We start from the raw sequence: 60,337 nt of genomic DNA, 5'->3' as shown, positions 1-60,337 counted from the left end.
GGAGATGTTGGGCCCTTGGCCCTATATTGCCCCTTGAGCATCACCCATTGTGGGATATGTATGCACCCAGTCTTTTCTGGACTCCAGTTCTCCATCCTATATCCGTAAATGTCTGCTAAATCATGAGAATACTATTTTCATAATAAATTCAAGTTATATAAATAAGATATCACTATGTCTACTAGTTTGGTACAAAGTAGCTAACATACTTAGTAGAAAAATAAATAAAAAGGAGGAAAGAAAGAAAAGAAAGCAAGCTTGTATTATCACTCCTCCAGCATTAAGCAGGAAACCCTTCTCATGCTCTATGTGTGGAAGAAAAATACCAAAATAAAAATCTCTTTGACGTCTAAACTGAATGCAAATACCTTTTCAATTGAGGAGTCCATGTATATATGACTTCATCATCATAAAATTTAAAATATAAAAAATTATTGAGTGCACAGTGCAAGAAAGTGTTCCCTCAGTTTTTTACCTCATTCTATCTCTCAACTTCTGTGTTGTGACTAAAGATATACAGTAGACTATGCCTGGCTTTGAAAGTGCCCCACCTCCACACCCTGTTGTCAAACTCTAAGGAAGGACTCTGGTGAAGCCCAAGAGGGGACTCTGCCAAGCTATGAATCTTCACCCTTCTACCTTAGTGAGCTCTGTGACCTTAATCCAGGTCTTTGCTCCTATAGACTTCATTTTCTCATGTATAAAAAAGAGATGAAAATGGTTCCAAAAACTGGTGTTTTCTAAATGATATTATTTTATTTATTTATTTATTTTGGTTTCCTCTTTGTGGTAATCATTGCTGGGCTTGTCAGTATTTATTTCTAAGTAGTGGTACCACGTTCTTTTACTCTCACTGTCATTTGCTGCTGGGAGCTTTGTTGCTGGCCTGTCTCTACAGGAGAGAGTCAGCATGACAGGAGCAGCGCTGGTGCACTTCTGATGCTCACCTGGGCATGTTCATTGAAGGCAGCATGGCAGAGTCTGCCAGAAACCACCACCACTTTTGAGGGCTCACTGTGTATTGCAAATTGTTGCAGACCCTCTACCTCAGCCAAGTTATTTATGCCCCACCAACATACAAGAAAATAGGTTCTGATTTTATTCTCAGTAGATAATTGAGAACTAACAGTGGATGTATGCAAATGGCACAGGCTATGTAGCCAAATAGAACGAATCTCAAATTTGTAAGTGAGGAGCTATGATTTCTTGAGCCATTTTCCTAAATTTATGGATGCAGAGTGTTTGAGACATGCCCATTACTTGTAACTCTTTTGTAAAGGTTATACTTTAATTGATAATCTTTCACTGTCATCAGAATGAAGAGAAATACTTAAATGTCCACTATTCCATGCATTTTTTTTTCTATTCTACGAATAACTTGGAACAAAACAAAATAAAACATGGTCTCATTTCCCTGCTAATGGGTCCCAGAGGAGTCTAAAGAGATAGAACAATGATAAAACAGGCCAAATCTTGGGTAGGAAGGGATGTGAGGTGGGAGACACTATAGATGGAGCCATATTAACCCCAGAATTCCTGGGTGAGAAGCTTCCTGGAAGAGACAGTGCTAAACTGAGCACAAAGATGAGCAGAAGTTCAACCAGAAGAGTGGGATATTTCTAGACAGAAAAACTGCCAATCAATCCATAGATGTGAAGATGTGATTCTAGGGAGACAATGATGAAGAACTGAAGGGAAGAGAGGAAATGTCACCTCATAGAGACCTAATGTCCTAACAGCTCTGGACTTGATCCTCAGGAGCAGAGCAGAGCAGGGTGAAGAATCCTAAGAAGGAAATGGACTACGTGAGATCAGCACCCAGATGGTGGGGAAGTTAATGTGAGTGGCCAAAGTTGGCTTCATTATGAAGAGTGTGTTGGGGTCAGGAGTGGGCCAAAAATGTTTCTGTAGCAGAATCCATAAAACTCATCAAAGGGTGAAGAATTAGAGGAGAGAGTTGAGACTGACATTCATGGTCCAGCAAAGCAAGTAGCAGTGATGAGGTGTGTAGCTCTAGTATCTGGGAGAAAACATAAAGATGAAACTTAACCAGAGCAGGCCACCAGGAATGAAGAGGTAAAGTGGTCAGGTCACCCCATACTGTAGGATGTTGTGGTGGCTGAACAGGAGTAACTGACTGATGAACTAAAGTCTCCAAGTAGGTTAAATAAGCTCTCTAAATGACATAGAGCCTAGCCTTACCACCCACCTCCCTAGTTGACAGCTTACTGGGATTACTAAGTAATTAACTCTGTGAAAGGTAATAGATGAAGAAAAATAAAAAAGACCCAGACCAGTCTGTGACTCTGGCCATCTCTGTCTTAGATGGCTCCTTGTTGACCAGTGCCACATCACTATGTCTCTACCATAAAGAACTAAGCAGTGATGTTCCCTGAGCTAGGAGGAAGAGATGGGTGACCAAGAGGGTCTGAATCCACTCTGGCTGTGTACACATTCAGCCTCTGACATTCTGTGTGAGCCTAATTTGAACTCATCAGGTGGTCCGCTGGACAAGTGCACATAGAGTCCTGGAGGCAGGTGGGATGGAGATGGGTATTTCCCTTATCCTTTCCCCTCTTCCCTCCAGGCTAATTAAAGCCAAGAATGGGCAAGTGGCCACTGAGATAAAGTAGATGGAGAACAGAAATCTAGACTACAACAGATTTAAGGAATAGATTGGGGAAGAACAGTTGGAAAAAAAAACAATCTAGCACAGATTACAAGTCTTGGATTAGACAAAGAAAAAGACAAAATCAAGCTCATGAATTCTTAAAGAGGAAAAACAGTTTCCTAGAATATAGGCTGGATCCCTGTAGGTCAAGTATGTAACTACCACACTGTTTAGAAGGGTATAAAGGTTAGCAGAGGGTGGACTACAAGCTCCATTGATCCCTATAGTGCTCCCCCATGACTACATATGTTATGGAACGATTGCAACATTTATTCACCAACAGATGAGCCAAGGGTCAGGCTGCCAATCTACACCCTTCGAATACATACACTTTTATAGTTCAAAACCACATTAATCACAAGTGTCTGTTGCTATGATTCAAAACTATAAAGAAACATCATGAGATCTAAATCATAAGCAGAAGGAGGAGTGGGCCAAAATGACCAAAAGTTGAGTACAAATTAAAGAATGGTTACTAACATCTAGACAACCATTTTCTGACAGGGTACATTGTCCAAGAAAACATGGGAACCCAAAGGAGAACAATTTGACATTGTATAAGAGTTGTCATTTTGTGTTGCCAAACATGCTATGCTAAGTAACTGTTGATGGATACAGAGGTGAGGCTTTCCCATGGGAGAAGCATTTCTTACATGACATGGAGTCTCAGGGTAAAATGGAGTCTGTTTGGTCATTGCCCATGAAGCCTGACCCATAACTCTTACTGTTCTTAATTTTTAAATTCCTCCCCCCTCTGAAATCCCAAAACTGGGACAGTTTTCTTATTATATTCTCCAAACAAAAGGACACATATGTAGCAGTGATTGACTACTTCATAAACATACATGGAAATTATTTGTGAGTTCCCAGAGGACCTACTGACCTAAGGCCCAGATTTCCTACACTTTACTGTGAATCATGGGTCCAGTCCTAACTGGAAGACATACAATTCATTCAAATTTGGTATCTTTGGTCTGCTTTCTGCTTTGCAAGAGTGACCCAGGACTTTACCATGTCCAACATCTCAGCAGACACACCTTGGAAATAGGAACACCCAAAAGCAAAAACTAAATGAAATAAAATGTTGAAGAAATTCTTATTTGAAATGCAGCAAATTTGCATATGGCTTTAGATCATATTGGTCAGTTTATGATAGTAGATTTTTCTTCTTAAATATACATCTATCTCTGTGTATAGATTTTATCATAGGTCTTTAAATTTATACTGTGTTTTTTTAATCTAGTTTTGTATTTTCTTTAAATTAAGTAAGATATTTTGTAATTCTCTGCTTATTGTATTTTATTATTTCAATCCTTCACAACTCTGAATATACAGATAATTTTTAAGACTCCTGTTAAGTCTTTCCCTCATGATAGAATAAAGACAAACCAGTCACCGAAAGGGCTGGCATGGACATCAGTCACAGGTACTAAAGGTGCAAGGCATAATCTACAACTCCAAGACACAATAACTTGGAATTCTCCTTTTAAAAAATCTTTACAATTAACAAATGTAAGATTTAAAATCCTTTTTTAAGACAGTCCTCTTCTTCTTTCCAGCTGGGTTGGTGGCTATAAGCTACTATGAATAGAAAGTTGTCCACCATAGTTTTATTAATTCCTCATCCTTGGTGGCTCATGGAAGTTCCAGGACAGCATGGACCTGATGGGGGCATAAGATTATAGAAATGCCTTCATGAGCCTTCTTCATTCAATTTATCAGATAACGTTCTAGTTTAAATAAAAAATCTATAATTTCATGGGAGATAAAATTCTACAATTTTATTCTTATTCCAGGAAAAATAAATCATCAAAGAATTCATTTTTGTATTTGGCCTTGTCAAAAAAACACATGATATTAAATGATAAATGTGGCTTTTTTGAAAATAGAGATCTTGGATCACAGCTCTCAAATGTGTTGGTACATTTGCATTTTCCATTACTAAAGAGCTTCCTCCTTTCAGAAATGTATTCCCAAATTGCTAACTGAGAAGTGTTGATGTTTGTGAGAACAGAAGACCCAATCCTTTGATGCCTCTTTGAATAGTCGTTACATAACTGAATATCTGGAAATTAAACGAAAGAAAAAAGAAGGAAGGAAAGAAAGAAAGAAAGAAAGAAAGAAAGAAAGAAAGAAAGAAAGAAAGAAAGAAAGAAAGAAAGAAAGAAAGAAAGAAAGAAAGAAAGAAAGAAAAGAATTTAATTCAACTTAATTCTCAGAAAACTTTTTCTGGTACTTTAGAAAGGTAGTTTCTTATTTTTTATTTTTTTATTGAACCCAAGGGCACTTAACCACTGAGCAACATCCCAGCACTTTTCATTTTTTATTGTGAGACAAGTCTTATTAATTTTCTTATGGCCTAACTAAGTTGTTGAGGCTGGCTTTGAAATCATGAACCTCCTGCCACAGACTCTTGAGCCTCTGGTATTACAGAAAGGTGGTTTTTTGACCTGTCGGCCTAACTTTCTTCTTTTCCTTTTCCAACATTTTCCATTTTCCTTTATCACTTTCCAGTAGTTCAACCTCAATGGAAAATAATTTATAAAATCAAAAACTCATGAGAAAACTTACAAATAATGAGGTGACACAAAATCTACATTCAAGGACTTCCAAAGGAAGACAGACTATCAACTTGCTGAGGCAAGGTTGCTACACTGCTGGTCAGGTCATGAGGCTTGGGAGGAGGCTGAGATTTTTTGAAGACAGTTTAGCCAATGTTGTACTATAGGCTGCATTAGGATATTTGCAGGAGAAAAGAAATATATAGTAATTCCTCTTGGTAAGTAACCTTTTGTATGATATTCTAGTAATGTAAAATTTAGACACTTTGTAGGAAAAAAATTAAAACCAATCTATCTGTCTCTGCTGCATTCTTGTCCTCATAACATGAAGGACCAGTATGCAGGTATGGGCTACTGGATACAGAAACAAAATCACTTTGTAAATGGTTTCTTCTCTTCTTTCTCAGGAAGAGGATTGAATTTGTCACTTAGAATTTATATACACACAAAGGAGAACCTCAGGATAGAAACTAAAACATTTTAAATACCATTTTTTGTAGACTACTGGTGTAAATTATTGCTTTTTTATAGGTCTTTTATGTTAAAATCCTCAAAACATATTTTTATTAGTTGCCTTCTCTATATTTTGAGATCGGACAGAGTCTTTCATTCTCTGGATAACCTGAAAAATCTATATTCTTGATTTTGTACTCATTCTTAGCAATAAATAGTACAAAAAATGAATTCTTATAGTAAGTCCCTATAGAACATTAATAAATCCCACTTCACATTCCTCTAGCTCCTTAGATGGAAGACCCTTACTTAAACTTTATGCTACAGCAATTCTTTTTATATGGCCTGTAGGTGGTCCAGGTTATTGAAATTTGTTATTTTACAGACAATTTCAACCCTAAGTTTTCCATTCACATTTGCTCATGAATTTTCTCTCCAAACACACTGAAGATGGTAGACAAAAAGGTAGATGACACACAGGCTCAATCTCAAATGATTTCTGGCCCATGGGTAAGTGTTATCAGATTTTGCCTTAATTTGGCCTCACTGTGCTTTTTGCCCGTGACATCCAGAGAGGCCAGAGATCCTGGGTTGAGCTCTTTTCCTTTCTTAATTTGTGTGGAATTTATGGCTTATAAAGTCCATATACAGAATGAACATCCTAATCCAAATATTAGAAAAAGAAAAAATCCAGCTTCTGAAATAAAAAACTTCTGTTCCTGTTTTGTATAAGCAATATTTATGTTGGACAAGTGGTCCAACATTGTATTTGATGGAAGAATTTGATAAAATGGCCCAATACTATCCCATTAAAAAGAAAAAAATATTAAGTAATTTTTTTATGGGGCAGACAACATGCTAACATGTTTCAGTGCCTTCTATCATCACTCAACAGCCTTATATAAGAAAATTTCTCATTTTCTTTTCACAGTGAGGACTTGTGACTCCAAAGCACAAGGTTTGGACCATTATATGATTTTGCAAAATTAGTCCTGTTGTAATATTCTTGTGTACTTTGTCTTTAACTGGGTACTTTAATTGACTACTTAGTAACAGCTCACAATTTATATTATTACTCATGCATGAACACAATGTTTCTGCTTTTAATCATGTCACTGGATTACTCCTCTCTCCCCAAAAGATATCATGGAAGTCATACTGAATATGAATTTACTAAATACTCAAGAAATGAATCTCAGTGCTCTTCCACAGAATGACAAGTCATTTTGACACCATTGCCCTAAATTTTCTTTATGTGTTGCCTCAAATTTTCCAGAAATACTGAAGCTTGTAAAATATCTACAGAAACTATACTGAATAACATTCCTTACTTGTGTAGCTCAGAGCTGTCTTGGCATTCATGCTGCAAAAGTTGCAGAATACCCATCATATCTATTGGTTAGGATACTCTGCAACACAGTTTCAATGCTTTGGATGCTGTAGTAGGTATTTTCAAGTCAAAAGGAGCGATCCGGTCCTTTCAGCAAAGAAATGTTTAAAATATCATCATTATATTGGCAGCCATTATGAAGTCAAACAACAACAAGTGCTGGAGAGGATGTGGGGAAAAGGGTACTCTTGTACATTGCTGGTGGGACTGCAAACTGGTGCGGCCAATCTGGAAAGCAGTATGGAGATTCCTGGGAAAGCTGGGAATGGAACCACCATTTGACCCAGCTATTGCCCTTCTTGGACTATTCCCTGAAGACCTTAAAAGAGCGTACTACAGGGATACTGCTACATTGATGTTCATAGCAGCACAATTCACAATTGCTAGACTGTGGAACCAACCCAGATGCCCTTCAATAGATGAATGGATAAAAAAAAATGTGGCATTTATACACAATGGAGTATTACTCAGCACTAAAAAATGACAAAATCATGGAATTTGCAGGGAAATGGATGGCATTAGAGCAGATTATGCTAAGTGAATCTAGCCAATCCCTAAAAAACAAATACCAAATGTCTTCTTTTATATAATGAGAGCAACTAAGAACAGAGCAGGGAGGAAGAGCAGGAAGAAAAGATTAACATTAAACAGATTCATGAGGTGGGATGGAAAGGGAGAAAAAAGGGAAATTGCATGGTAATGGAGGGAGACCCTCATTGTTATACAAAATTACATATAAGAGGTTGTGAGGGGAATGGGAAAATAAACAAGGAGAGAAATGAATTACAGTGGATGGGGTAGAGAGAGAAGATGGGAGGGGAGGGAGGGGGGATGGTAGAGGATAGGAAAGGTAGCAGAATACAACAGTTACTAATAGGGCATTATGTAAAAATGTGGATGTGTAACTGATGTGATTCTGCAATCTGTATTTGGGGTAAAATTGGGAGTTCATAACCAACTTGAATCTAATGTATGAAATATGATATGTCAAGAGCTTTATAATGTTTTGAACAACCAATAAAAAAAATAATAAAAAAGAAAGAAAACATTCTCTTATTTATAATAAAATGTTAATTTTTTAAAAAAGTAAAATATATAACTCTGTCATTCTAACTGAATTACATTAAATGTGTATAATTATGAACAGACTATAAGGGAATAAATAATAATGAAATAATTATATTTGAACAATGAGATTCATGAGCTTTATAAAATCTTTCCAATGCGTGTAACTGTTACATTGCTTTTACAAAGATAAAAACATTTAAAAAAGTTAAAAAAAATCATCATTATGTATTTCTATACTGAAACAGCTCATTAAGTCTCCTATCAAAGGGAACTGGATTATAAAAAGAAGTTGCTTCACAATAAGTCCAGGTGTTTATCCTTCTACGCATATGAATCATAAAATACTGATGAATTAGAATATATGTTTATTAAGTATTTATCTGTATGAATAGTATAATTGGTTTGTCTTTGAAATTAACGAAATAGTAAATGTAATTCTACTTATAATATGTGCTTTATTTATTGATCTACAAAGTTAAAAATTATATTGACACAAATAGCAATTGATAGATATTGCCTATTTTAACTTTCCACTTCATTAGGAATTTTGTCCAGGCTTCATCTGGATTGAAAACATGCATCACTTCACAGTGTTCTAAGTAATCTCAGATCTGAGTGATTTTGGGAAATCCCATAAGGTGACTGGATATTATCCCTTCACAAAACAAAAAGAAGTCATTTTTCCATTTATTATTATTCTATAAAGGTGTGAAGTATTATAAACTAGAGACCTCAGTTCCAAGTAATAATTAGTAATCCATATAAAATTCCTTCATTTTTTTCTTTTACCAATACAAAATTTGATTTTGTACTCATTTTTTTTATTACAAATAAGATGGTGACAGACTCAGCGGAGTGGATACATTCACTGTTCTCATGGGTTCATCTGTTAGTAGCACTAAGAGCTTTGCAGTTAAGTCAACCAGGATCTCTGGTTCCCTCTGAGCTTAGTGAGCTTTGGCAATCATTTTGGCCTTAGTTTCCTAATTCATAATAAGGGATGACAGTATGAACCCAATAAGGTTATGTGAGAACTAAATGAGATAATGAGAAGAAAGTTCTTGGTACACTGCTAAACACATATTTGGTGCCTTGTAAATTTTGTTCCAATTTAAATGTGTGTCTTCTCCACTACAGAGAGATGTTTTGATAGCATTTGCTACAGAGCAGAAATTCTCCAGAAGATTCAATTATAGTTCTAACTGCTCAAATAGAAAGTTACTTTAACATTCACTCACAGAAAAAAAAAAATAAGTCTGGAGTTGGGCTTTTGTGTGTGTGTGTGTGTGTGTGTGTGTGGTTGGTTTTGTGTGTGTGTGTGTGTGGTTGGTTTTTGTAAAGCAGAATTTTATTACTTGTTAATAAAAATAACACTAAAATGCTCTTAAAGAATTTCTGTTTAAAACATGTTTTACATGCTTCGAATTTATCCTTTATCTCAATTGAATATATTTATTACATCAATAATAATTTGTCCTACAATTTATAGCCAATCAGATTATTCTTTTGCCCATATTTGTCAGAAAAGAAATTCAAATTCATCCAGAAAATGGTCAATACATATAATGAGTAAAACCACTGGAATCTTTTGTCACAAATATAAAATGCATATTGAATGTGAAATAGCTATTACAACTTAGTTAATTAAAGAAAAATAGACTATATTTAAGAAAAAAATCACATGTAGTTTTGAAATATAACTTCAGTAGTTTATTCAGTCAATATTTGGTAAGCTTGTATGGAATTCATATCATTGCATCTTAAAAAACATGTAGGTGGTATTATTAGGCAAATAAACATACAAAAATGAGTTGGATAGGCTTTCTGAATTTTTTAAGCAAAGAAGATATGTGATAGCCATTCTATTCATTATTCAAATAAAATAGTATGGCTGCTATTTTATATATTGTAAAAAAAAAAATGCTTGGCCCTGAAAATATAGATATTTAAAGGGAATGTTTTAAAAGAGTATGTAATGTAAGAATTCAGACCATAGGTACTAACTGTTTATAATCAAGTACACTATTTAATGCTTCATCAACTGTTATTGAGAAAGTTATGGAGTTCAAGATTCATTTTACCCTTAAAAGCATGAAATTTAAACTATAAGGGAAAGAAGCAAGAGGTAATAATGGTGGGGAACTGTCCAGAAATGTTTTCCAATCATAATTTGAGTGTCAATTTCTTCATTATACTGAAATAAGAAATTTTCCTTTAACAACCACAAGTCCCTTAGATGATAATTAGAGTTCTTAAGACATATATTTTGACTGAAATTATACAAATATAATCCGCAATTGAATATTTAGTCTTAGCTTTTATAACATACATTTTAAACTACAAATGATGTATACAGTTGGACAAATATATAGTCTTTTAATATTTGTGTTAATAGCAAACTGGGTAAAATTTTAAAAGCATACTGGGACTCAATTATATTATTAATATGTCCAGGAGTAGTAACATCGAATGCATCCTGATTTTGTATAAAAGTTAGGAGCTTTGTCACTCAGACAGAAATCATCAAGAATTTTTGACCCTTTCTTCTCAAAAGTGAAATCCAAGGGGCTGGGATTGTGTCTCAGTGGTAGAGTACTTGCCCAGCATGCATGAAGCACTGAGTTCTATCCCACCACCACATAAAAATAAACAAAATAAAGGTATTTTGTTCATCTATAACTAAAAAAGCAATTTTAAAAAAGGTGATAAACAATTCTTCTTTTCTTAAGAAATTGTCTTTTGAATTATTCTACTAACTTCATGCTAGAACAAAATGAGTTTTTGTAAAGTATTTGAATTTCAATTGGAAATCAATTTGAAATCATTTCATTATTTACATTGTTATTATGTTAAAAATAAACTGAAAACCAGCTAACATTAAATACACAATACATGCCATTGTAAACAAATGAAGTTTTGTTATATGATATTGTACCTGTGACAGATTCTTGAACCATTACTTTTAATTCTACACTAATTATATATGCACATATTCAGCAGATTGAGATAAAGAGAATAATGGAAGCCCAGAACTCAGATGTCAGACATAAGGTTGACACAAACTTTTGAAGAGAAACTGAGAGCCAAATACACAAAAATGTGATGGGACCCTCTCCCTAAACCAGTCGATTCCTGTAAAAGCAAGTATGAAAATACCCCTGTGGTATCAGTAGTGAAGCTTGAACTTCAAAAGAAATTATAAAATATAATATGTTTTTGGAAAAAATTTTCAAAACCAAAAGTTTTGAATACCTTGATAAGCAAATTCAAGCAAATAGGTTTGAATAAACTTGATAAGAAAAAGTTTTGAATCTTAATAAGATTAGCACAAGATAATCTTAGAAAAGAATCAATACAAATTTTACTAGAAGCTTTGAAAATGTTCCTATTTTGTGTCAAAATTCAAGATACTGTGAAATATGGAAGTACAGGATTAAATATTGCCCAAACCAAAAGCCTGGAGTAGTTCATATGTGAACCTTAGACATTAATTATGAAAACAAAAAGCTTCAGAACTGAGACAGGGATCCATATTTGAATCTGAGAGATGAACTGATCAAATGTAAATATTGACAGAAATACCTGCCCAATGAAACAAGTGACAGTGTATTATTACAAACATAAAGGAAAACCTACTTCCTGACACTTATTCATATGAGAAATAAGATGGTGCATTCTAGAATCAGCTAAATGAAGACTAGGTTGCACAGAAGCACAGAGCAGAAGACTGTGAGTTACATGTCCAGAGAGCAGAAGAGGGAAAGGATGAGTGAAGCACTTTAGAATAAAAGCACAGAGCCTCATCTAGACAGAGCACAAAGTGGCCTGGTTGTCTTCCCCTCCCCTGAATTAAACCTTGACAAAATGCTCCACTATCAGAAAACAAAAGAGAATGAAAAAAATAATAATTAGTGAGATTCTGAATGTAGAAAGCCTTGTTTATGAACAGTTATAAGTCACACCCTTCTTAGCATGTGGAGAAGGAACAAAGACCAAGTTTTCATCCAGGCTCTACAACTCCATGGCTCTCACTTTGACAAGTTACTTAAATTCTTTGTACATCTGTGAAGTAAGGACAACAATAAATACTTCTCAACCTATGGGGGATGAAAGTCCATAGTGTATACTTATTCAATGGCAGCTTGTCCCCCTATGATATGTACTAAGTTATTACAAAAGAAGTAATGTGTATGTTTCTCCAATTATTCTATTAAATTGATATTCCATTTTCTCCACAGACAAAAACTCTGATGCAGAGTTTTCCCCCAAGCCCAAGATTTTTCTTCCATCAGTTGATGAAATACATCTTCTTAAGTCTGGAACATATCTTTGTCTTCTTGAGAACATTTTTCCTGATGTTATTATGGTAGTTTGGAAAGAAAAAAAAATGGTGATAGGATTCTGGAATCCCAGCAGGGAAACACCATGAAGAACAAAGACACATACATGAAGATGAGCTGGCTAACTGTGACTGGAGTATCAATAGATAAAGAGCAGAGGTGTATCATCAAACATGAGAATAATAGAGGAGGTGATCAAGAGATTCTCTTCCCTGAAATAAAGAAAGATATGTGCATTTAAATATAAACATAGGGGTGGGGCTGTGACTCAGTGGCAGAATGCTTGCCTAGCATGTGTGAGGCAATGGGTTCCATCGTTAGCACCATATACAAAATTAAGAAAATAAAATAAAAGCATGCTGTCCATCTGCAAGTACAAAATTTTTTAAATGTATATATAAATTTCCAGAAAAATATTTGACAGGGAATCATCCACCTTTTCAATCAAGTAGTAATGAAAAACAAGTATAAGTCTTTCCTAAAAATCATATTTCATGTTAGCATAAATTCCCTGTTATTTTCCTTATGGAAGTAAAATGGTATAGACAGGAGAAAACATGGGAAAGTTTGCCTTAAGCTTTCTCAACTTCTGTTTTGATATTGAAAATATTAAAACCAGAGGATATGTTTTTAGAATTTTATGTGTATTATATGAAATAATATACAGGAAAGCATCTAGCAAAATGTTACATGCCAACAAGTAGTTTTCACTTTTGATGATTTTATTTGATTTAGAAATCTGAACAATTATGGGGCTTTAAAGAATGTTCTATCATGGAAGCAAGTCACAGACTTGAATCTTGACATCCACAGGGTTTAGTCTACAAACAAGGAGTGCTTAGTTAACAAAATGATACTCAGGTAGGAATTAGAGCATAGTTCAAAAAGCAATAAATAAAAAAGAAATAACCTTGGCTATGGAAGTTTTAGCAGCCTTGTGTTGTTCTGATTTTTATTTTACATATCACTGTTAGACAAAATTTTCTAACTTATGCTTAAATGAGGCTAACATGTATGAAGATACTACTTTTCTCTGTGATGGGTATACTTCTTGCCATTGGTAAATGTAGCTACATAAACCTTTCCTGTTCTGCTAGCACATGCCAGGACTGAGTTGGAATGTAGATGAGTAGTCTAAGACTAATATCCCCAAGAGGACTGCTGTAGCAAAGAGAGAATCCTCTTTCCCTTTCACTCAAGGTCACACAGAACTCAGGAACTATGTCCCAAAGAATCCTTTTGATGCAGTGAGGTACATATCCACACAGCTGTGCAGAGGTCTGACTGCGCAAAAGCCTTGCAGTGGTCCAGTGACTCACCAGGCATCACAGTCCTGAGTGTTAAACAGCAGTCGAAATGCCCCAGTGGGCATGGGAAGTAATCTTTTTATAATTTTCCCTGTGGCTACAAGTCCCATTTAACCAGTGAGGAACATACACATGGCAAAAGTGGTGAACACCTTTGCTATGCACTATCCAGCTTTCTCAAGTAAGGCTTCAGCCTCTGGGGACCCTTACTTTCTGCCATGACCAGTGAGGGCTGAACAGTTGCCTGATTTTCCCTGGAGGTATGATGAAGATCAAATGACACAATGATAGCAGAAAAAAAAAAGATAAATCCTGAATTCAGTTATTTATATATTTATTGTACTTATTTATAGCCTTTCCTAGAACAAACTAAAGTAAGAATACAAAGACAGACCCAATTTTCTATTTCCCTTGCTGAGAAACAGAGGGCAGACAATATGTAAATCACAAGGTTAACTTAACCCCTGTGCTTACATGCCCAATTAGGTTCATATTTTTGTAGTGATCAGGAACAAATAAAAAGAATATTAAGTTACATGGTGATGAATACCGTGCAGGAGAGAGGTTTTATTTTAAAATTATTTACTAGGCCCTAACTTCTATAACACATTTCTCTCATGGGCTTTTCATGACTCCCGAGCTAAGGAGGGAACATCTATCCATGTCATTCTACAGTGCTTTTCCAGTGGTGATACTTGAATTTCTTTTAATAATTATACCACATGGAAGCACAAATGAATGATGTGATCATTTTTAAGGTAGATAAAATTAATCAGTTCCAAATTTACAAACAGCATTTATTTAGACAATTTAGGAAACACAGATTTTATTATGAGTGACACTGCTTTATTCTTTTTTCCTCAATCAATTCAAATCAGTTTATGATGATAGTGACTTTCATTTATCTTTTAGTGAATAAAGTCACTTTAAGAAAAGTAATATACTTTTTAAATTTTTTATTTGTTTTAATTAGTTATACATGACAGTAGAATGCACTTATATACTTTGATATATCATACATAGATGGGATATAATTTCTCATTTTTTCTGAGCATACATTTAATCATATTGGTCACACAGTCACTTATATAAATAGAGTAATAATGTCTGTTTCATTCTACTATCTTTATTATCCCCACATACCCTGCCTTCCCCTCCTTTCACTTCCCTGTACCTAATCTAAGGTAACACTATTCTCTATTTTTTTTTTTTGCCTTTATACATGTTCTCTTTTGGGTTTTTTTTGCATTACAATTCTTAATACACATATATACCCCAACTTTTGTATCACTGTATATAAAGTATGTTGTCACCCAATTCAAGTCATCATACTTGTACTTTGTATAATGATGTCCATCACATTCCAACATCCTTGCTAATCCCCTACGCCCTCCCTTTGTCTCCCACCCCTCTCTGCCCTATCTAGAATTCATCTATTCCTCCCATGCTCTCCCTCCCTCCCCCACTGTGATTCAACCTCCTTATATCAGAGAAAATATCCCGCAATTGTTTTTTGGGAATTGACTGACTTCACTTAGCATTATCTTCTCCAACCACATCCATTTACCTGCAAATGCCACATTTTTAATAAACTTTCAAACTCCAAAAGTCTGTTCTTGAAAATATTTCAAATCCAAACATAACCATATGCATATTTATACCTTGGGAATTACCCCCCAAAAGCCTATACTCCAACTCCATCACTTAAAGTATTTAAGAAAATAGTTTAAATGGAAAATTGAGTGTCTAATGTAATTCTGTAGTGGAAGTGTATTCATATGAAAAAGAACATATCTAGAAGAAAAAGAATAAAACAAACATGTGACTCTGTTTTTTAATCAGTTTAAAAAATGTAATCGTTGTAAGTTTTTTGCTTTTTAAAAAATTCTGTATATATGTACACATATATATGCACAAAATTATAGAAACACATAAATATTTATATATATACACAATAAAACATACATGTGTGTGTACATGTGTGAGTATGTGTGTGCATCTCACCTCAAGTTTTATGCAGAGAGCTAGAAATGTGACTTGACCTACTTATTCCAGAAAGACCAGAAAGCAAGGAAATTGCTTAGCTCCTCAAACAGGAAAATGCCTTTGGATTAGAAGAATTAAGAGAAGATTTTTCCTTTTATCCAGACTTGTGGAATTATTTGTCTATGTTTTGTTTGTATTTCTATTGATTATTTTTAAGACAATTTTACTCCTGCATTTTGTAAATGTATATGAAGTATTTAACAGAGGACAGCATACCAATGATCACTTAACAGATATTAGATTGTGTCAGTATCGGTGGCCTCATTAAAACCACATCTCAGAAAGTCATGTGCATGAAGCAGGGGCACTGGGATAGCTGCTATCCTCTTTTCAAATGAGGAATTTCTTTAAATCAGACTCCTTTGAATGTGTATGATTCTGAGGTCCACTCAGATTGGATGGATTTCTTTGGGCTCAACATTTCATGTCAGCAGTGCGTGCTGGATCCTGCAAAGCAGTGAATTTTCTGCTTCTTTTTCTATTTAACATGTATTTATGGATCACTTGCTTTGGGTCTTTTGCTGTGCAAGGAGCTGTGAATATGTGGGAGAAACACATAGTCTCAGATGTGCATTCAGGGTGTGATTAAAGGAAAAAGAATATAACATTTTTGAAGTTCACTTTTTATATACAACACTCCAGTTTTGATTAAAAATACATATGTGCGTGTATACACACATAAACATATATAAACTTCAGGAATTTCACTATCCTTGTATGCAGAACCATGGTATATGAGTGGAATTAACTAAATGAAACACCAGTTGTTTTTGAAACTGTGAGACTCACATTTTTATATTGATTTTCTCCTTTCTCTTTGTGGACAAATTGAATACAGTAAATACAAGATAATACGGGAGAATAATTGGCTGCTATTTGCTCTCATTGTTTTAGTTCTCCCCACTGAAAATGCCAGAGAAGCTGATTTGATGGATGGAAAGGTGAGTTTTAGAGTGTGTTTGCCTTCATATCATGCCATATCATTTTTCTACTCTTGGTCATCTTAACTTCCTTCATGTAAGGTGGTATTTTACATTATCCATCATTTCCTTCACATCACATTAATAGAGTAATCTACTGACCTTGGTATGAAATTGGTAAATTAAGTAAATTAAAGAACACAGTGATGAAACATTTCAAAAAAGGGACTTTATTTATTGATATGTCTATTGTTTGTATAACTGGGGAAAGCATGATATCAAGCGACTCTAGTATTGTTTTTTAATCCCAGATAAATAAAATTGTCAACCTCAATCTCTGGTCAGATAATTACTTATTGTGAATGAACATCCAAATATCTGACTTGGCCTGTTTTTCTTTCCCCATGAAGAATTTCACTGAAATGCTCAGCTCCTCTCATTTAAAATAGGTGACATTTTCTAAGCATAAATAAGGTATTAGGAGATTATGGTATCTCTACTAATTAAGTTCTCACATTTATGTGCATTATTTTTCTTCATATTTTTATTAGTTGCACATGACAATACAATGATCTTGACATATCATACATTTGAATCAAATGGGTATAATTTCTCACTTTTCTGAGTGTACAGGTTGCAGAATCACATTGGTTATACAGACATGTATATACATACAGCAATACTAGTGTCTATTTTATTCTTTTTACAAACTCTTTTCCACATGCCCTCTTTTAATCTCTCTTAACCTCCTTTGAATTCTGGCCCTTACACTCACTGGAATGATTCTTGGCAAGTTAAACGCACTCTTTACATTTTATTTTCTCATTCAAGGTATGGGAACATTCATAATACAACTCACTTAAGTCTGATAAAGGAGTTAAAACAAGGTAATGCTTGTGTATATTTAACATAGGGCCAATCAAATAGTGATCAATCAGGAGGAATCAATTTCAAGAATATTGGTGTCTCATGTCTACAAACTGTACACCTCCAGAAAATCATGTGCATGAATCAAGAATATTGGAGATGTGCATGATGAGGAATGGTACTACTGCTTTCCAGTATTTACATGAAAAACTTCTCTAAATCAGACTCTTAAGATCCTTCCACTGTTGATTCTAGGAGTGGGTGTATTCTTTTTGTATTTGGCACTTTCTATCAGCAGTGTGTGCTGGATTGTATAAAGCAACCAATTTTCTGTTTGTTTTTCCAATGAACATAAATTTGTGCATCACCTACTTTGGAGCACACACGGTGAGGAACTGTGAATACAGCAGAAAACCAGATTCTATTGGATATGATACTCCACTTGTGATAGAAAAAGAAGAAGAAAAAGTTATCCATCATGAAGGTCGACATCTTTGTGTATAAAAAAAATTATATGAAAGAATCTACTGAATTACATAGAGTGGAACTAATTTCTTTTTGGAATTATGGGGTCCATATTTAATGATTATTCTTGTATTTATTTATATGCATAGTTAGTGTATGTATACACATGTTCATACACTTTTTTAGAATGATTTTTTTATGTGGTCTAATTAGTTATACATTATAGTAGAGTACACTTTGACATTTCATACATCAATGGGACATAAATTCTCATTCTTCTGGTTGTACATGATGTAGAATCCCAATGTTGTACAGTTATATATGTGTATAGGGTCATAATGTCTGATTCGTTCTACTGTCCTTCCTGCCCCTCTCCCCTCTTCCCTCTCTTCACTCCCTCTACCTAATTTCATGTAACTTTATTTCTCCTTAGTCCCTCCTTGTTGTGAATGAACATTCAAATATATGAAATATCACTTCGCATGATATTCTCCAGCTCCATCTACTTATCAAAAAATGACATAATTTCAATATTCTTTAAGGATGGCTAATATTTCATTATACACACACACACACACACACACACACACACACACACACATATATATGTTTTCTTTATCCACTCATCTGTTGAAGGCCACCTAGTTTTATTCCGAAGTTTAACTATTATGAGTTGAGCTGCTATAAACATTGATGTAGCTGCATCACTGTAATACGCTGATTTTAAGACCCTTGGGTATAAACCAAGGAGTGTGATACCTGGGTCAAATGGTGGTTTCATTCTAAGTTTTTTGAGGAATCTCCATACCTCTTTTCATAATGGTTACACCAATTTGCATTTTCACCAGCAATGTATGAGTATAACTTTTTTCCTCACATTCTACTCAACATTTATTATTGCATGTATTTTTGATAATTGCCATTTTGACTGGGGTGAGAAGAAATACTCCAGTAGTTTTGGTTCACATTGCTAAAAATGTTGGAAATTTTTCACATATTTTTAATCGATTGTATTACTTCTGTGAAGTGTGTGTTCATACTTTTAAATAATAGATGAGTGATTGACTAGTACTTCTCTCTTTTCTTCTAGCTGACATCACTATTAAGCCCAGTGAAGCTGATGTCAGTGTTGAAAATTGTAGGTTTTAGTGTATGTTTACCTGTGTCTCATGCTGTAGCATTTTACTCTCCCCATCATCTTAACTTTTAAAGCTCCCTCCCTTAAGCAAAAGCCAGAATAGCTAGATGTTGCAAAATAGACTGACATTTTAACTAATCCATCATTTCCTAGGAGACATAATGGAAAATACAACTCCTGCCTCAAGTTTTATTCAGAGAAATAGAAATGTGACTTTTCGTATCTTCTAACATAGGAAATAATTGCATTAAAATATCCCACTAAAATATAAAGGTATTTTTAAAAAGCCTTTGTGCTGTGAATAATTAAAAAAGAAAAACATGCCTACTATACTCTTATACTTAATTTTTCATTCATAATATGGAACCATCCATAATTCAACTTACATAACCCATTTAGACCCATTTTCCCAGATGTGGAACATCTATAAAAACTTCCATCGAGCAACAGGTATACCACTTATGATGACTTGGAAATAGTTATATTTTTAGATGCCTATTCTTTTGAGAGAGAAATGGTTAATTATTAAAATCTTTGAAAAAATATATAAAGTATAAATGAGCTCAAGATAATGATTTTCAACCTATTTTAATGCAATTGTGTTGGTTATATTGAAATATTAGCATAATTGAGAACTTGATATTGATGGATTAAGTGTTACTAGGAATTTCAGTGAGAAAATGCTCAGAATAATTTAACATAGCCACGGAACAGCAATGATCACCTACCATGTATAAGCTTTTATTAGTTTTGATTGATTATCTCTTCTGTATATCTGTCAATGGATTTTACACACAGAAAGACACCAACAAAAAGAGTAAAAAAATGAGGGTGAATAGCTGATTAGTATTTGTCCTTATTTCTTTTAGCTGTCAGTGATAATGATTCTAAATATTGTTTGAAAGATAAAAACAGTTTTAGCATGTTTGCCTTTCTTAGTCTGCAGCTTTTTCTGCTCCTGATCGTCTTAATTTTTGAACTCCTTTGCATAAGGTCAAAAAATCAGACTAGTGCAAGTTTCAGAATACACTGTGTCAAATTTTAAATTAATTCATCATTTCTTAGACATCACAATATCACACAAACAACTTGGTTTTGTCAGGATGACTATAAAGTGTCATTCTCTGAATTAATTTAACAAGTGGGCTTCATTTATTTATGTGTTCATTTTTTCCTCTAAGGACTTGGGAAAGTATCATATCAAGTTGCTTCTAGATTTATTCATTTATTTTTAGTGTTTTTCCAGCTGCTAACACCATGAACTTTCACACAGTCACATATGGCATTGGGCAGGGTTCTACATGCATTTTTGTTCTGCATCCTCAGAAAACTTTCTATGCTGCAATTCAACTATTTTTCTCCCACTCCACAGGGTGGGAAATGAGCTAAAATAAATGAAGTTTTGCACATGCCACACGTGTATAGCAGGTGTTTCAACTCAGTCCATCAGATAGTTTATAACCTTACTCAGTTCCCTATTCTTCTTCTAAGAGAGAGTCATAAAGCAAGAGATTCCTCTGTTCATAGAAGAAATCTCTTTAAATCAGACTCTTTCGAATGTGTATGATTCTGTTGTCGACTCGATGGAAAGATTATTTAAGCTCAATATTTCATGGCAGGAGTGTGTACTGGATCCTGTAAAGCAGTGCATTTTCTGCTTCTTTTTCCATTGAATGTGTATTTGTGGATCACGTGCTTTGGGTCATTTGCTGTGCAAAGAGGTGTGAATAAGAAGGAGAAACACATAGTCCTGTATATGCATTCAGGTTGTGATAAAAGGGAGAAGAATATAATGTTTATGAAGTTCACTTTTTTGGATACAACCAATTAGTTTTGATTAAAAAATACATGTGTATATATACATAAATATATTTGTATACACATATATATACACACACACATAAACTTCAGGAACTTCAAAATCCTCATGTGCAGAAACATAACATGTGAGGTATATTAACTGAATTAGATACCAGTAATTTTTGAAACAGCGAGACTTACATTTTTAATGTTTATCTCTCCTTTCTCTCTGTGGACAAATTGAATATACTAATATCAGATATTAGCAGTGAATAACTGACTGCTATTTGCTCTCATTGCTTTTTGTCCTCACCACCATATATATCAGAGATGCCAATTTGAAAGATGGAAATGGTGAGTTTTAAAGTATATTCGCCTTTATGTCATGCCATATCATTTTTCCACTATTGACTATCTTAACTTTTGAAATTCCTTCATGTAAAGTGAAAACTCAGAATGTCTCTAGTTCCAGAATAGAATGAGTGGTATTTTACATTATCCAACATTACCTTCACCTAACAGTAATATAGTAAATGACCAAATTTGGTATGAGATTGGTAAATCAGAGGATACTGTAATATGCTCTGAAGCATTTCAATGAGGAGACTTTATTCATTTATTTGCCTACTGTTTGTATAACTGGAGAAAGCATGATATCAAGTTATAGTTGTACTGTTTTTAATCATAGATAAATAAGTTCTTAACCTCAATCTCTCTTCAGAGAATTAGAAATGTGGCTTGGCCTGCTTTTCTCTCCCTAGAAAATATTGTGCTGACTCCCTGCCCCCTCTCTTCCCCTCCCACACCTCTGCCCTATCTAGAGGGGTAGGGGGCTAGCAAGGATGGTGGAATGTGGACATCATTATCCAAAATACATGTATGAAGACACGAATTGATGTGAACATACTTTATATACAAACAGAGATTGAAAAATTATACTCTATATGAGTAATAAGAATTGTAATACATCCGCTGTCATATATTTAAAAAATAAAATCAATATAAAAAGAAAATATTGCACTCAAATGCTCAGCTCCTTAAATTTATAAAAGATGACATTTTCTAAGCATAATAAAGATGTTAAGAGATTATGTTATCTCTACTAATTATTTACTCACATTTATATGAATTATTTTTGCAAAGTAATTTCTACATGCCCTCATTTAATCTCCCTCATCTTGCATTCCGGCTCTGCCACTCACTGGAATGATTATTGGCAAGTTAAGTGTACTCTTTACATTTTATTTTCTTATTCATGATATGGGAACATTCATCATACAGCTCACTTAAGTGTGAATGAGGACTTAAAACAACATAATGCTTGTGAAGCATTAACATTGTGCTTATCAAACAGGGATCAATTAGTAGGTACTAATTTCCAGAAAATCAAGTGCATGAATCAAGAATATTAGCAATATGAATGAGATAGAAAGGTTCACCTGCTTTCCCATATTTGCATGAAAAAAAAATTATTTAAACAGACTCTTTCCTTCCGCTGTTGATTCTAGGAGTAGATGGATTTTTGAGGGGTTCAACAGTTCGTATCAGCAGTTTGGGAGGTATCCTATAAAGCAGCCAATTTACTGTTAATTTTTAATTTAACGTGCATTTGTGTATCACCTACTTTGGAGCACAAACTGGTAGAGGTTCTGAACACAGCAGAAGACCAGATACTCTTGGTTATGATAATCCTGATGTGAATGAAAAAAGGGAAAGTTTTCCATCATGACGGTCAAATACAATATATAAATCATATATTTGCGTGCAAAATAAAATATATAAATGATATCTACTGAATTACATAAAGTGAAACTAATTATTTCTGGAATTATGGGGACCATATTTTAAATGAATGTCTCTGTTTTTGACAGATTTTTATGTATTTACTTATGCATAGTAAGTGTATGTACACATATATTCATAAAAAATAGTCTTTTTAAAAATTTTTCCTAATTAGTTATACATTCATTGTTGCTTGTATTCTTGATGATTGCCATTCTGACCGGGATCAGATGAAATCTCAGTGTAGTTTGGATTTGCATTTCTCTAATTGCTAAAGAAGTTGAACACTTTTTTCATGTTTCAGTGATAGATTGCATTTCTTCTTCTGTGAAGTGTCTGTTTATAGTTTTATAGTTTTTAAATAATAGATGAAGGGTTGACTAGTACTTGTTGTCTTATCTTCTAGCTGTTGCCACTATTAATCCCAGAGAAGCTGATCTGAAAGTTGAAACTGGTAGGTTTTAGTGTTATGTTTACCTTTATCTCATGCATTTTCCCCTCCTGATCATCTTAACTTTTGAAACTCTCTAGCTTGAGAAAAGCCAGACAAGTTGGTTATTGCAAAATAGACTGACATTTTAATTAATTCATCATTGCCTGGGAGTCATAGTGGTTAAATACAACTCTTACATCAAGTTTTATTCAGAGAAATAGAAGTGTGACTTTTTCCATCTTCTAACATAGAAAATAATTGCATTAAAATACTCATCCTACTAAAATGGAATGTTTCTTGAAAAAGGCCTTCTGCTGAGAATAATTAAAATACAAAAAGTGGGTCTACTATATTCTTTATAGTCAATTTTTCATTCATAATAAGTGACCTTCTGTGATTCAGCTTGCTTAACACTTTTTGTCCCATTGTCCCAGACATAGAATACCTACAAAAACATCCATTGAGCAATAAGTATACCACTTACAGTAACACTGAAACAATTACACTCTTAGAGATTTATTCTTTTTGAGAAAAGTAATGGTTAATAATTGAAAAAACATACATATGTATATAAATAAAAATTACATACATATGTATATTATATATATGTATAATATATTATATAAAGCTCTATATAATTATATACAACATATTTTAATGCACCTGTGTTGGTAATATTGAAATATTTGCAGAATTGAGAACTTGATCTTAATGGGTTAAATGTTATTGGGGATTTCAATGAGACAATCACAGGAGACATGTAACTTAATGACTGACACAGCAATGATCACTCAATAGAAATTAGCTTTTATTAATATTGATTAATTATGTCTCCTGTATCTCTGTCAATGTATTATACACACACAGACACAGTACAAAGATATTAAAGATAAGGGGGATAAGTAAGTGATTTGTATTTGTTCTTGTTTCCTTTAACTTGCAGTACTCCTAACTCTGAAAACTTGTTTGAGAAATGAAAATGGTTTTACTGTAAGTTTGCCATAGTCTACAACTTTTTTTGCTCATGATTGTCTTTATTTTTTAACTCTTTGCAGGAGGTCAAAAAAATAAGAATGGCTGAAAGTTGTAGAATAGACTGAGTACAATTTTAAGTTAATCCATCATTTCTTAGACATCATATTATCATAACAAATAAATTGTTTTTAGATAGGATGGCTATAAAGTAGAAGATACAGGGGTATGCTATGAATTACTTTAACAAATGTTCTTCATTTGTTCATGAATCCATTTTTTTCTCTCTAGTGACTGGGGCAGGCATGATATCAAGTTACTTATACATTTGTTCATTTATTTTTAGTTTTTGATATCTGCAATAACATGAACTGTCACGGAGTCATTTTATACAGAAGAAAGAGCCAGGGTTCTTCATGTATTTTTGTTTTTCATCCTCAGGAAACTTTCTATGCTGTGATTCAGCTCTTTTTCTCCCATTTTAGAGAGGTGGACAATGAGCTAAAATTAAAGAAGTTTTTGTACATGCCAGATGTCTATAGCAGGTGTTTAAACTCAGGCCATCAGATAGTTTATACCCTTACTCAGTTCCTTATTCTTCCTCCAAGGCAGAGTCACAAAGCAAAAAATCCCTCTGTTCAAAGGAGAAATTTTTAAAAATCAGACTCCTTTGAATGTGTATGATTTTATTGTAGATTCAGATTGGATGGATTTCTTTGGGGCTTAACATTTCCTGTCAGTAGTGTGTGCTGGATTCTGTAAAGCCAGCCAACTTTCTGCCTTTTTTTCCATTGAATAAGTATTTGTGGTTGACTTCCTTTGGGTCATTTGTTATGCAAGGAGCTGTGAATACAGATGTTAAACCCATAGCCCTTCATGTGCATTCAGGTTGTGATAAAAGGAAAAAGGATGTAACATTCATGAAGTTCACTTTTTGGACACAACAAACTAGTTTTGATTAAAAAATATATATGTGTGTGTGTACATACACACACATACATACACATATCTATATGTATGTATACATACACCTATACACATATAAACTTCAGGAATATCATCATCTTCATGTGCAGAATCATAATATATGAGTACTATTAACTTAATTAGACAACAGTTATTTTTGAAAGTATGAGGCTTACATTTTTAATGTGTATCTCTCCTTTTTTTTCTGTGGACAAATTGAATACACTAAATATCAGATAATAGCTGTGAATAACTGACTGCTAGTTCTCATTGCTTTTAGTTCTCACCACTCTAAATGCCAGAGAAGCCAATTTGAAAGGTGGAAATGTTGAGTTTTAGAGAGTGCTTGCCTTTGTCTCGTGCCATATCATTTTTCTACTCTCGATCATCTTAACTTTTTAACTTCCTTCATGTAAGGTAGAAAATTCAGAATGTCTGGTAGTTCCAGAATAGAATGAGTGGCATTTTACATCATTCTTCTTTTCCTTCACATCATATTAGTACAGTAATCTACCAACCTTAGTATATGAGATTGGTAAATTAGAGGATAAAGTGATGTGCTCTGAAGCATTTCTAAAAAGAGACTTTATTTATTGATTTGTCTATTGTTTATATAACTGGCAAAAGCATGATATCAAGTTATACTGGTATTGTTTTTGATCACATATAAATAAAAATCTCATTATCAATCTCTGTATAGAAATTTTGAAATGTGCCTTGATCTATTTTTCTCCTCCCATAAAGAATTGCACTGAAATGCCCAAACCCTCTCATTTAAAACAGATGGCATTTTCTAAGCATAATAAAGATATTAGGATATTATGTTATATCTACTAATAACATTCTCACATTTATATGCATTATTTTTACAAAGTATTTTGCACATGTCCTCTTTAAATCTCCCTCAACATTCTTTGAATTCTGGCTCTGCTACTCCCTGGTATGATACTTAAAAGATTAAATGTACTCTTTTCATTTGATTTTCTCATTCGTGGTATGGGAACATTCATAATACAACTCACTTAGTTGTGAAGGAAAACTTAAAACAAAGTAATGCTTATGAAGCATTAACATAGTCTAATCAAACCGTGATCAATCAGTAGGTACCAATTTCATGAATATTGGTGTTTCATGTCCACAAATACCACACCTCCAGAAATCAGGTGCATGAATCAAGAATGGTGCAGACATGCATGCTGTGAAAAGTACAGCTGCTTGTTGGTATTTACATGAAATTTTTCTGTAAATCAGACTCCTTCCACTGTTGATTCTAGGAATGGATGAATTCTTTTTGGGTTCAGCACTTCATACCAGTAGTGTGTGCTAGATCCCATAAAGCAGACAATTTTCTGTTTATTTTTTCCATTAAATATGCATTTGCATATAAACTACTTTGGAACACACACTGATACAGAAGCTGTGAATACAGCAGAAAAACAGATAGCCTTGGATATTATACCCCAGTTGTGATTAAAAGGAAAAAGTTATCTCTTATGAGAGTCAACACCTTTCTGTACAAAAACATAATATGCAAATGATATCTAATGAAATATATACAGTGAAACTAGTTACATTACATTTGGAGTTATGGCAATCTTATTTTAAATGCTTCCATCTCTGTTCTTGACAGACATATATATGTACTTATATGTATAGTAAGTGTATGTATACACATATTCATACACTTTTACCTAAGAGGCGAATGATTGACTTGTATTTGCTCTCTTTTCTTCTGGCTGTATTAATCTCAGAGAAGTTGATCTCAAAGTTAAAAATGGTGGGCTTTAGTGTATGTTTACCTTTATCTCATGCTGTAGCATTTTCCCCTCCTGATCATCTTAATTTTTAAAATTCATTAGCTTAAGAAAAAGCCAGAAGATCTGGATGTTGCAAAATAGACTGACATTTTATTAATCCATTATTACCTGGGAATCATAATGGATAAATACAACTCTTGCCTCAAGTTACATTCAGAGAAATAGAAACGTGACTTTTCCCATCTTCTAACATAGGAAATAATTGCATGAAAATACTCACCTCACTAAAATGGAATAATTAAAAAAAAATCTCTTCTTTTGAGAGTAATTAAATACAAAGAGTAGATCTACTATACTCTTTATACTTAATTTTTCAATCAAAGTATGGCAGTATTCATAATTCAGCTTATATAACCCATTTGGCCCCATTTTTTCAGATGTTGGACACCTACATAATCTTCATTGAGCAACAAGTATACCACTTATGATAGCATTGAAACAATTACACTTTTAGAGGTCTATCCTTTTGAGAAAAATAATGATTAATTATTCAAATGCTAGGGATAAACTAGATAATTATTTCCAAACTATTTTAATGCACCTGTGTGGATTATATTTCAATATTTTTAGAATTGAGAACTTAATCTTAGTAGGTTAGTGTTGTTGGGGATTTCAATTACATAATGCAAAGGAGGCATTTTACCTAGTGATCACAGAAATGATCACTCAACACGTATTAGGTTTTATTAATATCGATGGATTATCTCTCCTATATCTCTGTCAATGGATTTTACACACACATACACCACAAAAAGATTGTAAAAAATGGAAATGAGTAGTTAATTAGTATTTGTTCTCATTTCTTCTGGCTGTCAATACTACTGATGCTGAAGTTTGTTTGAGAGATGCAAATGGTTTTACTGTATGTTTGCCTTATCTTAGGCTACAGATTTTTCTGCTCATGATCATCTTTATTTTATAATTCCTTTGCAAAAGGTTGAAAAATATGAATAGTTGCAAGTTGTATAATAGACTGAGTCCAGTTTTAAGTTAATCTATCATTTCTTAGACATCACAATATCACAGCAAACAACTTGTTTTTGGATAGGATTACTGTAAAGTGGAAGATACTGTGGTATGCTATGAATTACTATAACAAATGTTCTTTATTTATTCATGCATCCATTTTTCTCTTTAGTGACTGGAGCAAGGATGATATCGTGTTACTTCTAGATTTGTTTATTTATTTTTAATTTTTAGTAGCAGCTAATAACTTGAACTGTCACAGAATCATTTTATACAGAAGGGCCAGGGTTTGACATGCATTTTTGTTTTTCATCGTCAGAAAACTTTCTGTACTGTGATTCAACTATTTTTCTCCCATTTTACAGGGGTGGGCAAAGAGCTAAAATTAAAGAAGTTTTTGCACATGCCACATGTCTATAGCAGGTGTTTCAGCCCAGTCCATCAGATAGTTTATACTCTTACCCAGTTCCTTTTTCTTCCTCTAAGAGAGAGTTAGAAAGCAAAAGATTCCTCTGTTCAGAAGAGAAATTTCATTGAATCAGACTCCTTTGAATGTGTATGATTCTGTTGTTGACTCAGATTGTATGGATCTCTTTGGGGCTCAACATTTTATGTCAGCAATGTATGCTGGATCCTGTAAAGCAGCCAATTTTCTGCTTCTTTTTCCATTGAATATATATTTGTGTATCACTTGCTTTGGGGCATTGCTGTGCAAGAAGCTGTGAATACAGAGGAGAAACACCTAGTCCTGCATGTGAATTCAGGTTGTGATGAAAGGAAAAAGAACTTAACACTTTTGAATTTCACTTTTTTTGCATAGAGCACTCATTTTTATTTAAAAAATACATATGTGTGTGTATATACACTCACAAGAACACACACATGCATGTATTATACAGTCACATATAATCATATAAACTTCAGGAACTTCATCATCTTCATGTGCAGAACCATAACATATGAATGGTATTAACTGAATTACACACCAGTTATTTTTGAAAATGTGAGGCTCACATTTTTATTTTCTCTCTGTGAACAAATCGAATACACTAAATATCAGATAACAGGGGTGAATAATTAACTGGGACTTGCTTTCATTGCTTTTAGTTTTCATCACTAAGAATGCCAGAGAAGCTGATTTGATAGATGGAAATGGTGAGTTTCAGAGTGTGTTTGCCTTCATCTCATACCATATCATTTTTCCACTATTGGTCATCTTAACTTCTGAACTTCCTTCATGTAAATTAGAAAACTCAGAAAGTTTCATAGTTCCAGAATAGAGTGGCATTTTACATTATCAATCATTTCCTTCACATCACATTAATACAGTAAACTACGGACCTTGGTATGAGATTGATAAGTTAGAGGATACAGCTATATGCTCTGAAGCATTTTAACAAAGGAACTTCATTCATTGATTTGTCTATTGTTTGTATGACTGGGGAAAACATGATTTCAAGTTGCTCTAGTATTGTTTTTTAATGTAGATAAGTAAAATTCTTTACTTCAATCTGTTCAGAGAATTAGAAATGTGACTTGCCTATTTTTTTTCTCTCCCCTGAATGAATTGCACTGAAATGCTCAGTGCTTTTAATTTAAAATAGGTGGCATTTTCTAAGGATAATAAAGATATTAGGAGATTATGTTCTCTCTGCCAATACTTTCTAACATTTATATGACTTATTTTTAAAAGTACTTTGTACATGCCCTCGCTCAGTCTCCCTTAACTTCCTTTAAATTCTGGCCCTGCCACTCACTGGAATGATTCTTGGCAAGTTAAGTGAACTCTTTATATTTTATTTTCTCTTTAATGACATGGGAACATTCATAATGCAACTCACTTAAGTATGAATGAGGACTTAAAACAACATAGTGCTTGTGAAGCATTAACATTATGCTTATCAAACAAGAATCATTCAGTATAATGAATATTGGTATCTCATTCCTGCTTCCTGTGTTCTCATTTTGTCTGCAAAATGAGAATGAAAATAAACTCTTTCTTGCATTCCTGAAATCCTATAAAAATTAAATAGCACTAATCCTTCTTATGCAAAATTCTCAGTGTACTGATTGGCATTTTGTTTAGTGGTTAGTGAATATTATCTATCATTTTGCTTAGAAGCATATTGAGGGTGAAGAAAATCTAAAATCTAGTTTCACACATACTTTTGTCTTTTACTGGACTCAAACATTAAAAATATAGCCCTACTTTTTGATATTAGGAAGCTCGTTAAGTGAATTTTGCAGAGGTTGTTAATGGACTTGATTTGGAAGCTGAGCCTTGCTCTGGGTGCTTTGGGTGGGAGTGGTAGATGTCGACCTTTGGGGTTTGGTGGGGGTGGTGTCACTTCAGTGTAGACTGCCAAAAATAAACATCTGTGGCACCCTCCTCCAAGAGGGGCTTTTCTTGTCAAGGAACAGGTGCAACTAATTGCATGACGTCTCTTAGATGTGCTGAAACTGCAGCTCACGTACACCTCTGCCTACTGGAGCTATCTCCTACTCCTCAAGATCATGATCTACTTGATCATCATTACCTCCTGTCTGCTTAGAAAAACAGCTGTTGGAGGAAGTTTGGGAGAACTCCTAGCAGACTGTGGCATAAGACAGTCATCTTCTCTTCATCGTTTATTGCCCTGAACAAAATCTGCTGAGGACCTGGCTGGGCTTTCGGCTGGGTTCAGGCTTCTTCAGTTTTCACATGTAATATTCTGTCATTATTTCATAAAGGTTTTTCAAACCATTGAGCCATTTCAGGAACTTTGCTTTCTAACAAAGAACTCTTGGGGACCCCTGGTCTCACTATACCAACAATCTCCGTGGGCCCACCAGCCAGCCCAAATCATCAAAGCCTTGGTGGGGATACCATGCAGCTTCTAATCACAGCCCTTAGGGTCTTGTAACCAGAGACCGCTAAAATATATACAGCCCAAAGCAGCTTTCTTTGCTACTTGGTTTCTGTGCTTGCTTTTTCTTAATGGATACAATAAATATCAACAGCTTATTTGGGGTCATGTGTACTTTGAACTGATGAAACTGAAATGAAAGTCCACAGTGAGAAGCAGCATGACAACTAACTATGACTCTAAGCCTTGGTTGTTAACAAAGGTTCAACGCCAATTTTCAATCTTGTTCCTGAGATGGGGGTCATGGGCTTTCCTTGGAGCACTGGCTCAAGGGCCAAATGAAGACACTCACATTTCTGCTCTTCCAAAGATCATAGATTCAAGTTCATTTGGCTGAAAACATTCACTTGAAAATAAGAAAACATCTAATGTGACTTGGCACTGTGTGTGCTCAGTCTCAGAAGCATCATGTTTCCTTGTCTTCACAATAAAAATGGAAGTGCTACACTAAACTCTAAGGGACAGTTAAATCGAGTAGTTAAATCAGTGGACCCATAGGACTTGAATTTCAATTCTGAGTCTAAAATGTAGTATCTGGGTGACCTCAGAATCTTGCTATCTCTGTGTCATAATTTCTTCCTACAAAATAAAGTTAGAATTCCCTGTGACCCGGAGCTTTGTGGGTTAGGTGACTTAGTAATGCTGGATATGGATAGGCAAGTCCTCCATAGTACTCATATATGCTCCACTCTACTTTAGAAATAAGTGGAGATCACACTCACATACAGACAAAACATCAACAAAGATCTCTCTTCTTACATCTCTACAGAGGATGGGTGGGAAGGAATAGGGACTTAGCTTGTACCAGGCACCGTGAACCCATTATGAGCCCTTTAAGGTAGGCACAATTATGGTGTACAGTTTATTGATTGGAAAATTTAAGTTTTTCCTAAAGGCCACTATTTTTCAAGTGATGCTCATAATTTAAAGCCAGCATCTCTTAACTGAGAATCTATGTATGTACCCATATGTAATTGACCCAATAGAATCTTTTTCTTTAAAAAATTTTCAATTAGGAAAAACAAAAACCCAGACACACAAGTTGCTTCTTTTCTAAAGGTTTCCTACAATGAGGCAGACAGGGTTTCCTTAAGGAATTTGAGTGCATCTGTGTTTTCTCTTCATATACACATCATTCACTGGTTTGTAACTAATTTCCAAATTGTTTTTCCTCTTTGAACAAAACTACGACCTACTCTGGAATCACTGTTATGTGTTACCTTGTTGTAGGTGGAATAGAATTTCAGCCTTCCCAGTAAGTGTGGGACCTTGATTGGCAATTGCTTTTTTGGGGAAGTGGTCAGTGAGCCTCAGATTCTCCATGGGTATAGATTATGTTCTGATTTCCCAACTCCTTCCATAGACTGACTTGGTCCTGAGGTCCTCACAATCACCTTAGGAAGCATCCTAAGGTATCCAGGTGTGTTTCTGAGGCAGAAGGTAGGGTATGCCTCCTTCTTTGTCCATTTTTTTCCACCGCAGCACTTCTTCCCCAATATAGAGAAGCCCCATGGTGTAGCAGGAGGAATATTGGACTAGATGTCTCACATCACAGCCAGATATAGCCCTGGCTACTCAGTCTGGCCCTAACTAGCTATACCATTTTTTCTTTTTATTTAAATTGTACATAAAATGTGTACATATTTATGAAAAACGTATGATATTTGTGTATGTGTACATTGTAAAATGTTTAAATCAAAATAAGCATATATACATACATATCCATAAATATTTATCATTTTTGTCATTAAAACATTCAAAATCCTTTTCTTAGCCTTTTTAATACAGCACACTATCATTGTTCTAGTTAATTCCCACATTGCCTTAGTTATCCAACTTTAGAAGAATATGTACAAATTAAATGATTTAAGATTTTTAGGCAAAATTACAAATTCAGTGATTGACATGCAAATGAAGCATACTTGTATAGTTCTCACTATGTACCAGATACTGGTTTAAGCATCTGTATGTTATCTCATTTAATTCTCACAAGCACACTGAGCTATGTACAACTATATCTGTCTATAGAAGGGGAAACTGAGGCAGCAAGGGTTTAAAAAGTTCCCACAGAGTTAACAAACGACAGAATTTTCACCTAAACAGCCTGACTTCAGCAGCTCTGCTCTTATGTTCTACATTATTTGTTTCTAGAGTAAAAACTGTGACTCTTCAGTAAAATCTCCATCTTTATTAGAGTAAGAATTGTGGAGAGTGGTCTCCTTAGCTGCTGCATTTCCTTTTCAGGCTCTTGTGTTGTTCTTACTATTAGAGGGTTAAAGGCCAACCTGCCACATCATTTTCGTGCTGGATACCTTTACACATTGACCTTCCAACCACTAATAGGCCTTCTATGACTCAAGTCCATGCCACATGGCTGAATAAATAAACAGGAGAACAGCAGGTTTCAATCACAGGTGTTCAATGGAAAAAATGGGTTGAAGGTTTACACAATTTCATGACAAAGACAAGGCTGTCTCAATTATCATCTGTTGAAGTATAGTATTTTATACACTTCTTAACTAATATATATATATATATATATATATATATATATATATATATATATATATATATATCTTTTACATACACATACATTCTAAATTATTTAACAAAGAGAAATTTCTGGACAACAGTTCTCAAAAAGTTCCCTATTGTGTGTTCTCTTCACTGTTCTGAAATGATTCTCCTCATGAACTTCATTTTTGTAAATGCTTTTTGTGTATAAAACAGACTACACTAATAATGCTAGTTGCTTTTCTCAATTGTACTAATCAAGGTCTCATACAGATGCCAAACTAGAAATTCAGGGTACTAAGACATAACCAGAGATAATACACCAAGATGATATATTTCAGCCAAAAGGCTAGAACTCAACATTTTCATGAGCCATGACACTTATGTCACTGAATGCATAGTTCCCACCATCTTCTGTTAGGCTAGTTATTGGTTTGTTTTTTGTTTTCTTTGAATATCTACCACGTAGCATTAGGAATTCCACAGGGCAGTCCACATTCTCTCTAATGCTCTCAACTGCAATGCCTTATAGATAGTATGTTCACTATGACAAACCAGATCTCAGAGACCCAAGGATAATCACACCACACCATAACCCCAAGATTAAATATGCCTGAGGATAACCAGTAACCCACAATGTTAAATGTGCCCCTGTTGACCACTGAGCCTCAGAGTCCACATGACTCAAAGTCTGACTGGAGAACTGTTGCTCTGTCCATTCAACTTATGGGTCTCTGTCTTCGTTTGAGCCCTTGAGAGTCACTAAGACATGAACCTTATCACAGGCCAGGTACAGGAACTTCAAAAACTTTTTCAGTATCTGATGCACAACCAGGATTGAGGCCAGCAAATGATTGAAGTAATTTCTGAAGTACAGGACAGCTGGCTCAGATTGGAACCCACAAGAAGCCATCATGGACAGAGCACTGTACCCATGTGTTAAGAAACAAAATATATATTCCATAATTATGTGCAAAGATGCTCTTTCAATATATCAATACATAGAAAAGACCCAAATTAACCCAATTGTCTAATAAGAAATTAATAAAATAAAAAAACACCACTGGATATATCAAAATGAAAAATAATCATGGTTTCAAATATAATATGTATGTATACATAAAGATGTTATTGAAGTATGCACATTATAAATTCACTGAAACTGTTTGGTAATACACTCACATTCAAAATATTCTACTTTAAGTTTCTGTATGTATGGAGATATATATATATATATATATATATATATATATATATATCTCCATACATATATATGTAAATGCATATATATTCCCCTATTACTGTGTTACATAAAGTTGCTATACAACATATATTATTCTGTACTTTTTTTTCATTTATAAATCTGAACTCTCTTGTTAGATCAGTGTATAGGGATGTTTGGAGAGCCACTGGCATTTACCACAATATATTAGATTTCATCAGTTCCCTCTGATAGTTCCTTCATTTGTTTCAATATATTCTCATAGTAAATAACCAGTTCATGTCCATCTGCACATATGCACAGTGGTCATTTTGATAGGCAATGCCAACCTGCTCTCCATGGAGAGCCCCCACATGGTCCTCCTATCCCTATGTGTGTATTTATGAGGGTGCTGCCAAACATCAGGATTTTGCTAATCTGACAGGTTAAAAATAGGATCTTGTTGTGGTTTTAATTGCTTTTCTCTTTCTCATTATGAGTGAAGATAAACATCTTTTCATATGTTTAAGATCTATTTATATCTCTTTGCAACATTTGTTCTGGTCTTTTGTTCATTTTTTCAATTAGTAATAATACTAAGAAGTATGACTCTTGTCTGCTGAGTCTCTCTGCATTTCTGTAGGAAATATTACAAAATGAAACATTCAGTTCATGGAAGGTGAGTGAAAAAAAATCAATGCAGACCTTTGTATTTTCTGTGATGAATCTTTTGAAAGTCAGAAACTTCTGTAAGTTTGAATTAAAATAATATTTTATTTAATATTAGAAATGTTTTGCTCATTTACAATCAACTTCACTTTCTGTGAGACATGTTTTTTGGAAAGCAAACAGAGATTCCCATTTGGAAACAAAATAAGATCAGTCAGACTCGAGAAATATTAAATTTACTTTAGATCTACTTTTTGATGAGTCTGTATTGACCACACCTCTTTTGGCCACATGTTATCCCTCTGTTCAGAGATATGGAACTTTCCCTGCCCTGGGAAAGCAGACACAAAGGCAAGAATCTTTGGGATCACTCAGAGCTTTGTGGGGCAGACATCACTGTCTGGACACTAGCAGCCTCTTTTGTGGTTTTAAACCTGAGCGCTTTCCTTCCCTAGTGCACCTGGGTGGCCTTGAACTTGGGCAGTGCAGAGAGGTAGAGCTCTGGTATGGGACATAGAGTGGGTGCAGATGGGTGCTGCTGTGGATGATGGTATTTTATTTTCTCAGGCTTCTTTTGTTTCTGTGCTCTGTCAGATGTGGTTGATTCATGGAAAAGGCTCAAAGTCAAACCAGCACTTACAAAGGCAGTGCCCAGTTGGCTGGGGTGTTAGAAGAGAAGTTGAGGGCAGTTAAACCACTATCAACTCCACTCAGTTTCAAAAGTCTACAGCTAATGGAAGGAAGCATCCATGTTCACACGGTGAGACTGGGATGGGACCTGCTCTCCCTGCAGTGACAGAGGGACAAAGGAAGTGCCTCAGCTGCCCTGGGCACTGGGAGTCTGATGCTAGGAGTGTTCAGACAATGTACCTTCTGTCAAAGCTCCTGACATTGGGTTTTTGTTTGTTTGTTGTTTTGGGGTTTTTTTGTTTGTTTGTTTGTTTGTTTTAATTTTACGTGTGTGTGTGTGTGTGTGTGTATTTAGGAATTAAATACAGGACCTGGAGCCAACAGACAAGCTCTCTATCACTGAGGTACAACCCCACCTACTCCTGACACTGTTCTGAAGGAAGAAGAAGAGAAGGTTTTCTGTTGCCCCAGGATAATATTTGATGTTCCACTAAGTTTCTGTGCATTTCTTAGGTTTTCAATTTATGAAACCTTTGGTTTCATTTTCTCAGTATAGGCAGAGTGATACATGACCAATGTCCATGAAGCTATTAGCCTAGGTACATGTAGATGTTCACAACAGCAATGTATTTCAGGAACAGAGACACAGAAGCCCTAAGTTCATCTGTGTGATGGAATGTCATAGAATGAGTCAACTATTCTCTCTGTAGGGACAAAATGGCTTCAAAGTCAATGCAGTTGAGGCTTTATAGACAACATTATCATCAGATAAACAGGTGACTGGGGTCAGTCCGAAGAGGCTGCTCCTCAAAGTGAGTATCAAAAGAAATATCTCTACCCCACCATGCTAGTCATGGTGCAGAATGGGTTCCTCGACTCTGGGCTCAATCTGTCCAATCCTGTGCGATCATATAACTCTGCTGCTAACTACTAATAATATAATAACTTTAGGCTTCCACACTCTGACTTCATGACACCTTGGAATCATATACATCAATCTCCTTGATCCGTGCTCAAATCAACCCTCAGCTTTTGACAGTCTTGAATTCTTCCTAAGAGGATTGGCTTCATCCTGATGCTTTAACCTGATCTGAATGGAAGAACATTCCTTTTCATGATAAATAAATAAACTTGACATCTGGCTTATGTGTCTTGGCTTTGGGTTTAGTGTATATGCAACTCCATTCCTGAGGCAGGAGACTATCACTGAGATATCACCACTGAGTTGCTCATGTCCCATTCCCCAGGACCCTGAGAGTATTCTGATCCCTTCTCCACCTGTAGAAGCTCTTCCTGGTGAGGCCCCAGCCTCCCCAGAGCTTCCTGGTTAGAATGTTGAGATGGGGCCCACTCTCAGAACAAGCACAATGGTGAGTAGATCTGCATAGAAGCTCAGCTCCCACCCAAATCTAGCATCATCACTACTACAGTCAGGTTTCTCCTGAATGGCACAAGTCACAATGAGGGAAAGTAATAGGCATGCTGCCCCTTGGAGGAGCAGAGGCCAATATTCATATTTATTCAAATAGCTCGTGATTTAATTTAGATCATGTTTATTCAAAGTAGGTAAGTATGAAGGAAAGTGATAACAACGACTTCCAAGGATGAATACTTATAGCACTTCAGATCTGGATGTTAGAGAAAGACACGATTTCATGGCAAAAATCATGCAACATACATAGTGACATTTTACATACATTTACATTCCCTCCTCCTTCCCCTTTCTTTACTACAGAAAACTTCAGGACAAACACATAATGGAAAACAAGAAAATACAACTAATCATTTGGACAGGCTGGGTCTTATTACTTTTTAAAATTGTACAAAGAGCTCATGTGCCTGTTTTTCAAAAGAAAAAAAAAACACACAAAGGAAATATAGGGTATTAGAAAAGAAATACAAAAGAAATCTGAAACACGAAACAAAAACTCCATTCTGTGAATTAAATTTAAAAAAGGTATTTCATTTACTACAAAAGTGTTATTTCAACATATCAAGCACATGGTTTTTCTTCAATTATTCATTGGCAGGTCAGACTCAGTCTCACTGAATAAAGGAAGAATCATGACATAATGACCTGGACGACCACAGGCAGGAGACTGAATGTGTGTGGATGTGGGACAATGTCCTTGAGATATCACTGTAAATAGTTTTTTACCAGCTGCTCAACAAAATGCAGTGGATGTCATCATTCCAACTATCAATGGGGAGACCTCATCTCTATCTGTAGGCCTGTTGGCTTGATTTTTTTAAACTTATAAAGTCAGAATACAACTAACAAAAATCCAGTCACAGAATCAAAATCTGCAGTGCTTGAGTCAATAATTTTCTTTGATTCTCCTTATTTTCTTTGTTTTGCCAGAATAAAACAAAATGAAACCCAGAAAATTTTATTATCTTATATGCAAAGTTGAATGTTGCCGCAGCCCGGCTGGCTGGGCAAAATAATCAGGGGGGTGACGAACAACTTGTGCAGATTGATACAGCAGGAGTGGGAGCCATTTATTGCAGGACAGGAGCAGTATTTATATATTCCACACAGCTTATCTAATTAGCATAAACTAGATACATCAGTCAACCAATAAGGAATCTCCACACTTAATGGCTCGCTGGTGTTACTTCACAAACCACTCCCTCTGGCATTTTGCCAGGCACCATCCAGACTTGTTTACAGACTCTAACATTTCCCTGGCAAAATGCCAGGCGCCATCCTGACTTGTTTACAACTCTAACATTAACTGTAATCTACAACAAATTGTAACTCGGTATCTTTACTAATGGTGTCATTGCTGGTATAATTTTTCCAAGGGCTTCTTGCATGGAGCCATCAATTGGCTTGGTATTGTGGCATTTTGTATCCTCCCTTTCTGTTTGTAGCAGGTTATTTATGGTGTTTCTGTAAAAACCACTATGGTCGTTATTTAAATTAAACAAAAGGGGGAAATGTTAGAGTTGTAAACAAGTCAGGATGGCGCCTGGCATTTTGCCAGGGAAATGTTAGAGTCTGTAAACAAGTCTGGATGGTGCCTGGCAAAATGCCAGAGGGAGTGGTTTGTGAAGTAACACCAGCGAGCCATTAAGTGTGGAGATTCCTTATTGGTTGACTGATGTATCTAGTTTATGCTAATTAGATAAGCTGTGTGGAATGTATAAATACTGCTCCTGTCCTGCAATAAACGGCTCCCACTCCTGCTGTATCAATCTGCACAAGTTGTTCGTCACCCCCCTGATTATTTTGCTGCAGCCGGACTGCGGCAAATGTGCAGAATAATCTTTCAAGGAGCTCAATTCTATATGAACATAAGCAATGTAGTAAATGTTCTCATATCAGCATAGTAATAATAGCTGCAGTTTACTGAGTACTTATTTACCAGGTATTACAGTGAGCATATTACATACTTTAATTTATGTCATCCTAATACTAATACTGATACATACATAGTTGTTATTATTATCTTAGTTTTATAGATATTTTACAGGTACAAATTTGAAACTTTGATAAGCTTAATGACCTCATAGGTATGGTTTGATCACAATTCTGTATGATTAGGAACACTGCTTTGATCACAGAGAGATGAGCTCAACAAAATAAAACTTTTATATCTCCTTTTAAATAGAAATGTTTTCAGGGAGAAATAGAGAATTCTGTCATCCAATTTGTGATTATATGATTTTTTTCTTTAGTATTAGGCTCTATAACCCAGGGCCATGTGGAGTTATTTAAATTTTGTTGTCTAAGTTGGTTGTTTATGTAGATACAACCTGCAGAGAATTTTATTATGCAATCAATTGTGATTTTACAACTGGATTCAGAAAAGAAAATAGGGGCATAGCAAAAACTTTGTTTATTAGCAGCAGAAGGTCATCAAAATGGTGCACAAAGATGCTCTCTGATTATTAACTTTGGCACTGCATTCCCAACTACTCACCAGCAGAAGAGCACAGAAATACCCAAGGTGGATGGGAAATACAATGTTGGACTAGAAAAAAATCAGTCTTGTCTGAGACAGCCATGCCCTGCTCTGCTTCCTGCATGGTTGCCTAGAGAGCACCTGACAGGGGCTGAGGACCACGAAGGTGTCAAATCCTATGTTTTCATGTTGCATCTTATTTAGCTATTATCAACCCTTTAATAGAATTGGAGATTGCAGCATCCAAGATCATGCAGGCATTGCTAGTAGCAGAGAATGGATTTAAAGCTAGAGTACAACTGTCGTTAAAACTTAGACTCTTTTTTGGGCTGGGGATGTGGCTCAAGTAGTAGTGTGCTCGCCTGGCATGCTCACAGGGTTGGATCCTCAGCACCACATACAAATAAAGATGTTGTGTCTGCCGAAAACAAATAAATAAATATTAAATTCTCTCTCTCTCTCTCTCTCTCTCTCTCTCTCTCTCTCTCTCTCTCTCTTTCTCCTCTCACTCTCTCTTTCAAAAAAAAAAAAAAAACAACAAAACTTAGGCTCTTCATTAAAACTTAGCCTTTTTGCTGGGGATTGTGATACACATCTGTAGTCCCAGTGACTCAGGAGGCTGAGGTAGGAGGATCATAAATTCCAGCCCAGCCTTAGCAACTTAGCAAGGCCCTAAGCAACTTAGCAAGACCCTATTCAAGTAAAAGTAGTTTCCAAGTGAAAACTGGAGAAAGGCTGCTTTGGTCCACAACCTTGTTGAAACAGGAAAAAGGATTACCTGAGTAGTGTAATTTTTTAATACTGAAAGCACAGAGCTTGGGGAAATTGAATTCCAAATTTTCAAATAGGTTTTTACTTATAGATTTTTATTATAATTTTAATCAAACTCTTTTCCTTAAAAAAATGCATGGATTCTGTGGAATAATCATCTTGAAAGTTCTTTGTGAAATCCTTTGGCCAGATTTTTCTGGTAACATACAGATCAGTGCACCTTAGCAAAGTAGTATCTCCAGAAGAACTGACTTAGGGAGAGAGTTGTATCAGGTTCTCAGTACAATTCCTAGAAAAATGGGTGAAGGAGTCAACAATGACTAAAAGATAAAAGAAAAATAATTGTCGTTGCTTTCAAATGATAGAACAGAGGACATTTTTTTTTGAATTTTTAATATTTATTTATTTAGGTTTTTGGCGGACACAACATCTTTGTTTGTGGTGCTGAGGATCGAACCCGGGCCGCATGCATGCCAGGCGAGCACGCTGCCACTTGAGCCACATCCCCCAGCCCTGTGGCTGTGTATCTTATAGATGGAAAAAAAAAATCCAAATGCTGGGGGATGAAACATTGATTTTTTTTTAATTAATTAATTTATTTTTTTTATTGTTGGTTGTTCAAAACATTACATAGTTCTTGATATATCATATTTCACACTTTGATTCAAGTGGGTTATGAACTCCCATTTTTACCCCATATACAGATTGCAGAATCACATCAGTTACACATCCATTGATTTACATATTGCCATACTAGTGTCTGTTGTGTTCTGCTGCCTTTCCTATCCTCTACTATCCCCCCTCCCCTCCCCTCCCCTTAAATGACTTTTTGAGGAATTATTTATAAAAGTAAAACTGTTTACAATCAAACAAAAAACACATGAATTATGAATCAGTATATTTTACTTCTCTAATATGTCTATTGATGGAAGAAACAGAATGAAAGGAAACAGGAGCTTGATGACAGGCTTTTTTCCAAAGTTGTGGATAGGTTATTTTTCCTTTATACTTTTATCAATTGTATGGATTTCCCAAAAAAAATACAACAACTTTTATAATTGGATTATTAACAAGGCAATTTTCTCTTCTTTTTAAATAATAATGAAAATATAACTTGAAAACATCATAGCGGATTATTCGGTGCCAGGTATATATATATGTGTATCTATACTTTATCTTTATTATTCTTATCTGATAATGGAGCCGTTCTTCAGCCTCCGCAAGTATTCAAATAATTGGAGGCACAAGGACAAAAGGCTATCTGTGGGGCAGAGTGCCTGGCTTTCTTTTTCCTTTGTCTTTTGCCATTCTCTCCCAGCCCCTCTGGGTATTCTAGTAGCAGTGACAGCAGAAGTGGCTGGACTGGAGCCTAAACTCTGAAGGATGGTGATTTTCCTTCTGACCACAGAATTTGTGGTGCCCAGAGAGAATAGGGAGAGAGTTGTATCAGGTTCTCAGTACGATTCCTAGAAAACTGGGTGAAGGAGTCAACAATGACCAAAAGGTAAAAGAAAAATAATTGTTGCTGCTTTCAAATGATAGAACAGAGGACAGGTGGCTTTTTTTCTCTGTCCTGTAACTGCTTGGCCCTGGGGACCAACACTATTGAGGGAAAGGCACAGATCAACAATGTATGAGCCATACCTATTAGGTCACAGGGTGGGATGGAGGACCACTGTGGAGTGGAAAGTTTGGTAGAAAATGTGTAGGGGAGGAAAATAAGTAAGAAATCTCAGGCAATGTGGAATAGAAGCAGGAGTGTACCACTGCTCAGGTTCTGAAGTGGCCACTGGGTGTCACATATACAGGAAAGACCTGAATAACACTGCAAGGGCTTGAAAAGGGAACGGATTGGAACTGCCCAACAGAAGCAGTAAGAACCTTCAACCCCTTGTTGGGTCAGCATTCTGCTACAACAACAACAACAATAACAATAAAAAAATCAATATTCAGCATAGTATTCAGACCTCGCCTACAGCTCTATAACATAGGGATTTAAAATATTCAAGACACAATCCAAAATTACTCAGCAGAAGGAGAACCAGAAAAATCTCAATATCTTGCTATGGAAAAGCTACCCATAGGCACCAATTTGAAGGGTTACAGCTTTTGGAATATCAGACTTATTTAAAGCAGCTATCAGGGCCAAAGGAACATGACACAGGTTTATCTTGTATAATTGTGCCCCAGTCCTGGACTCAGCCAGATCTCAAATCAGCTGTAGTGCTTTAAATGAGAAATAACTTTTAGAGACCTCAATAGTGATATAGAAGCACTCATTAAAATATCTGGATATTTATTGCTTTGTGCTTTTTTTTTCCCCAATGGATACCTATTTATCAGTAAGCATTTCCTAGAGAAAACTGATTTAAATTATAAATAATAACATTTGTACTAAAGTTTTCAAATTGTGCATTTGCATTTTTGCTTACATTGAAATCTTTATTCCTAATTGTATCAATCTAAGGGCAAACAAAAATAAATATTAACGACATTATAATTACACTAAAAATACTCGGCACAGAGGATGTAATTTAAAATTCTTTCCTCTTTATTTTTTTTTCTATCTGTTTTCTTCTGGTCTTGATTTCTCTCACCTTAGGGTAATAGAATAAAATACTACTTTTTAAATAATTCTATTCTGTATGTTGATGTCACTTTTGATACGAAGTTACCTTAATTTCTTTCATGTTATATTTTAAAATTTTTGGAAATGATTTTTTTTTAAATTTCTGTTTGATCATTGACATAGAACTAAAGTCAAAATTATAAGATTTATTTAGACTTTTTAACTGTCCTCTTAGTGTTTTCTTCTCTTTTCCTCACCCTCTATTAACAATGTATGTTTTAGGTTTTTTGGATATTTTCACTTTCTCTTAATTATTCAAAAGAAGTCTGTCATCTTAAAATAAATCAATCTTGTGTTCACCATATGTGCAATTCATATTACTTCTATCTGAATCACTTCTATCTGATATTTATTTTTTGTTGTTCTAAAATATTCAGTTTTTATACATTTTAATCAGGTTTTTTGTTTGTTTTTTATTTTCTGGCATCTGGGTTTGATACATTATCTAAGATGCCCACATTTCATGATTATACATAAAGAAATTTATATTATTCTTTTTTTAATGTTTTCAATGCTTTTCTTAATGTTTTATTTGGTGTTTGTATCATTGATTCGTCTGGAATTTTGGAATAATAATTACTGTGACAGAAGTAGCAATACGAATGAGAGATACCTGTGGGTACTTCTTCTCCTGTTGTTACTCTCCTAAGTATTCTATATATGGTCTCCTTTTATCTTTACCAAAATCTGTTTGAGGGTTCAGACACCACTGAACTTTACATGAGAAACTATGAGATGACAGGTCAACTAATTTTCCCAGGTTATAGAATTTGAAGTTGTAGAGATTTTACCCCCAACTGTATGGTTGATAAAATGTTGCTTGTTGATTTGATTTACGTTTTTTTATTTTTAAGGTCTAGCACCATTTTACAAGTTTATTGACTACTTAACCTTTCTTTTAAATGAATTGCTATTTTAAACTTTTTGCTCATTCTTCTTTGTAATATTCATTTTTTCTTATTTGTTTGTAAAAGGTCTTATACAGTATTTTAGAGATATCAACTCTTCATCAAAGGCATTTGAAAGACTTCCCCTCATTGATTTGTTTGTATCATTCACTTGTTGGTGAATAGAAATTTGAATGTTATACTTAATAAAATCTATCAATTCTTTCTCACAGCCTCTGCTTTTGATGAAAGCATTAGAAAAGAGCTATATCATGTGCAATTTGTATTCAGTTTATTCATCTTAAATTTAATGCTTTCTGCTTTTAGTTTTATTGCACCTAAATCTCTATTCATAAGTGGTAGGGTAGCAGTTAAACAGTATTTGTTCCCATATGGTGATCCAATCTCCAAAGGAAAATTTATTGAGCAAGCAATTATTTCCTTGCTGATCTCAATGTAAAATTTCATCATTTGTTAAAACCTTACATACATGTGAGTCTGTTTGGATTTTCCATTGTATCCCAAGGAACTTTTTATTCTAATACAGGAACAGAATTCCTTTCTTTACTGTGGGGTTTTATATGCTGAAGGAACAAGTTCCCTTTATGACTTTCTTGTTTTAAGAATCTTTCCACTCTAATGTGATAGCATCTTTACTTTTCTCATTTTTAACTTTGTGCCTGCTATCCCAGCAAGGACCCTCCAGGCTCTGAGGCATTGCAGCCTGCTGGGACCTCCAAGGTCATCCTGCATGTGCTCTGCAGTCTTTTCCTTTCAGAGTTGCTCCTGTGGCAGCATCATGTCACTGCCCTTGTGGCCCTAGAGGCCAGAGTCTCCTACATGTCTGATTTACCAGCAACACAAAATGAATTATCCAAAGAGGCCAAAACGATGACTGACAGGCATGTTGTCCAACAATTAATTATAAATATTTAAAATATATATCCAAATAGTATTGTAACAGCACTGGAAGAAAATATACATATGTGCAGCTTAACTTCTATTACTCTTTTACCGAACTTATTTAATCATCTATCTTTTGTACATTGAAATCAAGTAGACATCACTACACTTTCTGAGGGTAGAATTGCCAAATAAAATACAGAATGACTAGGATGCATGTTTGGATTTCAAACAAGAAGCAAATATGTCCCAACTATTGCATGGCATGGCACTCTATGTGATTTTTTTTCTTTTAAATAAAGCTCACAGCCCTAACTGAAGGAACCATTTGACTTGAATATAAAGAGAAATTTATTAAGAAATTAATTTGTACACCCCCTCCACCACACACACAAGCACATACACACACACAACCCGATTTACCATGGGGGAATATAATTTGCAACCAATATAATTGATCCAAGTTTTTTTTAATAAAATGGACTCAAGGCTTATCAGATTTACAGTTGATGATTGTTCCCAACATCTATTTACAAATGTAAGTGAAGGTGGTTCAGGAACATGATGAAGAAGTTTCATCTCAGGACAAGACCAAGGCAGTACCATCAACCTGAAAACTGAATTTCTGGGGGATTTTCATGTTTCCACAAGGCAGACAAATTTCATCCAGGGCTCTGCTTCCCACATTTGTGTTCAACCTGCTTTAGCTCTGAGTTCTCTAGGCTCCTGGCTTCTCCTTCTCTGCAGAGGACCTGCTCTCAGTGGCCATATGGGGGCACTAAAGAAGTGGGCAGAAGCACAGAGGCAGAGGCTCCTCCCAGCACCACTCTGTGGGTAAACAGCTGGGTAGTCTTCTCAGGCACTTCCTCAGTTACTTCTCCCTGCCTCTGATGCAGTCAGGAGGATCAGGTTTCAGTCACTGTTGGAGGGATCCCTTCCATTTTGAGCAGGATTTGAGTTTTGAGAGGTGTTTCTTCTCTTTTTATCATCTGGTCCTTTTCTTTGTAAGCCCCAGGGAAGAAGGCATGCTGTGGGCTCTAGCCCTACTTTTAGCCACCCTGCCTCCTGGTAAGTATGTGGCACAGATGCTCATAGGATGTTGTTTTCTCCAAAAAAGGCCATAACAAAGAATTCCATTACATCGTTGCTGTTAATTATTATTGTTGTTACCATTCCAGGCAGTCAAACATCTTCCAGTTTGGAAAGGAGAATGATGTCAGTCACACGTTTACCTGGGTCACTTCTGGCAATCACTTGTGACTTACAAATCACAAATAACTACATCCACTTGTACCAATTCAAGGAGGCAAAGGCCCCACAACGCCTTCTCTACTATAATTTTTTAAGTTGCAAGGTTGTGGTGGACTCTGGAATCCCATCAGGGAAATATGTTGTTTATAAAGGTGCAGATGGGAGATGTAAATTTACAGTAAGAAATCTGGAAGAAAGTGACTCTGCTGTGTATTCCTGTGCCTATTGGACTAGCACAGTGATTTAGATTGGTCCTTGTGTACACTCAAAATTGTGCTGTTTCTGGTATACCACCTAGACCAATCCCCATCTCACTTCCTGCCATAAACTCCACTGTACTCTGAACAAAGGGAAATCATTAGCCTGAAGCCCAACTCCCATCCTCTATCAATCCCCTTAACAGCTATGCATTGCCCTCAACTGACTCCTAAGACCAAACTCCCAAACTCCCAAACTGCTATCTCTCATCCTTGGCCAAGCATCCTGGCTGACAGCATCATTCTCTCAGCTCTCCTAGGGCCTGTGGAGGCACATTCAATCTGCTGACTAGGAACACTAGGATCACCTTGGGTTGATCAGTTACAGGTGACACTTAGAAGAGAGTAGAAAGGAAGCAAAACAACTTGCCCAAGACCACACAACTTTCCTGCTGTATTTCGGAGCACTGAAAATCTTCAACAGGACCTGTGAGTGACAAATTCCAATGATAGCCCAGATAGTGAGCAGGAACTTTGGGCAGAAATTACTTTTCAGTGCTTATCCTTTCCTCAAAGCAAACAGCATACTTATGTCTCCATTACTATAGAGTTTCTAAATGAGGCCTGAGATGGGTCTACTGCCATACCTGGCACCATTTGCTCACCCTGGTTCTCCAGAGCTGTTCAGACTTTGATGAGTTACTTAGTATTTAAAAGCCTTGATTTCCACATTTCAAAAGCTGAGGATAATACTGTTTATTTCATTAGGTTACTTTTAGGATCTAATATAACTCAGGTAACAAGTCAATCATGCCACTGCTCCAGCCCCCTGCACATCAAGGGAGTTTGAGAGTACAGGAAGCGTCCCACCACATTTCCTCTTCGGGCAAGTATGACTCCAGCAACATTTTTAAAGTTGATTTCTCAGAACTCAAACTATTCATCACCTTTCCCTTCATCTTGCAATTAGATTTGTGTATATCCTCTCTCTAGAGCCTCTTCCTCCCTCTCCTACTTCTCTTATTAATGACATCCTTGCACAAGACAGGAATTGGCTCAGGCCCCACCTGGCCTCAACCACTCACCAAGCTGTGGCTTTTGGCAGCAGTTTGAGACCAGAGGTCACCCTGAGCTTCTGTCAGGAGCAAGAGTCATGTCAGGCCTCCTCACCCTCCTCTGGGTCCTCTTGTTTCCAGGTAAGTCTCCCACCTTCTTGCAGAGTGACATCTGCAGAGGCTTCCAGGCTTGGGGTTGCCTCTGCCTCACGGTTTTCTCCTTCAAAGCGGGGCAGCCACTCATCATGCTGGAGCAAGCGACCCAGGTCCTGGCACACAAGGAAAACTCTGTCTTTCTGCAGTGCTTGGTCCACAGCCAGGTCAGCTACCTCCACTGGTACCAGCAGGAGGAGGACCAGCGCCCCCAGAGACTTCTCTGGATGGGTATGTTCAGCAGGGTTGTGCAATGGGATTCAAAATCTTGAAATCAGGTAGAATCACAACTGTGAACACCAGGAATGGCAGTAGCTGTTCTCTGTTGGTGTGGAAGGTAGAAAAGGGTGATGAAGGTATGTACTACTAGGCGACCTGGAGCGGCACAGCCCTGGGGACCAACCCAGACCCCACACAAAAAGGCCTCTTCTCCTTCCTGCCAGGCCTTGGACATGTTCACTAACTTTTGGTCCCTTCGGTTTCCTTATGGCATGAAAGTAGAAAAAACCTACTCCTGGCCTTCAGCCCCCTGGCCTCTACTGGTTTCCCCTCAGTGCTCCCACCACAGATAAGGGGATGAGGCCAAAGAGAGGTGAGTTCTCAGGCTGACACAGAATCTGTGTGCAATCCAGTCAAAGGGACCCTCTCAAAGGGCCTCCTCTTCAAAGGTTCTGAAACATGTGGAGGATAAGCAGTGCTGATCCATACCAGTGCCACTGGTTCCAAGTGGTTTTTGAGCACTTGAAACACTTGAAAAGGAGCTATTGAAAAGGTCCAAGCTGAGATGGACTGTAGGGCTAAAATATAAACCAAACTTTGAAGACTAAGTATAACAAAAGTGAAATAATTCAAAAACATTTATATTGATTCAATGTTATATGATTATATTTTAGACACCTTGGATTAAATAATGATAGTAGTAAAACTAATTTAGCTAGTTCTCTTTACTTTTTAATGCACTAACTAGAAAATTTTTAATTTGTGGCTCATGTTGGTGATGTTTTTATCTATGGATAATTTAAGGGTCTGACCATCTCACCCAAAGAATGCACAAATAAAATATTTGACATGAGATTTCTTGAATGAAAGACCCTCTGTATTTACCACCAAATGATTGAAAACACTGAGAGAGGGAACTTACTCTTAATTTCCAGCTTCTAAGTTCTTGTCCCATAGACCCTTCTCACATGACATTAGTCAGTAGGAAGCTTAGGTAACAATATTGCCCAAGTCCAGCACCCTCATCCATTGGAGAAATAGTGCAGGAGCTGATGTTAGGAGCTAATCCTCATGGCAGGGTGATGTGCGAAACCCTGGGGGAGTCGCTGGGTCCTTTGCCCTCCACTGCTCCTTGAGCATCGCCCAGCATGGGACATGGATGCACCCAGGCTTCTCCAGAGTCAAGTTCTTCGTGCTGTTTCCACTTTCCACAAATGGCTGCTAAACCATGTGACTACAATTTCTGTAATAAAGCCAAGTCATACAAATAAGATATTGTTGTGACTGTCTTCATACAAACAACCAACATCTTTAATAGAAAAATAAATGGAAAAAAAAATAAACCTGTGTTCCCAATCCTCCAGCACCTAAGAGGAAACTCCTCTGCTGATGTGTGTGAAGAAAAACAACAATGAAACCAAAAGATTTTTAAAGGTTTAGTTGAAGGTAAACACTTTTTTACATTGAAGATCCAACATTTATACAGGTATTTATGAAAATATCAATAAAATAAAAGCAGATTATGAGTAGAAGGGGCAAATGATTTCCAAGAAAAGTGATCCTTCAGGTTCTCAACTCATTGTCTCTCTCTCTCAACTTCTGTTTTTGTGACTAGAGTTGTATAACTACCACATGCCTGATTTCTAAAAGAGCCCCATTATCCTTCCTGCACACAAAGTCCTAAGTCAAAGCTAAGTCCTCCCAGCACGTATCAGAAGGATGGAAGGAGAGGTGCTGAAACTTACTTTTTGTTGTTGTTTTGTTTTCAGATTGCTCCTTCATTTCTTATTCCTCAATGTGCTAATAATGCCAGATGGGTACAGAAAAGAGAGGCCTTGTGCACTTCCTGCACCTCTTTCAAGCTTGGCTCCAGATAGGAATGAATTCTGTGAATTGCTGGTGACTGGGTGTGGCCAAAGGAGGCACAAGTTCCTAAAGGAGCTCTCTACAGAACAACATACTTCCTTTTGCCCAAGACACCATTGTCACTTTCTTTGTGGGAGCCTTGCTGTTGGCCTGTCTCTTCATGAGAGATTAGTGTGACAAGAGCAGGACTAGTATATTTCTAATGCTCAACTGGGCATATTCAGTGAAGGCAACATGACAGATTCTGACAGAAACAACTCTCAGGGTTTGCTCTCAAAACCTTTCTTCCCAATTTTGGCCTAACAGTAGTTAAGGCACTGATGCAAACCCTCTACCTGAGCTAACTTATTTATGCTTCACAAATGTCCAATAAGGTGGGTCCTGATTTTATTCTTACCAGATAGATGAGAAAAGGCAAATGTTACATGCTTTGTAGTCAGAAAAAAAAAAAAAAAACACTCTCAAATCTGTCAATGACAAGTTGTGATAAGTTGAGTCTCACTTTCTTCCAACTGGGCCTCAAGAGATTACACTATTTTACATAGTTCAACATGAGAAAGGATACAGAGTGCTTGGGACATGTCATCACTTGGTATCTGGGTTTTTTGTTTGTTTGTTTTACAGGTTATATTTTAAATGATGATCTTTCACTGCATGAAAAGAAATACTTCAATGACCACTATTCCACTCATTCCTTCACTTTTTATTCCATTCCACAAATAACTGGAAGTAAAACTAAATAAAGCATAGTCTCATTCCCCTCCTAATGGTTCCCAAATGAGTCTAATAAGAGATAACAATAACCATATAGCTCAAAAATTGGAAAGAAACCTTTTGAGAGACAGAGACACTAAAGGCACCACTAGAAAGCAATTGGAGGTACATTCACCCCAGACTACCTGGTGAGAAGATTCCTGGAGGAGACAGTGCCTGAGCTGAGTCCAGAGATGAACAGGAGTTCACCAAGAAAAGTGGGATATACAGCAGCACATCTGTGGATTGAAGTAGTATTCACAGGTGTGATATATTCAGAGAAGCACAGACGTGGATCTTGGGCATCTAAGAAGAGAATACCTGAAGACAGAAAAGAAGGGAGGAGATACCATCTCATAGGACTCATGTTCTAGCAGCTCTGGACTTGATACTCAGAAGCAGAGTAGAGCAGAATGAAGAATTCTAATCAGAAAATGAACTAGATAAGATCAGTACCCAGGTGGTGGGTAAGAGGGTGGTAGGATCCAGTGTTTGCAAAATGTGAAAGACAGAATGGAGACAGGTGTGAGCCAAGCCTGTTTAAGAGGTAGAATCCACAAAAACTGAACTGTGAAAAATTAGAGGAGAGAGTTGCGGAGTTGGGGCTGACTGACATGCATAGTCTGGCTTGTGCAAAGTGAGTAGCAGTGATGTTCCCTTATACAGTAGGAAAAGATGAGTGGCCAAGAGGAATGATGAATCTACTCTGGCTCTGTACATTTGTAGTTTCCTGATGTCTTATGTGAGCCAAACTTGAAGTTATCTGGTGGTCAGTTGGACAAGTGCACATGGAGCTCTGGTGGTAGGAGGGGTAAAGATGGGTGTGTGATATTCCCCTATCCCTTCTTTTCTCCCCTCTAAGATAATTAAAGATAAGTAATGTTGGGGGTCGCCCTGGCTCCAAAGACTAACTCCCCCCCCCCAGAAGAGCTGTCCAATGGAGCCCTGCTGGTTCACATGATCCTTACCCACCAATCAGACTAGCCCTGCTGGCTCACATGATCCTTACCCACCAATCAGAAAGCACCCCATGCCAACTGTCAAACCATTCAACCATTAAACTGTCATAACTGTCAAACCACCCCAGGCTGTTCCTCAATAAACGGGTATTTTCTCCGACGAGCCTTGTTCATTCTTTTAAGAGTGGGGAAGTGACAACTGAGGCAGAGTAGGTAAAGTAAAAACAGAAATCTAGACAATAAATTTTAATGAGCTGATTGGGAAAGAGCAGTTTTTAAAAATACTCTAGCACAGATAAAATGTCTTGGGTTAGAGAAAGGAGAACAGACAAAAACAAAAGCAGTAATTCAGAAAGAGGGAACAGTGCTTCTTAGAGACTGGGGTTTAGCACAGATGTATAGCTCTGGTAGCTGGGATACGACAGAAAGATAAAACTTAAACAGGAGCAAGCCACCAGGAATGGAGTATTCAGACCCAGAAAGGTGGCTAGATTCCGCAACCTACAGGATGTGAGAGTAACTGAACAGGGGTCAGTTCACTAACCAATCAAAGTCTCCACCTGGGTGAAGACAAGCTCTCTGTGGGCTCAATGATATGCAGCACAGCCTGACCACCCACCACTCTGGCCTGACAGCTCAGTGGGGTTATTGTATTTTTATTCTGTGAAAGGTAGTGTTTGAAAACAGAAAAGACCAAGATCATGGCGGCGACTCATCTCTGTTAGACAGCTCCCTGCATCTGTATCCCAATAAACTAGGCCCCCGTGACAAATGATGGGTGTTGAATGACACTGACTGTGTGAATAAGTGGTCTTGTAGTTCTGAGGTGGTCATCTGCTCTCCATGATCAGATGTAAGATGGTGAACCTTGTCTTCCCACCTTCAGGGTGCAAGTGCTAATAGGTGCTGAGGACCACCCTTTACCACCAGCATGCTTTTATACAGTCTCCTAGGTAAATTACTCATGTGGTGATTTTACACTGGAGTTTCAAACTTCCATATTTTCTCAAAAGGAAGTTTTACCTAAGAATGTCCAAATGCTCAGCCTCATCTTTTCAGAAATCTTTATACTCTCCCACAGATCCTCTAGGTCACATATGTTGTCTGCCTCCTCCATATACTTTTCACTGATTTTCTTTAACTTTGTATTTTTTTTAATTCAATGTTTTCATTCTATTTTTGCAAACTATCCCCCACCCCTTTTTCCTCCAGGGTTTGTATACAATGCAGGTGACCCAAGCAAATTCAACCTTTGGTACTAAAATGCTTTCCAAAGTAGCACAACTGGAATGTGTGGTGTCTGGAATAACCATTTCTGCCATGTCCACACACTCGCATCAGGAAAAGACCTGCTCATGCCATGCAGCTCCTGACAACTCTGTCAATCTGAAAAAAAGCACTACATTAGGCAAACTTGAGGTGGACAAGATACCTGCAACTTCTGTGTCTACCCTCACCATTCCCAATGCAGAGAAACAAGACTCAGCTCCATACTATTGTGTCTTCTGGGAGGTGCACAGTAGCAGACCATCAGAGCCATCTCAGTCAAAAGCAATCTTTGGTTCTTCATTCATTATTATGAACTGGAGAATGCCAGTTTCCACTAGCAAGCCTTCATACAGTCTCCTAAGTAGTCTTTCATGTGGTGATTTTGCATGAAGATTCCAACTTCTATGTATTATCAAAGAGGAGGCTTCTACATAAGGATGTGCGAATACTCAGCTTCATCTCTTCAGGAAATTGTTTTCTCATACAGACCTTCTAGATCATGAATGTTTATTCATCTGAAGATAACCTCCCCATTCACATTTTAGATATTTAAAATGGACACAATATCTTTATTTATTTATTTTTATGTGGTGTTGAAGACTGATCCCATTGCCTCACACATGCAAGGCAGGTGCTCTACCACTGAGCCACAGATCCAGCCCCCAAAGCTCATTTATCTCTCTCTCTCTCTCTCTCTCTCTCTCTCTCTCTCCCTCCCTCCCTCCCTCCCTCCCTTTCCTTCTCTCTATCTCTCCCTCTCTTTGTGGTGCTGGGGATTGAACACAGAGCATTGTGCATAAGAAGCAAACACTCTACCCCCTGAGCTATGTTCCTAGCCTTTTATACACGTTTTTGTAACTTTGTGCTGATCAACTTGCTTTACCTTAAGTTTCTCTGATCTACTTATCTCCATTGATTAGAAGATGGATATTAAATAACATAGCATTCATTGTCCTAAAGGCTGAATTGTAAAAGGCATGGCCTAATCTTACCACAGCCAAGGGAGACTACAGTGACTAACATATTTTATGCATGCCTTGGAGTGGCGATTTTTTATGTTAAAAAAAACTTATCCTCACTCCTGCTGATCAGCACAAGGAAAAGTCCCTGGTACTCCTTCTGGACTCAAAGTATCATTTCCTGGATAGAAGAAGCCTGTGTATATAAAAGTATTTTGGAAATTTTAAACACCTTATCAAAGTACCACTCTACATTGTATACTATCAGAGAAATGAAAAGCTGTGCTCCATTCCTATACAATGAACCAAAATGCATTCTGCTGTCAAGTATAATTAATAAGAACATTTTTTTAAAGTACAGAATCATGGTTTTACTTTAACAGCTTTCATTCCAATAACATCTCTACTAGCAATTCTCTTCCAATGATAGATAGATTTCTTATTTGACATTGTTTTCTATTGGCCTGGTCTACTCAATTTGAAACTTCCTGATTATCTCAGAGAGAAGGTAATGGTCACTCTTTTATTTCCAAGATGTATAGTAATGGTAAATGTGCTGGGAGAAAAGAGGATGGAATTCCTATCCACTCAGCTCCCATTGACTGCCACGTAATGTGCTACCATGTTCAGAATCTCAGAGGATCATCATAAAATCCTACAAATAAACTTGTACATAGAAGAAAGAACTGGTGCTTAGAGGTGGTTGGTGACCTACTGAAATGGAGTTTATGAGATTTTAATTCTACTCTTAGGCCACTTTGAGTACCTTTAAAGTTTATTAACTTTGTAAGAATATACTGTGGCATTTGAGGGCAAATGTTGGGTGCCCCAGACCTACTGCCTGCCCAGCAGAGACTGATCAGGACAGAATGAACAATAATCAAGAAGCCATGGCCACCTTGGGCACAAAACAGGAAGTTGTTTCTTTCTGAAAATTCTGACCCAGGACCTTTCTCCTTACTGGTGGGAAAAAGGCTAAGAAACCACATACCATCTCTATTCTTGTGAACTTGCCCTAAGAGGAAATGTCACAAAAGATACAGAGGTGTCAAAACCCTTTAGCCTAGACATAGTTCAATGATCAAAATGTGTAACAATGATCATGCTTGAGAAATATATAGTTCCTCTGTTTTTTTTTTTTTTTCCTCCTATACAAGCTATGCCCCTCCTAGCCCTTTCTCTATTAAGGCTAAGCCATAAGATTTTAAGATCCATAGAAGATGATAGATGTAACCAGCAACCCTAGGATCTATGTTGGTTGTTAGAATGTATTTTGTGAAATACTTGCTCAAGTGCTTTGTTCATTTTAACGTTGAAATAACTTTTGCTTATGGATTTTTAGGGTTCCTTTGTATATTCTCTATATAGATTCTGTATTAGTTGATAGCTGATATATTTACAGCCTTAATGATATCTTTTGATAATGAGATGTTTATGATTTTAATCCGGGCTGATTTACCAATTTTCTGTTTTGGTTTAATGCATTGAGTCCTGCAATATAAGAAATCCTTACCTACCCCAATCCAATATCAGAAAAAAAATTTGTTTTTGATTTTGAATATAGATGTAGACTAAATCTAAAAAAAATTGTGTGTGTGTGTGTGTGTGTGTATAGCTTGGATGAAGGACAAGAGTTTATTACTCTCCATGCTCCTGTTATTCCAACACCATTTTAAAAAATACCATCCTGCCCTATGTGATTGCAGAGGTGATATTAGATGTAAATTAAGTAAACATACAGTAATCCCCTTCCTCTTGATTTCCCTGTCTGCTGCAGCCAGGGGCAACCTCTGCAGAAGGGGCTCAGCTCGGGGGCAGGGTAAGGGGACTCGATGTACAGTTTGTTTCATTTTCATAATTACACATAGAGGGTCACTGGCGGGGAAGAGGTGGGAGATGCCCTGGAAAACTGAGGCGCTCTGCCCTTTGGATCCTTCTGTTGGCCCCAGGTCCCTCCAGAGTCTAGTCAGCCCTGGCCCACGTCGCATTGCGCTGGCCTCGGGTCTGCCTGGGACCCCACCTCAGTGGCCTGACCTAGGAGACCAAGGTCCCTGGGACCTCACCCGCCCAGCTGGCGCCTCACCTCAGAGGGCAGTGCTCCCTCAGAAGCTCCAGGAGGCTGTCCTTGACCTACAGGTTACCCAGGCGCGGCAGTCAGAGACGCCAGCTTCCAGAGGCGGCAGGAGCTTGGTGTGGGTCCCTCCAGCCTGGGAGCGCGAGGAGAGCCCTCAGAAAGGCTGGAGAGACACAGCAATGGCTGCTGGAGGGCTCCTTACTGAGAGCTGGAGCAGGCTGTGAGGGGCCCCGCCTGGCAGGAGAGCGTTATCTGCCAATCTCCTCTGCTTTGCATATTCATGAGACTGACTCCGCCTCCTGTTCCTGAAAGCCCGTATGAAACATATGTCAAGAGCTATGTAATGTTTTGAACAACTAATAAAAAAAAAATTAAATTAAAATTAAAATTTAAAAAAGAGAAAAATACATTATTCAAGAGGAAGCATCACCTCGCCCAGGAAGGCCTGGCTGATTATTTATGAGGAAGCCTCGCCCCGCCCAGGAAGGCTGGGCTGATACGTTTGTGGATCCAGTATCCAAATAAATATATAAGCAAAAGACATTTTAGAGTTCTGTTCCTAAAGTCTATAGTTGTGAAATATCTTTTTAGTTTTTAGATAATGAATCAGAATAAGGTGATACAATACATGTCAGAGCTATTCTCTGAGAATGGGTGAACTCTAGAGTCATACTTCCTGGGGCTGCCAGCTTGTGAGCTTTCAAAATTAAGAGAGCTTGTACTTTAGTAGGAGATCTCCACAAAACACCTGCCCAAAGGGAGAAACAATAGTAGTAACCAAATACTAGAGGTTGAAAGGGCCTGGTTATATTGAGAAATGATTAGGGTCTTTTTCTTGAAACAAATTCATCCTAAAACACGAGAAAAAGTCTCAACCATGTTTAGACACAAGCAAGTAAGGAAGCCCTACACCTAAGGAGGTACTGATCACTGCATCTTATTAGATGAAGTGAAAGAAAAATGGAACTTTTATTTTGAGGAGTTAGTCTACAAAAACTCCTACATTGTAAATCAAACCTTTTGTGTTCTAATTCTCACTTCTGTCACTCTATGTCTGACTATCCGGGGGTCAGTCCAGGATTTTTGGGGATCTAGATTTCCTCACCTACAAAATTAGATATTTGGACTAGATGACATTTCTCCTACCTCTAAAATTGTGTGACCTTTTCCTAGACCATATATTCTTTCTTTCTATACTGCTTCTCCACTGGTTCAGCAAATATTTATGGAGCCACTATTTTGTTCCTGTACTGTGACACAATGGGTCACATCTTATATAATTTATAAGAACTGTTCAAAATAGGCAAATCCATAGAGATGAAAGGTAGATTAGTAGTTACTGGGGGCTGGTAGAAGAAGACAGTGAGAGTGATGATTAATGGGACTGGAGTGTCTTTTTGGAGTGATGCTGGGTTTGGGATATTTCCTATGAACAAAATCATAATATGTGGCCTTGGGTATGCTTCTTGTAGTGTAATGTTGTCCTGGTTTGTTTATGTTGTAGCATGTAGCAGTACTTCATTTCTTTTTTGGCTGAGTAATATTCCATTGTATGGACATAGCCCATTTTACTTATCCATTCATGAGTTATTTGATTTGTTCCACATTGGGACTATTAGGAATAATACTGCTGTGAATATTATTGTGCAGGGTTTTGTAGATGAGTTTTCGTCCCCCAATATATGCCTAGGAATGGAATCGCTGGGTCATTGCCACATGCACCCATTCTGCACTCAGGCCTGTGATCCCTTGTCATTCTGCCAGAGAAACTATCATGTCTCCAGACACAGGTCGTTATCTCAACTTCCTTTGTTCTTGTTAAGAAGACCAGCTTAGAAGCCCCAGAAACCAATTACTTACTGTGAATGTGGGATTTATATCTGTATGGGGTCCTCACTTACCCAGCCTAGTCCTTGTGTTGAAGCTATAGTCAAGCATCAACTGCCACATCCTCAGCTCTCTGAGAAAGATTGGGTAGTGATCTGAGTTTGGATTTCATTTGCAATCCTTTAGCTATTCTGTGTGGCAGCTCCTACTTCTTCTTTCTTTAGTTTCCCGAAGCATTGCTTTCTGATTATATATATATTATATATAATATATATATCAGGCATCATAATGTTTACTTAAAGAGTCTCTCCATTATTCAGAGAGGCAACAGGTCCTGTAGAATTCCCAGAGGAATAAAGTGCCTGGCTTCAAGATGCTGCAATGTACCTGGCACCCAAGAATGGGTCTGAGGCAACAAAGCTGAGAAGTGGACACCCTTCCTCTGCTGCTGGCTGTTTTGCATTCTACAGCAGTTTCCTTTCTTTGCATTGCTGCACATAACCCCTCGACCCCCCTGTGCTGGTGCTGCTGGTCACAGTGGAGAATTTTGACTCCTATGGGATCAGTGGCCTGTCAAGTAGTTTTTATTGACAGCTTTTTGATTGCTGTGCATCTCATTGGCTTGCTTACCAACACCAACTAGATTTTGTTTCTATCATATCCAAACCAGAACACATTTGGGTATTCTGAGATTTTACAGAGCATGTAATTTTTGTTACATGAACCTAACCTAACTTGTATTCTCATATGAAGTAATGCAAATCTACTTTTGTTCTAGTGGAGCTATTTTGGTCACATATAAGCAATTTTGTTTCATTTTACGGGGTGAATTCAAGTTTTTTTTTTTTTTTTAAACTCAGTTTGAGCTTCATTTCATATCAGTGATAGCCATTTTAATTTATCTGAATAAAACATTTTTTTTCTCACTGTGTGTTACAAAGCTTCCCCCCACTCCCTTCATTCTTAAGAGAAAGCAAATCTTCTTTGATTTATGTTTATGGCTTCTCTCCTCCTTTGAAAGCAGGGGCTAACTGGTCATTGGCACAAATTAATGTTCTAGAATCTACCTTCATAATTAGAGTCTTGGATGTGAAGAAGTGAAGACTATATGTCAGGGGCTTTAGATCTCTGCAGAGTTGAAGGGGGCAAGGTGAAGAGGGGCCAAGGTGAGGGAGAAGTGAACCTCTGCCCCTGTTCTTCCAGAGAAGATCTGCTTAGTCCTGTTTTGTATTTTGAGATACAATATAAGATCATGTTTACACAAGGAAGAAATGGTTCCACTTAACTTTAAAAAATAAAAATGGCTTAAAATATATTGCTAGAGGTCATATAGATAGGAATCAGGCTTTCTTTGCAGTTGCTGGATCTAAGCCCTTCAGCCCACACGGGCGGGGGGGGGGGGGGGGGGTGAATTGGCTACATGTTTACTAACTTCTGAGAATCACAATCACACACACCACACACCACAAAATAGGCAAAAACAGGCACTTCTCTCAGGGCCATGTACATTTAAAGATTAGATTAAATATGGTAAGTGGTTTTGCTCATTTTTTAGAGTAAATGGGAAAAAATTTGGGGACAGATCAGGTTTTCTTATCTTTAAACTAGGGCAAATATCTCATAATTATCTTTGTATCTCCTTTTTGGACCTTATCCAGAAAGTATAAAAATTATTAATATTCCCATGTAGAAGAATGACAGGGGACTCAACTTTTGTGCAGCCATGGATATCTTAAAATACATGCTTTGGATGTGTTACTCCATATAATATTAGGCGGTTACCACGAGCCCTTCCAGTAAGCAAATCTGCAGGCCAAGCTGATGACACTCTACACACAGTGAAGCATTCATTCACCAAGGATGTTTTAAGAAGATGTGATTAGGGAAGGGATACCATGGGGTGGAAGAGAAGGAACTGTAATGCCAGGCAGATGTACATGGGAGAAGAGGCTCAGAGAAAATAATAACAAAAAAGAAACCTTGGAACCTGTCTCCTCATCAGTAAAAGAAAAATCATAATAACCATTTTGCAGTGTTGTTCTGTTAGAAATAATGTAGAGAAAAACCAGCTAAGAATCGATACATCATAGATATCACCCAGTCAGCAGATAGTGTGGTGTGGTTCACTGACCTCATGATGACTTGCTTGGCCAGTGGCATAGCCACTGCGGACTGCTGTAGCCATGTGCCATTGACAACCGTTACTCTTGTGGCAATTTTACTTCCCATCCTGCAGAAGAGCAGTGCCTTTGGGGACCTAGCCCAGGGTCTTGAACACATTGAATACTTGATGGAGGAAATTGAGTTCATCCACAAGTATTGGCTCAATGTGTCTCTTCAGAGCCAGCCTCCAGTTCCCATTGTATTGGTGAGACTTGTGCCACCATCACACTGGGGAAGGACGTTGCCTTCTTACTGGCAAATGAGACGCAAATGATTCTGATTTTTCAAAAAAACTTTACTATGTAACATCTATATGGGTTATGATCAGGATCACAGGCTTGACTTTGACTCCTTTTTCTAATACCTGGCCCCTGAAGCTCTCACTTTCAGTGACAGTAGGCTTCGACCCTGAAGTAAAAGTCTGTACATTGGGTCAGTTCATCCCTTGGGCCAGTGCGGAAAGGGAATAGAAGTGGACTTGCCTTTCAGGAGCCTTGAGAAAGGGGTAGGAGGCCGAGTGGGACAGCATGTGAGGAAAGTTCAGGGTGCAGGGGGAGGGGCAGAGGGGATCTCTGGAAAGACAATTGGAAAGGGCGATGGGGTCTGTCG

At 36.6% G+C, this 60,337-nt stretch overlaps 2 pseudogenes; one reads left to right on the top strand and one right to left on the bottom strand.

The window, feature by feature from the left end:
* The first annotated feature begins 5,557 nt into the window (after window positions 1-5,557).
* On the top strand, window positions 5,558-30,602 carry LOC117794563 (T-cell receptor gamma chain C region C10.5-like; annotated as a pseudogene).
* Window positions 30,603-60,084: 29,482 nt separating this feature from the next.
* LOC114096208 (testis-expressed protein 38-like) overlaps window positions 60,085-60,337 on the bottom strand; it is a 1,201-nt pseudogene continuing 948 nt past the window's right edge.

The sequence above is a fragment of the Marmota flaviventris genome, chromosome 1 (assembly GCF_047511675.1).
Source record: "Marmota flaviventris isolate mMarFla1 chromosome 1, mMarFla1.hap1, whole genome shotgun sequence".
Lineage (NCBI taxonomy): Eukaryota > Metazoa > Chordata > Mammalia > Rodentia > Sciuridae > Marmota > Marmota flaviventris.
Note: the sequence above shows the minus strand (reverse complement) of the source record. Positions and strands in the feature narration are given on the sequence as shown.